This window comes from Copidosoma floridanum, unplaced genomic scaffold (genome assembly GCF_036245765.1).
Source record: "Copidosoma floridanum isolate Cflo_tuat_1 unplaced genomic scaffold, Cflo_Japanese_pri ptg000029l, whole genome shotgun sequence".
Lineage (NCBI taxonomy): Eukaryota > Metazoa > Arthropoda > Insecta > Hymenoptera > Encyrtidae > Copidosoma > Copidosoma floridanum.
In genome coordinates this window covers 8,743,877-8,815,965 of record NW_028321906.1, presented here as the reverse complement: position 1 = coordinate 8,815,965, position 72,089 = coordinate 8,743,877, and the positions used below count along the sequence as shown (strand labels likewise).

The 72,089-nt window shown below is 40.2% G+C and overlaps 2 protein-coding genes across 3 annotated transcripts; both read left to right on the top strand.

The window, feature by feature from the left end:
* The first annotated feature begins 34,931 nt into the window (after positions 1-34,931).
* On the top strand, positions 34,932-37,041 carry LOC106644670 (facilitated trehalose transporter Tret1). 2 transcript variants are annotated; one of them, XM_089595879.1, is made up of 3 exons: positions 34,932-34,981; positions 35,154-35,220; positions 35,299-37,041. In XM_089595879.1, the coding sequence occupies exons 2-3, from the start codon at positions 35,166-35,168 to the stop codon at positions 36,669-36,671; spliced, it is 1,428 nt and encodes a 475-aa protein (XP_089452005.1). In that variant the 5' UTR covers positions 34,932-34,981; positions 35,154-35,165; the 3' UTR covers positions 36,672-37,041. The 2 variants fall into 2 exon arrangements, with proteins under 2 accessions (XP_089452005.1, XP_014215782.2); XM_014360296.2 differs by lacking the exon at positions 34,932-34,981 and having other exon boundaries at positions 35,109-35,220.
* Positions 37,042-39,544: 2,503 nt separating this feature from the next.
* LOC106644669 (leukocyte surface antigen CD53) lies at positions 39,545-41,913 on the top strand. The gene is made up of 6 exons (XM_014360295.2): positions 39,545-39,822; positions 40,671-40,853; positions 40,948-41,118; positions 41,276-41,482; positions 41,564-41,665; positions 41,734-41,913. The coding sequence occupies exons 1-5, from the start codon at positions 39,742-39,744 to the stop codon at positions 41,648-41,650; spliced, it is 729 nt and encodes a 242-aa protein (XP_014215781.2). The 5' UTR covers positions 39,545-39,741; the 3' UTR covers positions 41,651-41,665; positions 41,734-41,913.
* The last annotated feature ends 30,176 nt before the right edge of the window (positions 41,914-72,089 follow it).

The following is a 72,089-nucleotide window of genomic DNA, read 5'->3' as shown; positions in this document are numbered from 1 at the left end:
ATCCGATGTATACGTGATGGCCAGGACCTTTGTCTTTTCTTCTATTCTTTGCGCTGTACCTCTCTTGCGTCTTTATTGTCATCCTTTTTTTGTTGTTTTTGTTGTTTTTGCGACGGTAAAGGAGTACACCTTATAGTGCCTATGTGCCGGGTTATTGTTTTCTTAACGGGTATACATCGGGCGAGTGAATTTTTTAACACGTGCAGGAGCTTTTCTCCGACCATGTGACAAAGTTTGAAAATTTGATGAAAGTTTTCCGTTAAGTTGATGTATTTGCAAATATAAAGGGAGAGCTGAGCGAAAAGAGAGCAGACGTATGGTCTATTTCATTAGTTTCCGTATCGAGAGGAGTGGTGGATCCTTTTCAGCGTGTGGATGTGAAAATGATTTCTCTCCCATGCCGGCTATATTATGCTGCCTGCCATACTGTGCACGACCTGGATTTTCAGGATCGTGCGAAAAGCCGCGGTCGCTTATCGCCGTGTCTGGGATATTCCAATTCGCGCGAATGATAAATCGAAGAGTTTTAATTATACATGCGGGCTATTTATACGTCATTTTCGCACGAAGTGTTTCACTGGACCATAAATATTTATCAAGCTCGTCGATAATTCATTTAATTGTTTTTTTTTTTTTTTTTTTTTTTTTTTTATCGAAACAATCAGGATGAAGAGGGAAATTAAATTAAAACGGTTATCCGTAGTGTACGCGAGAGTTTATTAAAAGCACTGTGGTATATTGGTTTTCAGTAGAACGAGTTCGAGTATTGATAAGACACGCGTATTTGTTGCCTCGGCCAGTGGCACACTGGGCTATATGTTAATGCCGACGTAGCTACTTTTTATCGCAAACATAAGTCTACGCGAGTGAGAGAAGGAAAATAATTTCATATAATTACCGCGAATGCTAGATTAATGCCCGCGAGTGTTCCAAAAAGACAGAGAGAGAGGAAAAAAAAGAAAATGTAACAGAATGAAAATTTAAACGATCACAAAGTAGAAGCGTGCTCTAATCGAGCGAAAATCCCTCATAATCTAATCAATTACGGGATTTCAGGTCAAAACGATTAAAATTGCAGAGAAGTTGGTAACAGAAAAAAATAAACATAGCGGACCGTGGAGAGGAGAATTTTTCCCGGCCGGACGCGCGTGAGAGAGTTATAACGCGAGTCTGAGAGGCCCGCAGGCGGGGCTATTATTGGTTCATTAGCTCCTAATTAGTGTCGACTCCCTTATTTCCGTTCGTACATCGCACGGCTCATCGTTGTGGAACAATGATTTTTCGGACATTGTGTAAAACATCGGTGATCGATTGCCCTCGCGGTTCGTTAGATACTTTTAGGTCATCCAGCACTTATTTGTGTTTTATTTTTCAACTAGAGTAGTGCCTGCCTTGATTTACTTTGCGCTAACTAAGCCATATGGAAAGTAATTGCGCGATTTCAAACGTAGGAGAGAAAAAGCTTTCATACACGATTTGATAAATTTACTTTTCTCACATTAACGATTGGAAAAGGTGATTATCCGTACGAAAAGTTTCAAACGAAAAAACACGTAATAAAACTGTAGGTGCATCGCTAAGAACTGCATTGAAGCGATTTTTTTTTTTTTTCGCTTGAAATAATGTTCTTCCAATGTCTGAAAAATCCTCACGACAAAAGAAAGGAAAAAAAGGAGAAAAAGCGAAGAACAATGAAAGAAAAAAAAAAAAAAAAAAGAAGAAGAAGAAGAAAAAGACGAATAAAAGGGGATTTCGGAAACTTCCGGCGCAAGCGAGACTCTTGTCGAAACTAAGCCAATATTTCTGTACCTCCTGATACACGTGTATATACACGTACACAGCGAATACACTTGGACGAAACAAAAGGGCGAGAGGAAGAGAGAGGACCTCACGTAAGTACGGCGGAATCGCAGTTTTGGCTCGAGCCAAGCGAAGAGCCCACACACCGAGAGTCCCGTGTACGCACGCGTGTACATATAGCCGCGCAAACTGCTGCAGCAGAGCGATTTCTTCGCCTCCCGGGCTCGTTTGTTCGGATTAACGCGTTAAAGGTATTCCCTCCCTCTCCCCCTCTGATGAATACACGAAAGGGAACAAGAAGGAAAAGGAAAAGGGGCGGGTCAACCGGGCGAGTCTCAAAGGGCCGTAGCTCAATCGGCCGGGTGCCAATTATTGTTTATAGCTTGCACGCGCTCCAATTATATATTTATGGCATTGTTTTCGAAGCTCTATCGGCCGATGTGTATCGTTTTATCCCGTGGATCTTGATACTTGCGACTCTAAAAGTGTTGTAAGTGCTGCTATGGTGCATGTCAGAGCTCCAGTGCACATGAACGTCCTCTTCAATGAATTTCAATCGACACCCCAGGACGGCGTACATTGCGACCTCTCGTACTCCCTCGGAAAGCAACATCGTATATTTACCCTGCACGACAATTCAGGCGACATTGCTAAGCCGCATTAGCATGAGAAACGACAGCCCATATTGGGGCCATTGGGGGACGTGTCCAAAATTGAAGGCAAAGGGGGAGGTCAAGTACAGCATATATGTAGCGTATGTGTCTATTTGCGAACGGAAGGCGACACCTCCGGCAGCTGTACAAATAGACCCGAGAATCGGAACGAGGAGGGAAAAAACGCACCGTTAAACGGCCAAGCGGTATAGTCTCGAGATTTTCCGTTTGACCGTTCGACACCGAGTTCAGCCTGACCACCCTCTCTCTCTCTCTTTTTCTCATTTCTCTCCTAGAAAAGTAGGCGCGTCGGCTAATAATATGTAAGCGAGCAGGAGCTCTCTAGTGTGCGCGTCGCGTGCCGATGCAAATTCGAGTGGACAGAAGGTGGGCTCAGCGATATGCTTGTTGTTTTACCATCTACAAGACATACAAGGAGGGTATTGATAGTGCGGGAGGTGTGTTTATTTTGAGAGCTAGATGCTATTTAGAGTCTCTTGATGCCAAACTCTCGTGCGCTCTTTGACGTTCCAGTGCCAAGGAGTGTACGATCGGTGCTTACAGAAAGGGGGTAGGACATCACAGTTTAGTCCCATGTGCTTCTGGATGGGTGTATTTGTTTCTTTGGTGCGCGTGCGCCCGAGCCTCATCGAATTCATACCGGATCGTTACGCTTTTTCCGATAACTCTCATTGTTTATTTTGTCCGTACCGAGTGCGATGTTCGTTCATACGTTTTTTAAATTTACTTTTCAGCGAGCGCGCGGGGCAATCATCGAGTCGCATTGAAATCAAAGGCGCGCGTCGAGATAACAATGATGATAGTAATATCAATCGAGGGTGGCCAACGTAGTTGATTAAAATTTTTGTTTGCTCGGGATTAAAAATAAATTTCTCATCCCCGAGTCGAGGGTAGGAGGATAGCGAGGGAAAAATTACTTATCATCGCCAGAGTGACTAAAAGACGCGCTCGTCGGGGCGTGCCGAAGGGTTGGTCTTTATCCGGACTTGGAAAAATCATGAGCTCGGAATTGGTCTCAAAACTTTTACGGGAAGAGTCACCGTGTATTTTACACCCCTTGGAGGGAGGGACGGAGGAGCGTTCGAGAGCTCTTGGGCGTCCTCGAATGTCTTTCGGGAGTGGAAAATCCAGGAAAAACTATACGCCGAGGCGCGAAAAAGACGGGAAAGAGTGCACCTTTTAGAGTGCAGGCTTTTTCACGGCGAACGCGTTTGGATCTTTTTTCTCCATTCTTTTTTTTTTCTTCTTTAAGATTCGTTCAACTGCGAAATGAATGAGTAACAAACGCTCCTCACCTTTTCTTTGGGTGCACTTGACTTTGATTCTTTTTTAACTCCAACATTCAACAAGTCCGTGTCGCTCGCTATCCAAACTGCCGATCGAGTGTGAGGTATCCATTTTTTCCATCAATAATTTTTCCGAAGCGATAAAATGATTGAAAACAGAAGAATCACTGCCCTTTTCTACCTCTGCTTGGTGACTGGCGATAATGTTTTAATGAAACTTTTTATGCGTTTATATACTAATGTATTAGTAGAAATATCGATATGGCATGAAATCAATTGAATAAATATTTAATGACATCCAAATAGTTACGCTAGCACAAAAAAAAAAAAAATAAATAAAATAAAATAAAAGAAAAAAACGAACTGAAAAAAAAAGCCCGTATGGGCAAAGTAAACTTCAATGTAAGATTGCACGAGGGTAAATTGCATAACCAGCATACACGCACGCCCGATTTATCTCTTCTTGCGAGCAAATGAGTGAGTACAGAGAAAACGATGTACCCACCTCGGCAAAAAACTGCGCGGTTATACAAAGTAATGTAAGTACCATTCAATAATAGCGATTCGAAAATGGGGTGCATCAGGTGGTAAACTGAAGTTTTCGAATTCCCGGGAATCCATTAGACTGACCCGCCTCCGCGCGCCCGTTCCCCCATTTCCGTTTTAATCATGTACACTTCGGGGGCGTCCCACGTATACGTAACATACATATTATATACCCACGCATGCACTTTAACATCTCGTAATAATATCTCGCGTGTGCTTGATTTTCTCGAGAACATGCTCTTGTTTTTTTTTATTTTTATTTTTATTTTTTTATTATTATACATGATAAAATAAATGCCCTTGGTACAGTGACGCTCTCAACGGATGATAAAAGGCTCACTATCCGAGTCCTAGCTCTCAGTGTCCGGCTCGTCATTTATTTTCGGGCCTGTATATTATCAAACAGCGCGTATACTCACGTGTCGGGGGGATACGAAGGGAAGACAAAGTTGCTCCTAACTCACGACATTTGTTTCCCCGACAACGAGGATGCATTGTGCATCCTTTATAAATACACTAATACTCGCGAGTAGGTGTATGAGTGATATCGTACCCGCAACAGAAACATACAAGAGCCGGCCGGCGACGCGGCCAATTAGAAAAATTTCCGACACAGAGACCTAGCTCGCGTGCATACAGTTAGCAGCGACGCTCAATGAAGGGTATACCCTGGAAATATATATGTGTCGGACGGAGGAGCGCGCGCGCGTGTGTTGGGAGAAAAGGAGGAGGAGAAGGAGCCGGAGGAGGGCAGCGTCGGTCACTTTCACACGGGGGGAGCAGCTTGGCTCTCCGCGCGCATTATTAATGAACCGGGAGAGAAGGAAAGAGAGAAATGCTAAACAAAGGGGGGGGGGCCCATGGGCTCATGACTCCAATGCATCGCCCGTATCGCGAGGATTGAGAAAACGCGGCCGCTGTGCTCGTGTGCCTACCCTATTGTGGTAGAAATCGCGTGTTTGGTGCGCTCGTGCTGTTTCATATGCATGTATATATGTACACCAAGAATAGTAGCGTAATACTGTTAATGGGTAAGTGTACGTGTATTGTTGGATTTGCGCATACGTGAATAGAGCCGTGTACGATAGGTGGGTCTCCTTGTGCGTTTGGACAGCTCCTACAATGTAGCAGGTATACAATAAGCGTTGCATACTTGGTGCGGAATGCAACGATCCCGACGACGGACGACAAAGTCTTTTTGTCCTTCCTCGCGAAATCCAATTGGACGCAATTTTTGTCGGGGTCTCGGATGTATATATACGGTAGCCTGAGGCGAGCGAATGGCTCGGTAAGCCACTGCTCCCCTTTTCGTTCGTTTGCTCCGTTCAGCGGCAAAGAGAATTGGATTATTGTCAGCCACCGTATTGTCGGGGCGTCTCTCGGAATGTGTCGTCGCACTGTATGCCGCGAAAACTTGCGTCGTAAGATTGTGATTTTCGGCGAGTTTTGGGACACTGCTTTCATCCAGGCTGCTGCTCTCTTTTCGGGAAAGGTGATAAATCGAGGATAATTGGGCCTCCGGTGAGCCGAATTTCCGCAGCCGCGAGGCGCATGGGAACCGAGTCTCAAGTTGCTTCTTTACTTATTTATTTTATTTTTTTTATTTTTCCAACAGCATCTCGTTAGATACGGCTCTGTGTTTGCATTGCACGACCCACGGGACCGTGGAGTATAAGAAACGTAATTCCAGGAAAGGATATCCCTCAAACACGAAATCGATACCCGGCGATTTTGTAAATTTGCACGGTATTGTTTCACCGCGTAGGCACATCATCGTACATGTATCCACATGTTATGTACCGTCTGATTACCCCCATCTTGTATATATGTATTTACTCGAGAAAGACGGAGCAGTATCCAAACGCCGGACGTGAGGCACCCTTCAACACGTGCCTCCGAGGCGTGATTGAATCTCGGCGCCATTCGCGGACAGAGGAGAGGACAACAGTCGTACGGTACACCGCGAGGCGATTTCGTCAGCTTCCCTCGGTTCAATTTCTCAATGGACCCTCCAGACCCCTGATGTATACACGTGCCTCTACCGGGTAAAAGACGTTTGCACGCGCGTGCTCGAATCATTGTTTTGTCCGGCCGGGGAATTCCCCGGGCTTGGGGAAACCTGACGTTGGCACGCAAGAAAACTCACCGGGGACGCGTATACGTAGGAGGATAAAGAAACGCCGGAGGAATGGGAAAACTGAGGACAGGACGAGAGTGTACACGTAGAAGGAGGAGAGAAAACAAGCTGGCGGCTTCCTCGTGGGTGAAAAATGAAGAGGCGAGCGTGAGGCCTCATTGTCTCCCCCTGGCATACCTACCAGCCTCCGGTGGTGCTGCTCTGCACGAGCCTCTGCTCGGAGAGGAAAATGGGTTTCGAGAATAGGTAAGAGGAGACACGACAAATCGCTGCAGGAATTTCACGTGCCGCGTCATCGACGCGTGCCTTTCACGTATATATACACCTGCGTACTGGTATGCTCGCTTTTCTCTGCACTGTTAAAGGGGTACCTAATGTTTTTGTTTTGTTCCGTGGTGATTTTTTTTTTCTTTTTTCTTTTTCCTTTTTTTTTATTATTTTTTTTACAAAGAGTCGTGACTTACGGAGCGTTTGTTCGCCCACTGAGTGAGTATAAATGAGAACGCGATGACGACGAGAGGATGGGATACGTCGCGAATAAGTACACAACAGAGTTCGCGAGTGGAGGTGAAATCGTCATCAAACATACCGTGGCTGGCCGTGCCGACCTCGAACTAACGGTCGATCGTTGCGCGAGTAATTATGACGTGTACGGACGGTCGAGAGGAGAAGGTGCCTGATCTCTGATTGGTACAGATAAACCGTATACGCTCCGTGTATGATCTAGCGCGAGATTCGGTACTGTCTTTTTAGTCATTATTTTTTTTTTTTTTTTTTTTTTTCTAATTTGATCCAAGACCATATATTTTTTTTTTTCACTTTTCGACCGATAGAATTTTAGCGTGGTTGTACTTTGCCAGCCGCAAATGGAGTTGTTTTTACGACGGACAATGCGTTGACCCGAAATTTAGTTATTAACCTTCTAATTTGAATATGATGATGATGATGACGGTACAAAGCCGCCGGCGAGCCGGAGTCCAGTGTTTGGGGTACAAGTGGTTATTAAAACCTACGAGTGAATTAGGCTCTTTTCGATCGCCCGAGGCAAAACTCGTGGGTTATTTATGTATTTCGATGTTAAAAAAGGAACGATTTTTATGACGTACTCTGTATCCAAACCCAATAGATTTTAACTGTTCTCGCTTCGAGCGAAGCTAAGCTTATTTGATAAAATTGGCCCCCTAGTTCACTGCGTCCACGTCGCGGGGGCCGGGCAACGTTACCTGCTTTGAAATAAAAAAATTTCTTAAAACCAAGAAAATAGTACCAAATTGAAACAAGATAATATTTCTTTAATGTCAAGAGTATTTTATATTGTTTGAAATTAATATTGTTTTACGGCAATGAAATATAATTATACTTAAACAGATTATTCGCTTGGGATTGTTCTAGTTAATATTTTTCTTGATACTAAGAAATTTTTTGTTTCATCGTGGGTAGCGGTACAAGTGAACAATTATTCCAAAAAAGGCCCAGATTGGTACCACCAAAAAGGAAAGCCTCGGATGAACCACATAATAATCTTGCTGTGAATCTGCTCATGTTATTAGAAAAAATGTAATTCTTTACAAATAAACCACTATATTGATTGGTACAATTGTCTTGAAAGAAAATTTGTGTTATCACATGACTCTTATGACCCACCGAAGATAATATATAACCAAATGCGAATCAACTCGATTGAGTTCAATAATCTCGAGAAAGCGTCCCGTAATAAAATGTGAGGGGTCCCAACATCCGATCAAAGATTTATCCCTTCGAAAAAAAACAAAAGCACCAACGAGGGAGAAAGAAAAGGTTCAACGCCACCATTATGTTACATCTGAGCGCTCGGATCTGCGGTACGGACAAAAGTATGGGCACAGAGCACTGTCGGAAGGACGATCGAGATAGAGATCAAAAATAAAATAAAAGTTCGAGCATCAGTGGTCCACAGATGGAGTGTTGTTGGGTGGCGTGTGTGACATCGGATGAACACAATACTCAGCGCGGGGAAAGAGGCTCTAATCGGCGCTGGATAACGTGACGAGCGCCATATATATGTACGTACAATGGTTCTGTCGCTGAGTGCCTAGTCCTTTGCCATGTGCCGAGAAATTCCCCGTGACGATTACTACTGTCAATTACCACGGTATGCGTAAACTACTTTGTTTATGCCACAAAAGCATGATGTGCTCGTTTCACCCTCGCCGCGGTCATCAAAATAATTGACTCGCGACAACAGAGTCGTACGGTCCTTTTTATCAAAGTTGGTGGAATGGTAACGATGGCTATGGATGTTTACAGTCCCCGTACACACAGTAAACAGAACAGAACATCGAAAAGAGAAGAAAAAAAAAGAAAAAAAAAATAAAAAAAGAAAGGAGCGATCGCCCGTGAAGTAGAGCGAGTAGAAGTCGTCCCCGACCCCACCCCTTTCTGTATAAGCGTACATTGCACACAAAGCCCGTACGGCAGCGCATTTGTGCCGTGCAACGGCAGCCTTTGGGTATACATATAATGCAACGCCGCTGGAATCTCAATATCGAGCGCCAACAGCAGCACCGGTGCCCGTGGAATATTCATTCATGAAGAAGCTGAAGAGAGAAGGAGGGGGATTAAAATTTGCACGCGTATGTGTAACACACGAGCATTATACGACGAGCAAACGCAGGGAGAGATGACTCGGAGGATCCGCGAGAGAGAGAGAGGAGGCGCACGGAATGGCCCCAAGGGAGGAAGAGCACGTGTATATGGGTCCGGTCTCTCTGTTTTTCGGGCCGAAGATTTTTCGCGAGGCCCCGCGGATCCTAACCCGACCGCATTCCCGCCCCACCACCCGGTCCCCCCCTTTTTTTTTTTTTTTTTTTTTTTCTTTCAAAGGATATCTTCTCCTCCTTCCTGATGCCTCGGGTCCTCTTTTTCTCTCTCGCTGCCTGCATATTTCTCGGCTCTCCGGCGCGTTTCACTCTCGTTCGTCGTCTTTTGGCGCAGCCCTCCCCCTCGATCCTTCTTTTTCATCTTCTTGTTTCGGCGAGAATTCCGCGAGATAAATTTTTGCGTTAAACGAGCGCCCTGTGATTTCTCGCTCGAGCGTTCGCACCTTGCATCGCTATTGTTGTTGTTACATGAAGAAACCATTCACGATGCGAGCCAGCGATTAATACTGTATTATGTACTCGTTCGTGCGATATAATCAGAAATTCTTGCGTTTTGGGTATACAATATCGGTTGGTGCACGAAATTGGGCAGAGATGTGAATTTTCACACATACGTATAAGGCACTTTTTTTTTTTTTTTTCAAGATGAGCTCGTTTTCATCATTCAGTCAATACGAAATAAAAGTGTCGTAGTGGTGTAATCCTCACGACCCGCGAACGGTACCTCAAACGGCATACTTCCTTTTGGAAAATGAATTTTAGTTTTCACCATGAGCAAAGAGAAATGCGATTGAGTAACGAGCAACATGATCACTCGAGCCTTCGCAGGTATTCCAAAGTCTTTTGTTTTTCATCTTAAATTCAATGCACTCCAATCTCTTGAGAAAAAGGAAATGCAAGGACTCGTATCCCTATCCCCATCGGACCAATCTGGTCAAACACCCAATCTCGTCTGGAATACAGCCCTAGAACCTGTGGGTGTCACTTAATGTGTCATTACACGCACACCCGCATTCACGTAACTCTCACCCAACATGTAGCAGGTACCATAATGTACATCCCACACACCTACGCGCTCAACACGTGCAATCCCGCGTAATACCCCACCGGCTTCTCTCCGCGCTCTCGTATGTTCGAATCGTTTCCACACGCCACGGCGGCTTATTTCTCCGTCTCTTTTCTCTGGACGGTTGCCTCTGTCGCGCCGTCTCGGGTCGTCGCGTAGGCATATCCTTTAACGCACGTTGGTGGTCCACGTGTGCGCGTCGCTCTGATGAGAAAAAGATGAATCCTTATCCCACAGCAAGGACACCACCGAAGAAAGCTCTTTGCCGGTCATCCACGTGTCTCTGATACGCTTTTATATAAATACAGAGGGCAGGGTCTTGTCGTACCTTTCGTGCGCTGTTACGCTGATTGGATTTTTGCGTGGAACGCGCCTCCCTTTGGATGTCGCGTGCAACAAAATTGTTGTTGAATCGTTGTGTTTATACGTACAAAACCATGCGCAAGTACATAATGTATTCGAGGGCTTTCGTCTCGGTAATATCTTTTTAATCGCCGTGATAGGTTCGCACGGGTTTTCGATCCCTGCTCGTGTTTCCTTGTCCCTCTTTTTCACAGGAACTGTATAACGCAGCGTTGTAAAACAGCCATACCTGTAGTACATTTACAAGACGGAAAAAAAAATTACTCGTTCATGTCTGCGAGCATTTCTTTTTTTTTCGTCTCATTAGTTAATAACAGGAAACGAGATGAATTCGAAAAAAAACGTCCTTTCCCACGACTTTCATTGAGGCGCGAGCTATATGTTTTCGTACGGCATTGGCCCGATGCTTTTACGACGAGAACAATATAAATAGGGAAAATATATGGCTGCCGAACGGTGGTAATAAGACCCACGTGGGATAATTGGTTAACAGTAACGACGATCCGCACACCCAGTGCTAATCAGGGACCCCGATAGCCGAATTTCCTGGTCATTGCCTATACATATCTGTATCCGGAGGCAAATTCGAATTCGGGCCAATGTCCTCAAAGACACAAATTCCCCCCCACCCCCCCCACCACCTACATCGATGGTAACTTGCGACCAAGTGAATGAAACTCGATCGGCTATAGTACCGGACACCTCCATGTATTTCCCTCGATCATCCAAACATATTATTTCGACGGTCTCCGATTACACACCGTGAGACGAATCTCCCATCTCCAGATTAGACGTCGCAAGAACATTCAATTAAAGCAAGAACAGCAGCAGCAGCAACAACTTCCGTGTACATACACGACCGGCAATAACCCCCCTGGAGGATTAATAATATGTAATGCAAACAGCTAAAACCGCTACACGTGCAGCAGCCGATCGAGCGAGAGCGGGCCGGCAAACCCAAGACTCGAGACGACGGTGGTAAAAAGAGCGAGCCAGCTCGCACAGCTATATACGGATATCTCATTGTTTCGCGCGCGGGGCAAAAGCGGACCGTAAGCTCAGCTAAGCCGCGCGGCGGATCCTGCAAAGTGCACCAGCTCTCGGTATATAATTCATCGCTCGCTCTCGGTGTGTGCGCGCGGGCGCGAGCCGAGCCGTTAATTCAAAAGCCGGTAACGAGCGCAAATTGCACGCGCGAGGAGCTGTAGAACCTCCTGTTGCACTTTTTTTTGCCTTCCACCCGCCCCTTTTGTGTGTATTATACCGAGCAAGGCCTCGTTTGTTCGTCCTGTCGTCGAAGGGCGCGTTCGCAAAATTCCACCTGCGCCCTCCTCCTCCTGCCGCTGCGTTTGTGCGTTTAATGAGAAATTCTCATGCACGTGGCTGCGGGTTTAATACACGTGGTGTACCCGACAGGAGAGTTGCACGCGTTAAAAGGGGGAGAAAAATCATCGGCAGTGCTGCTGAGCTTCCGAGGGTGGATTTAAATCAGTTGATCGTTGCGTGTGATACATGTGTGTGTGGCACACGAGTATACGAGAGAGAGAGAGGAGACAAAGTGGAGCTGAAACGACAATGATCGGGTGCCCCGTTGAACTGCGCTGACGTGCACATCGGTACGCGGGAATCGTGGGATCGACGGGACGATTCGTTCGTTGCTCCAAAGAGTAGGTTTCCAATGTAAGATACTCCAATGGAAAAGAAAGAAAGAAAAAAAAAATTTTCACCCTCGCGTCGCTCCACGTACCGTTACATTTTTACGAGCCGATTTAGAAATTAGCGATTTTCATGATTAGGACATATGGGGTAAACTTACCTCGCGATGATCCGGCGCGCGCGCCTCTTGCGTTAGCTGGAGCCGAGGAGCTCCTCGTGCCGCATCCCGGCCGCCGGCTTGGCCCACCAGCTGTTCCTTCTCCTCCTCCTTTCCAACTATTTGTCACCCTTTTGATGTCTACAGTATTCGCTCACCGCAGGAGTGACCCTTTTTTCTAAACTTCGAGAGATCGCACGGGACACAATTCAATACAAGAATCAACCACTCAACGCATGAAAATAATCGTTGTGATAACTCCTTCGTCCGTGTGTGTACTGTCGTGTCGAAGGTTTGAACGCACGTGTCACGTGTAGTTGCCGATCCCAACCGATCAGCGCCAAAGTCACCTACCGATCTCGAGCCAATGAACGATCTTCGGATGGCGAAAGGGAATTAAAACAATGAAATGAGTATCGTCAAAGAGCTTTTTTTTCCTAAGTAGCGCTCTATACGGTACTGTCTCGCGCGGTGGGCAGCACCTCTCTTGCTCCTGTCGCGAGCAAGATGTTGCGTCTACTGATAACCCGTCCACTTAGGCCTTGGCGAGCCCCCGAGAGCGTAGTCTCTCTTCGTCTTTCTCTTGCTCTGCCGAAGAGAAGAACCAAAGGAGGAGGAGGAGGAGGAGGAGAAGAGAGAGGGAACGACAGGTGCTCTCCTCGCGGAACTAGGTGCCGTATCCTCCTCCTCTTCTCCTTCGTTCTCCCTCCTGCTCCTCCTCCTTATTGCCTCTTTCCCCTCCTGATGTGTTCCTTTCCTATATCTGAAAGGTTACACGATTCCTCTACGTACACGCCGTAAACTTTTCTCTCTCTCTCTCTGTCTCTATCGGTACAATAGGCGTATGATAGATGCGAGTGACGTATGGGATAGCGCTCGCGGGGAATGATAAGGAGCCGGCTGTTTTCAAAAAGTTTCCGTGAATTTTGCATTCTCGTACACGTGTGACTTCTTTGACATACATTGAAAATTTTTTTTTCCCTCATTTTTATTTTTTTTATTTTTTATTGGATTTTTTCTTCAACTCGCAGTCAACTGTTTCTCGATAAAATCGAGGATTCGTGTTTTCTGGAAAACAATCATTTTTCGCCAATTAGGTTTTCAGACGATGCAAGTGATGAGACTGTTGAAAAAAAAAAAAAAAAAGAAATGACAGTGCGTACCAGCCAATTTTTTTGCATCAGAAAATATTGACCCATAAGAATAAACGGCAGTCGGAGGAGCGATGACGTTTTAATTGGGGTTTCATTAGGCTCTCGGTTCCTCTGTTGCATTGCATAAGCGTCACGCGAGCGGAACTGAGTTCGACGATCCGGGTCCACCCCAAGTAATTACGAAACACAGCAATTACAGCTGTAAACACTGCCAAATTAGTCACATGGCGGTAATACATGTCTTTGAGGGTGATCCGCGCGCGTGCGTGAGCACCTCATCGTAAAGTTAGACCGTGAGGTTCGATGATGATTAAAAAACACAAGAGGAAGAGGAGAAGCCGCTCATTAGGGCTGGAATTTTGTTGGGCGTAAATTCAGCGAGTATCCTTTTTGAAAAATGCACACACAATTGTTGGGAGTTGTTAAACACAGGTGGTACGCGTGGTAATTACTTTATTACAATATTGTTGTTAAACACTGTATCTATGTATGAAATCGGTATCGCGTGACGTTTCCCATGACGCTTATTGTCGGATGACTCTCACGAGCAGATTCATCGAACGGTTCAGACAAAAATTAACTGCTGATAAGCTTGAAAACGTATGCGCATATTATAATTTGTTTTTTTCATCTAATAGTGATACACCCATTAAATTGCAGTGCTTCATCCAGCGCAACGAATGAAGCGTCTTTCGAAACATTCCTGGTGAAAGCTCAAATAAGGAACTCTATGAATATTTAAAATAAATTACGACGTGCACAACCTTTCACGACGATTACAGCTCGAGTATATATATACATGTAGCTCAGGAGATGTTCCTCTTTTGGTTCGCGTAATTTATGAATGAGGTGTGTTTATTTTAAAATAAAACCTTGTGATCCAGTTGTTTTGAATGGAAGATGGGTGGGATAAGATCGCCTTGGAATACGAGTCACGTGTTGCTTATGAATAGAGCGCAGGTACAAGTGTAACCAGATACGTATCGGCATACAACCGAGATAAATAGTTTACTTCGCGCTTAAATTCAAACATTAAGAGCATTCGGATGTATATCGTGTATTAAAATTACAATCTTGGATGTACGAAACAGTTTTAGATTTTGTACGCTTCATCGGGTCTGTGTCTTACTATACCTGGCTTTTACTACTTGAAAAACGCAAAGTTGAATTTGGCTAATGCTTTCGTGCTATGGGTGATTTTTTTTTTTTTTTCATACTGTTAAGAGACATTACTTACTGTAGGATCATGCATTAGATAGCAATGTTTCCTATTTAAAAATCTCCAATTGTAAAATCTACGATTGTTCAGTATTACTGGAATTAGTATTCATTGAAAAACGAGTTTAACGACCATGAAATTATATAATCTAAATTTCACTCTGAATGAGCTCTGTTGTCAGAAAAAATTCATCAAAATGAGCGTTTTTCCATTACAAAAAATCGATTTACCTATAAACATCATACTAAGTCTCAAAGAAAGTATAGATGATAAAAAAAGCTCTAAAAAAAAGCATTTCAAAACGACATCACCAAAATTACAATCGTCACAATAGACAACGAGTATACTACGTATAAAAAGCGTACGTTCGAGCTGACGCAGTACGACGCACTGAGCTCTCGGCGCGTGCACCAACGCCACACCGACCATATATAATGCCCACCTATATACCAATAGCCACCAACAGCGCTCCCGTGTATAGCACACATAGTGTGCGGTAGCATAGAGAGAAAGGGCAACGACACCGCGTGTAGGTATACGCGCCGATCTATACCTTCTATTCTACTACTGCTGTTGCTCCTGCTGCCATACCATCGCCGATTGCCTGTAGGCCTGTGCACGTACGTGTGTGTGAGTGCGTTTGCCGCGGCTTTGACTTCAACACATTTACCGAAACGACTGTTGCCGGATATATATATATATATCCTTTCGCTTCCTTTTGATCCTGGGGATATGTATGGTTTTTTTTTCTCTGCGTGTATTTGGGATGCTAAGTGGTTTTTTTCATCTGATTTTTAGTGTCAAGGGTAAGTCACTGTTTGAAAGTGCGGGCCAGAGCTTTTATGTGAAGGATTAGAAACCGACTACGTACACCGGGCACTGAGCTTCCTCTGCACCTTTAAGCTGTGCCCAATCGTGTTTTTGCCTCTATGGCATGGGACCGCAACTGTCGTCCTTCTCGCCCTGCTCATTCACTGGCTTTTTGCGTTGATCTTGATTGGTGTAATAATTTGTCAAGTCGTACATTTTCGTCATCAAAAAACGCATCCGGTCCAAAGTTAAATGGGCATTGCATCGGTACAGCTTTCGCGAAGGAGCGCAGGCTCACCCGGGATCGGCGTGGCGTTTGATAATGAGAGGCTGATCCATCAAGTTTTATTTCGTTCCCTCTTTCCTAATAATAATTATAATCAAGCACATACAGAGGAAGATTGATTTGTATTCATTGATTATTTCATGAGGTATACATAAACTTATGGGGCGATAAACGAATCGTTAACGATCACTATACAGGTTCATCATTAATAAGAGAAACATGTACAAGGATGGATTGAAAAAAAAAAAAAAAAATTAATCCTTGTATTTCGCATAAGATCGGGATGGATGCAAAGGACAAGTGTGAATGGTACTCCTATTGGTAGATGCAAAAGTAAAGTGGATATCAACAAGAGTACAGAGGGTAAGAGAAAAGCTCCAGTCTCTCTGCGTACAGATGCGATGAAAAATCCTGGGAGAGTGATGTTGTAATTATGCGAATAGCCTCGATTTTAAGAGGATAAATAAGAATCATGGGAACACGTGATGAGACTACAGATGAAAGATTTCGATGTGCGTGCACACGAGGAATAATATAGCACGATAATCATATAATCATATCAGTATATTAGAGTTGCTGATGTGCATGAGGAACCGGATTTTTAGAAGACTAACAGAGATCGCTACCAAGATACACCTTTTATGTGCATTGATAAAGACCAAAAAATATGTTGGTACCTCAACACCATATCTGTATGAATTTTAAAACAAACGATGATTCGTCTTTGTATATAGGTGCGTAGAAAAACAATTAGTTATTGCTGTACAAATTTGACCAAGAATAATTATTTGCCTTGTATGAATCCGTTGACAGATAAATAATCAGCATGTGTGTATATGTATATATGGATCCAAGGATGATTAAGTCTCGTCCTTGTATACATTCATACTTATGTATGATTTCATCAAATCGCTATTTGTCCGTGTATAGTTTTTTATTCCGATCTGTTGAGGAACAGTACGTCTCGTTCGTGTATCTCCGAAACTTTAGGAAGGAAAATGATTCGTACGGGTATCGATCGACAATCGTGTGCGTAAAATTTGTGCATGAATCTGTAAATGATGGATGGTTATTAATGTTATTTGACGATGGTTGGCTGCTTAAAGTGGGTGAATAAAAAAATTTTCTTCTAAAAAGTCTTCGTATCTCATCAGAAGCATTAAAAGGTTCTTCCTTGCACTGACCAACACGGCCAATCATCATAAATTCATATCAGAGTAACAATATCCAGGGATTAATTAATTCCCGCTATTTCACAACAACGCAACACGGAAAAACCAAATATATAATGTAATCCCTGCAATGCTCATCTCAGCCGAACCCGTTGAGTGAGCTCTCCATATATTATACCTACCTGCACCCAGCAATGTGCCCCTATGCTATACCACTCCTCTCCTTTTTCTCCTATCGTCGCGAGTTTCCCCCCCCCCCTAGCTTTGGAAAAATCGCTCGCTCCAGCCGGCTGCGCCTTTTAGGGCAGTATAGCTGGCCTGCACAGCTGGCTATGCACGAGACCCACAGGTACATGTATCCAATAGCAAAGACGACGACGAGTATGACTACATGGCCTCTTCTCTTCCCTTTCCTTCTGTCCTGACGGATATGCGATCGTCGTGAGTTAAATGGTGCGATGTTGCTGCTGCATGTCCACCGTCCACGTCTCCAGAGCGGAATGGTTTGTTTTTTTGCCCCGGCAAGGAGAAGCTGCTACACGCTATATGGGTGATCTGCTCTGTATTGCTCGGCACGACTGTGTTGTTGCTGCTGCTCCTGCTACGCGGAGAGTTTTCATTTGCTCGGGAGATTTAATGCTGCTATTGTAAAGGATGGAGAAAAGAAGCAGGGAGCCCGTACATACAGAGAGAGAGAGAGAGAGAAAGAGTATGATTTTCTAAAAACCGCGAGCGCGAGGGTGATGCTTTGCTTGGCTCAACGCGGCCAAGTGATGCGTATAATCTAGTGATTTATGGCACTGCGGCTGGCTGGCAGTGCTTGATTTAGAGGACGCCTCCTCAAAGATTCGTTTCTAGGAGTCGTTCCTCATGGTTTTGTTTGGATTTTCGTCCTTTGATAAATAATTATCGACGGCTTGTACATTTGGTAATTTGTTTCGTTTTCAGAATAAGTAATATTTCACGTGGGATGTCGGCTACTGTTCTAAAGTGGTTTGCCACATTTTAAGACAGAGCGAAGCAGTTCTCGTAAGAGTATAGGTATGAAAAATTGTTGAGCCTTCGAGCTAACTGTACTTGAAACACGATTTGCCTTGGTCTCCAAAGCTTTAATTACTAAGTAAACATTGGTTCTGAAAACACCGGGGCTCCGTTTAGCTTAGACAATCGATGATTGAGAAAAAGCGCAAAGGTTCAAAGTTAAAATCTTTTGTAAAAGTGGTTGACCTGTTGGCACAACGGCATGGTAGCGTACGTACACGCAAATAGACAAAAGCCGCAGTACAGCGACTAGGCGTCGAAATTTTAAATAAGTTGTACTATATATCCCGTAAGAGGTAAGCGTCACGTGCTTTTAAGTATCCACGAATGCGGAGAAGTTGGAAGGAATTACCATAAAAGAATAACGGTCCGAGGCTCTTTGCTCGCGTCGGTTTTTGGAATGTTGGATTATATAGGCGGGCCCGTGCGATGTTTTATGAAGCCTAATTATTGTCAATAGCTCACGAATGTTTAATCGTCGAAAATAAAAATTGTACAACCTGTGACTCACGTACTTGTTAATGCATATAATATATCACGTTTTCTGTATACATATAGATTAATATGTATTCCATACATTTTTCAGAGCTCCGGTGATTGTGTGAAAAAATGTTGGCGATTCTTCAAAGTCGTATACCTGCGGTGTGTATTTCGAAACGGAGAAACCAGGAGTATTAAAGTGGTTGGTATCAAATGAATATGTATCGATGAGATGAATATCACGTGGCCAATCTGTATAAAATAAAATTAGAGGCGCGATCATCGACGAGGGAGGGAAGAGGGCGCGGAGAAACACACTAGTATAAGCAGCCGAAGGCTGAAATAGATCGCAGGAAAGTGCGATTAAGCGAAATGGAGAAGGGAGCCTCGCGAGAAAAGCCAAGACAAGAGAGAACCAGACCAAAGTCGGTGCGCGTGCACAATACGTATACCTATCCATCTGGGGGGGTGGGGGCAGCGGATGGGTATAGCTGCATCGATGGAGCGAGGGAGAGAAACGAGTCGGGCGAGAACGAAATCCGTAGGAGCGAAAAAGGCGGCCGGAAAAACACGGAGCCTGGCTTCGCGTGCGAGTCGATCGAGAGAAACCGGCAAGCGGCCTGTCCTTCCCAGAAGAAGCTTCTCCGACGTTGTTGCGGCTTTTTTTACCCCCGTTAGCTTCCCTCGTGTGTACGTGTGTGGGGCTCGTCCATATCTTGAAAATGGAAAATTTCTGTGCTGCCGCATTGGAGTGCTTGAGAGTTTGATCGGTGGTTGAATGAAGGACGATGACATTGACGAAGGGATCGGTTTGATATATATAGGCTCCATATACATATATAAATACACGCGCGCCATCGCCTTTACGATGATGGAGATGCTCGTCGAATTTATAATGCGGGTGGGATCTTGGTGCTGCTCGGTGGTATTGTGTCTTATACTGTGCTTTTTTTCACTTCTGCCCCTGTTTCTCATTCTTTCACGATGGTTTTATTTATTTATTTTTCTTTTGGGATCGGATTTTCAGTTCTAGAGGATAATCTATCCTAATGTAAAACAGCTTTATTTTCTTGCATCAAATTAAACGTCCCGTGAAAAAAAAAAAAAAACAAAAAACAAAAAAAGAAATAGCAATTAATTCGTTTCATAAAAAATCATAAGATCCTCTCCTTGGGCCTATATATTCACCTATGGTAACGCAAGATACGGCAAAACTAACTGAAACACCGACGGTTCGTCTGTCGCATCGACGTCAACGTTCGTCAAGAGAGAGAGAGAAACAGAATCAGTCTCAGCTCGAAGAGTCTGCAGACACTCAGAGACCTGTGCGCTTCCGCCCATATAACATGTTATGCGGCCGCAGCGGCATGCCGCACGTGCGCGACACAAGCCCGCTATTCTCCTCCTGCTGTTGCTGCATGGCACGGGAGAGGCTGGCTGATCGATGAGATTCGATTATATTCGTGGCGCGATTTATGAGGCTGATATTTATGGCCTCTCTCTCGTACCGACGATTTTCATTCGGATGATGATGATGATGATGATGACGATCATCATATTTCTCTCGTCTCGGCTGCGCGCGTGCACGTGCGCCGCCGATTTTCGAATTTTTGCTACACGCCGATGATTGTGATGCGGTGGTGACGCGCACGTTTCGTTCGAGTGTCGCTCGACTCGAGTTCCCCGACTCCCTGAACGATCAGTGAATCGTTGCGGTGTACCTATTATTGCACTGGACTATACCCCTAGTATACGTCAGTGCTGCAAAAGTATACCCATAATGTAAAAGCCCGTCCTGCGTTGGAGTGTTGAAGCTTGATTGGAGAAATAGAAAACAAAAAAAAAACAATATCATTGGATGTACTGTATACAAAAAAAAAAAATCAAGATTACACCGTTACACTCTTGTCAAACTCATATGAATCGGTGATTTTCTTTCTACAAGCAAATCTAAAAGTAGGGTGCAACAATTCATTTTATATTATGCATGAAAGCACTACTCGGTAAAAATAAACTGTCGAGTGGACCATATAATACGGATTTAACGGTAATAACAGATTTCAACGAAGCAAAATGGAATTCTGATAAAATTTTTTTGTATAAATAAAAAATTGAAATCCTTTGATGTTCACACCTCATCTTCGTAGTTGGGTTCTGAAGAGGCGATAATTACTTGGGATTATTCTGAAGGTAAACTCTTTAATGAAAGAAAACAGCTGTGAAATTAAAGATACGTACCACATTATCTTAATAAACTTGCCAAATAATACCTCGTAATAGATGCACTGCAGATGTAACATTATCCGTGACATGATTTTTCCATCAAATTATATAAAGCTATACTCAACGACGCATAACAACAGTTACCACGCGCAATAACAGCTCAATGTAGATAAATGAGATATCGAAAAATATTTTGTTTCCTTTTCTACCTGTAGGGCGTCCGACGTGATGGGGTCCAGACGTACGTAATAATAAGCAAGAGGGTAAACGCACACGTGATACAAAGGACGAATATACCAATTATAATGATTGACTAGATATACATACACGTGAGCACGGGAAGGCGGAAATAAGGCGAGAGAGAGAGAGAGAGAGAGAGCTCGTTGAGAAAAGGGAAGATGTCCGAGCGATATCGTAATTACAAGTTGCCGTGTATTAATGCGGATTAAATAATTTCGGGGGAAAAGCCGGGCCGGAGCAGCGGAATGTATATAAGACGGTGGGTAAGGGAACCCATACACTTCAATAATACAAGAAAGCTATGATTACGCGCGTGAAGCATCTCGTGTGCCCTCGCGCTGATTATTTTTTATTGCCCCTCTTTATCTCGGATCTCTTTATGCGCGTGTATAAACGCCGTGTGCTCGCGATGCAAATGAATTCGGACGCCGGATGAAATATAACCATCTCACGTATCCTCGGCATGGGTAATTATAATCTAATAAAGATTAATTTATCGCAGACATCTAATTGAAGAAGGGGAAGGAAAAAAAGGAGGAACTCGCGACCACCGTTGGCTGCAAAAACACACACGTGGAGAGAGAGAGAGAGAGACTACGGTGACAGGGACGGTCTCGAGAAATCCAAAAAACCGTCGTTTCACAACGTGCTTGGGCCAGTCTCGCGTTGTACCCACAGCAGCAGGCAGCTTTAATCTTCGAGTACTTTCACGTTCATAATAAAACGAATTCGTCCGCTCTTCTTTCTCTTTCACGAGTGCGTGCGCCGCTTCTTCGTCACTCACCCCCCAGAAGAGAGCAATGAGAAAAAAAAAAAAAAAAAAAAAAAAAAAAAAAAAAAAGAAAGTAAAATAAAAAACGAAGATTACGTTGAAAAAGAGGGAAAAAAAACTCGTTCCCTTCAGCGTTAAAAACCTTGGGCTGGTCCCGCATACTTTTTCGCAAAGTTCGGCCCTCGTAGCGGGCTTATTTCGTGCCATCGCCACCACACCGTCAGAGAGATCAACTGTAAAGCCCGCGAAACTTTCCCCCTCGGCAGTTTTCCACTGACACTAAAGGACCGGCTATCCGGCCGAAGGCGTTACTTCTTTTTTTCCCCTCGAGCAGATTTGTCGAAGAACCGCGAAAGAAACAAGATCCGCTGCCAAGGTACAATATGTAAGAGAGCAGTGGGAGATGCGAGGCACGTAATCTACGTATACAAGCAGCGCGGCTGCATTGATATCTGCAGAGACAGGATGAGCTCCGTATATTACGAGTACGACGCCCCTGTGTGACGCGCATTTTCAATTATAAAAGCAGCTTGCTCCTGCAGAGAGATAGAGAGAGATAGAGAGAGAGAGAAATAAGGTCAGTCATACGTATGCCATTATTCTTTCTTTCCAGTCTCCCTCTTGTACGCGCGGTGTACGTTTATCTGTGAATATGGATTTGCCATCTCTTTCTGTTTCTTGGATGGGCTCCGGCGCATGTACGCTGCTATTGTACAATCAAGGGGAGGGCTGGCGGAGAGAGAAAGGCGCACACAACTCGTCAATGTCAGGGCGATCTTTTGCGCATGCAGCCAACGTCCGTACACGTACGTCTTCGCCAACAGAAACCAGAGAGAGTTTTATCGTACACACTCTTCATTCCTTCTTTTTTTTTTCTCCTACCGCCCCCTCCTCCTCGTCTCTTTGCAGTAACAATTCCCAAAGTGTAGTTACATGGTCTCGTGCTATTCATCTTCCTTAAATATCAATCTTTGGTTTTTTTTTCGCATTGACCAGCTACGATATTAGGTCCACGCAGTTTTTTAGAATAATCGACCTTTTTTGCCCAGTGTGACGATCGCGCCTTGGCCCTTTGGCACTACACGTAACGATAACTTTTTTCACCTTGTTTTTGCGTGTACACCCTGTTACGTTAACACGTTGCAAACTGTTGAAAGTTTGAGCTTGAAAGCAAAGAGAGAAAGAAGTAGAGAGAGAGAGAGAGAGATGATAATAGTTGTAGCGTTTCCACCTGTGCTATAAGTAATCAGATTCAACGCTAGCGTGATTTCGCTGCTCTCGAGCAGTAATATAAATTGTTATTGCGGAGCGTCCCATTGTTTTCGCAAAACGCGCGTGTGCACAGATAGAGGTGCGCACATCAGCAAAATTGTTCGCGTGCACGTATGAAATTACATAGGCTTGGTAGGCGCAAGCAATATACCATTGAAGAATCGGAAATTGTTGGGGAGAAGAAATTAATTTTATTTTCGTACACATATACAGCACAGTGGTGATGGAAACATTTTTGGTGCTTCGGTCGACATATGCAAAAAACCTAAGTATAAAAAACGGCACAGGTTTATTGGTGCGTTGTTTGAGCTGTCGCTTTAAATTTTGCCGAGTTCAGAGAATGTAGTATATGTTCTTTTGTACTATAGCATATGAAGGTTTATGATAATTGGATGACATCTGTACGTGTATTGGGTGTGTGAAAACTTTTGATTATTATCGGTAAAATTGAATGACTTACAATCGGTCCGGGAGGAACGCTTGGATTGACGTGAGAAACTTGGGGTATCTCGACGAGAGAGAGAGAAGTAAAAAAAGTTCACCTCTGCATGGGCACTCGAGGCACGGCTATTACATGCCTCGTTTTTTTCTCTGCTTCAAAAACTTCATTTTTTCAGATAAACGCGAATAAAAAGAAGGTCAAAAGAGCTCGTTTTTTTCGTTTGGAATAATTTTTGGGGCCTCGGGGGTGGCGTATTGTTTTACGAGGCCCTCCACTCCGTGATGCAAGGCCGAGCGTGTAATTAAACACACTCACGTGAGATTGATCGAACGGTACATCCACGCGGTACTTTTTTTTCCTCCGGCTCTGACTCTTTTTTTTCCAAGTATAATATATACCTGCACACTTGCAAGTTTTTCGCGGACGATGATATCCACTTGCGTTTTAATTACACACGCGTCTCGGCAGAGGGTTGGTTTTTAAATAAACTTTTGACGGCAAAACCCTCGAGAAAGACAGAAACGTTTGCTTTAGCCAACCGCATCGTAAACACAGATATAACGCGGTGTTTCTTGATTACAGCGAATCACCACTGTATGCAATACGTGGGCGTGTATCTAATACGCGACTGATTGTTTGATTATCAATAACGAGGCCGTCGAGCCAGATACATTTTAGCCACGATGCGGTGGGCTGACGCAGACTATGCGTTTGGCTGGTGCATACACACCACCTATTCTATAGTTATCGCACTGCGCGTGGTGCAGAATAAGTCATCGATAGCTTCATTATGCCGAGCTGAGCGCATGATGTACTTCATTGTCAGCGAATTTGTGGAATTGTGTCCTAATAATGGACCATTTTACTGTCACGTGCAGATAATTACAAGCACAATGTTTTAACGCTTAGGTTATCATCTGTAAGAGGTATTTATTATTTTGGAGAAAATTTTGTAATTAGTTTAACTTTTACCATAAAAATTGTTGACACACTAGCCAACTCTGCCTATACCCTAAAATTTTTACACGAAAACCTCATTCTGTTTGAACTCGTCAGCTCTCAAGCCACTAATCGATCGTAAGCGCCTATCTCGTTGCGCTTAGGTAATCGTCGTCGACAAAGTTTTTAGCTGTACGAGCGAGGGAATTCTCTTTGTGCCGTATCGGAGCTTTAGCTTCGAGGTGCAAAGTGCAGGAAGCAGTACAAACGCGAAGCCTTACGATTTAACGAGCGAGAGATGCGCTTATAATGTATGTCTTGGGAACGCAAAGAGCGCTCGTTAGAATGTTACAAGCCAAAAGTACCTACGGCTAACACGTTTTTTTTTTTTTTTTTTTTTTTTTTTTTACCTCAATGGAGTCCTCATTTTGTGGAGGTTCTCGACTACAGGGTATTCACAAGACTATTGTTCTCGAATATTTTGCAATTGAAAAATAAAACAAAAAAGTCAGTCAATTCTTATTTTAACCAACTTGTCAAATGACATTCTCTTCTATCCTCATATAAAAAATACTAACAATAAAAAACCAATAATTAGACCACGACTATCGCAATAAAAAACGAATGATGGGAAAAATACTCCAACTTATTAATTATGTAATATATTTGTTGTGCAATCGTACAGGAGTACCGCAAGTTGTTTACTACCAGCAAGTGTGAATGACCGATTTATGTACATGCTTAATTCATGCAGTCAAAAAACGCGTATTTCTATATTTATGTGTACAGTTGGGATTATCAGAATTTAATGTTGTAGTCCAAAGAACATCATGGATTTACGAATATTCGATTGACTGGAGAAATGTTGAAATAATTTTAATGTAGTACTGTACGGGAACTTTATTATTTTGGACTCTAAGCTCAGCCAAAACGATTTTTAATCGTAATTCACGTATCATCAAAGCTGTCCGATTTTAATCCAAAATTCTATTTAACAACCCTAAAAATAGGTAGACACACACGAGGATAAAAAGAGAGGGAGCGTTAAAAGGTCGTGGAGGAGGGAAAGTAAAGGGTGGCGATTAAAATTGAAATTGCTTCGCGTTTAAGAGGATTAAGCGGAGCTTACATATTGTGTCTCCCTTCTGGCTGGGCATATTTCGCGGCCAAAAAAGGGTCGAATGAATTGCAACCTCTACATACAAATATATGAGCTAGTACACGTGTTCCTTGCATAGTCATTACTTTTTCTGGGTTAACTCGTTCATGCCTGCTCTGGCGCAGCCAGTGAACCGGACAGGAATAATTGATGAGCCTTCCGCTGGTCGATATTATGGACACGTATAGTTCGAACAAAAAATGTTTCAGGAGTCAATTGTTGCCGATGTCTAACGTTTTGATGCTCCACGTGGGTGTAAGGTAAAGGTTGTATTGATTTTTGTGCACAACACTAGAGAGTACTTGAAAAAATCTCGTATGAAAAAAAACAGTAATAAGACTAAGGTGATCATGATATTCCATCAACGAAATACAAAGTAGAGGCAAAATAATCGGAGAAAACTAATAACTTGGGCGTTAAAATCCAATGTTTGCTAAAGAGCTCTCAAGACTAATTGCTATACATGCTTACTACACGTACGCAAGAGCATCTAATTAAACTTTATCGTATCAGGAGGAGGAGAGTAGCAGTAGCAGCAGCAGCAACGAAAGAGACATAGAGAGGAGCAAGACCATCATCGTTTCATCACCGTCCAGTGGAGCAAAGTTATTTGCGTCGTCATCGCGTTATAACGTCGCAGATTAATTTCGCGGCAATTACTCAATCGAGCTTCGACTTGATCACATACACGTCTATCTTGAGGGTGATTTTCGTGAGCAACTTCATCTCCATCCGAGAAGCGCAGAGGTGGATATGGTATAATGTAATGATCGCACCCGATGATGGAAAATGACCTTTTAATGCATACCTAAAAGGTGTACCCACCTTGGAAAAATAATAAATGAGATTTTCATTGGATATGCCCATCAGTCCTGATTATAACAGGAGATGGATTTTCATGCCCCGTATAAAGGAGCGCAGTCTTTCAAAGAGAGGAGGGGCCGTATTAGGTGAGGTTTTTTTTTCCGTAACACTTTGTCCCGAGCGAATGAGAGAGATTTATATCTTAATTTCTTGTTTGTACTCTAAAGCGTCGCTGCATGATCGATTTATGCTGGGTAATAAATACCTTAGTGTCCGAAGGTGTCATTACGTCTCTTTCTTGACATTACGAACTGTTCTATCTTCCTTTTCTCCGTCCTTTATTTTTACCTTAACGATTATGGGGATCTTATTACGCGTGACCTCCTTCTTTTTGCGAAACGTGCGTAATTCCTTCTTTTTCCCTCCCTTCACGTACTACGCTACATTACCCTGTTGCACTGTACCCGGGTTATTACGTTCAACACTTACATGTTTTTTTTTTTTTTTTTTTATGTTTGGAAATTATTTTTAATTGAATTTACGGTGACGCGTTCAATCTGTTATAAGCCGATGTCCGCCGATAATATTGCCCCCGTATCTGTTACCGGAGAGAAAAAAATCACGTACGATGAATTTTTTGGTTTTATTTTAATGAATACCTCATTTAAACTCGAATCGAACGAGTATTCCGCTACAGTGTTTCTAATTATAAAGTAAAATAAAGTATACGTGGCACCAAAAGTTTCGAGCGAGCGACGAGACCTTCCCAATAGTTTTCATTAAACGTAATTAACATGTCAAGCCCCGCGAAAAGCTCCACTCATCCAGATAAACGAGCAGCGAAACTTGTGGCACGCGAGTGTCATCGACACCGTCTACTGTCATGCAAAGGCACGATACAAGGACTCCCTCGCCACAACAATGAGTCCTGAGCTACACCAAAGCGTCCAAAGGACTCGGCAAGAATCAAGACTCCCCTTATTCCCTGCTTGATGCGAGAGATACCAAGGGCTCCCATATATACTAGCATAAGCTCGGCCTATTCATCAGCTCGAGAGACGACGTAATTAAGCTGCCTTGGCTTTCTCTCCGCAACTGATGCCAACTCTCCGTCTTTCACCCGTCGTCGTGTCCATATTATACCGCATGCCCATACCAGCCCATGTCTCGAGTGTAGGGGAGTAAGTATATCCGTATAATAGGCAGAGGGTACGGGGTCGTCGTGTCCAGGCCAAAATAATCTCGGCACGCGCGCTCCGCAAGATTCGCTGGCTCTCCCGCGAGTTGGGTACGTCCCACTATACATGTGTATATATAGCCTTGTGTGCATGGGAGAGCTCGTACTCTGTATATATACCTTTACACGGCAGGGCTCGCTTATCGTGGGTCCAGCCGGCGCGTATAGTCGCCGCCTACATAATTAAGAGCCGGCTTATCAGGCAGCGCTCATCTGCTGGCGGCCTTTTTCGTGCGCCTCTCCTCGATACTCATCTCCTCTCCTCTCTTTTCTCGCACACGTATTCGTATACAGATGGTAAAACACGTCGAAGTGGAAGCGACGACACTGGCGAGCGAGCGGCAATTTTTTTTTTTTCCACGCCACTAAGCATGTGTGTGCGTGTGAGTGTATGCTCCCCACATTTTGGATTGATTGCAATTGCATTGATTGTATCTGCTGCGGCAGTGCATCTGTGTGTGTGTGCCTGTGAGTGGGGTTGTTGGCGGGGATAATGCAAAATGTGTTAATGGCCACCTTTCGCCCTCGATTTACTTGTATATTGTACAGGTACTTGCTTTCTGCGTGCTTTTTAAATTTTGTCTTGTGGATGTAGTTTTTTCGGGATTATATCTGTATTGCTTTTTATTTTTAGTGTTCTTTTCTTGTTTTTGATTTAGAACTGAACGTAAGACCTGATAATGAATTTTAATGGGTGAGAGTTTAATTTAATATTAATAAAATTACGATTTTTCAGATGATTTGGAATCACTGAAGGTTTCGTGAGGTTTACAAAATATGATTCAGAGCAGTAATTGTTTTATTGGAGTATACGACTAATGTATTTATCACCAGAGTAGAAAAATTAATTATACATATTATTTGATCTTTATAAAAAATTAATATTCGTTCATTTTGGCTACATTTCTCAAAAATTTTTTTTTTTAACAATCAAACAAAATACTTTTCTTTAAGAATGTCAGAATGACATTAAGAAGAAAAATGTGTACTAAAAGGTGTCGTTTTTTTTTTTTAATTTACAACTTTTTTTTCTTGACATTTTGACCAAAGTTTCAATCTTGTTAAGTTATTTTTTTGCGAACTAAAAACAAATTTTCGTCACTTAGAGCTTTAGTGTGATGTCAGGGAGAGAGGAACGGTGAACTTTAAAAAGTATACTGAATTAATGTGGAAACTTGATTACGTATGCACAAAGTTGATTATACGTGTGATAAATGTAAATTTTCTCGAACATACTAATTTATTTATTTTTTTTCAGTTTTTTACCCATTAAAATTCATTTCACGTCATTCAAATTATAGCAATTTTATACACCTTCATAAAAAGTTCTTTACACTTGATCTACAGATTCAAAGTTTAGATACTTTAGTTGTTGATTTTGTATGTATATAATCTCGTGAAGGATGATTACTCGTAAAAAAAACAAAATACTCGTTACCGATTAATTTAAAATTGAATTTTCACAATGTGGGTTAGACATATGAAATAAAAAAAAATTTATGCTGCAGCTGTAAGTATAAGTATCACGTTTCAATTATTATTACGATTAATGTCTCAATCACGGTATTATTGATAACCCTGCTAAGTAAGCTACGAACGCGAATCTCTTCTACGATCGTGTTGTCGATACCTTAACGGTTTGTCTAATCGTCTTTACTCACAGGCCAATTCCGTGTATACGATGTCACACAAAGAAATTATTAATTTTTCATACTAAGATGAAAATTCAAGTGACAAAAAAAACAGCCAAATGAAAGTTCGACATACCCACGCATAGTGTAAGTTCTCAAAAGCAGCCAACTAACTTCATTGAATTCCACAGTCAATTTCGAACTGTCAACAGCTCGCTTCGACGAAATCGTTAAGCAGACAAAAAGCAAAAAGAAAAAAAAAACACCATGCCAAGCACCTGAAAAGGTACATTCATTACTCCATTGTAAATACGCGTGGTATTCCCGGCTTGAAGGCAAACAGTTCCATTCGAACGATGAGTGGGGGAAAAAAAGGCCACTTGTAAAAAGGCCAGCAGCAGTAACAACCGAGTGAATTAATGCATTTGACGCCCAGAAAAGTGAGAGAGAGAGAGGCACGGAACAAAGAAAACCATTGAGAGTAGCCGATACATTATACGCGCGTTTCGTTGTCCCGCGTATGTAAGTAAGCACACAATATAATATATGCGTGGACATGGTACACCCAAGAGAAGGAGGAGACCGACCAGACAGACGAGCTGTTTGCACACGAATACATCAGAGTCGCGAAACATATAGAATAGGCGAACACACAGTAAGTATGTATAGGTACAGGTAGCTCGTATGGCTACCAGTCTCGGGCGCGGCTCTCCGTCCGTCTATCCGTCCGTCTGGCTCTACTCGTCTGTTTCTCTCTTTCGAGAACAGCTGGCTCGCACGGGGTCAGCCATCGAAGCGCGAATTCCGTTATAGGAATTACTGCCTCCTCCTCCTCCTCCTCTGGGTGCCCGATCCCGGCAGCTTACACTCGCTCACATACGTGCGTGAGACCATCGTACCTATATACTCTCGTGTATATGGATACACAAGAAGCGCTCTGTCTAGCTTCATTCTTTTTTATTCCTGTTTCTTCTATAAAACCAGCCACGGCGGAAAGTTCGTTAAGGCAAAGGAGGGGAGCCTGCTATTTTGGGATTCCGCGTGCGTGCTTGCGCGATTTTTTTCGCACCTCGCGCGTGTGACTTTTATTTATCATTTTCTCGTACTCCTCTGGATTGGTGCGCGTACCACTAGCTTACTTTTTTTCCGAATTTTTATTTCAAAGAGGTGACACGGATCCAGCTGGATTTTTTTGCTTTCTTTCCTCTTTTTTTTTCTTCGTTGAAGTGAGAAGAGGAGTAGCGCTCGAAAAGAATTTCGAGACGGTGGTGTTACCATACATGTAAGGAAGGGGGGTGTAGATCGATAGTTTTCGAAGTAATTTATGTAAGAGGGACGCTATGGCACCGACTGCTTGCAGCTGTAGCCCGCAATACCATCATGTGCCCGTGTGCGAGCAAAGCAGCACTCTGGTGCTGGTAGCGTGGCACGCGTGGTGCATTCTAATTTCTCGTGTTTTTGGAATTCCGTTTCGGCGCCGCGGAGCCAGTGCGATTGCCTTCCAGGTTTTTGGATCGTGAGATTTTTTGGATTTTCAGAGCTCGTGGTTTTTTCTTTTTTTTTTTTTTTTTTTTCACGATGGGTGATAGTCTTCTTTTACACAGTATTAGGGTAATTTCACAGGTAACATCATGTAGTCAATTTTTTAAAATGATTAGTTTAGGAAAAAAATACAATTATTTCCATGAAAAGTCTTGATCTTGGCTTTAAATCCATGTGGTGGAATAAAATTTTGTGAACATAGTGTTTTACGAAATAAAGTAAATACAAATTAAACAAAAAAAAGTACAGTACATTACCCACAACTCTTTAAGTGTATGTAGTATATTTTTAAGAATAAAATTAAAATAAGTTAACTATTGTCGGAATATAACCAAAAAAATTCAACAATTTTTTTTTCTCAACTGTACTTCAATTTTAAATATTGCATAGCATTACAGAGATAAATTATACGAACTAAGTATTGAAAAATATATAAAAAAATGCCAATAACCGTGACTATACCAAGGTACATCAATTTTCGGTGTCGCCCAAATGCTAATCCTGTCCGCATCTCGCTAATTCAGCCGATCGCCTGATCATTTCGCTCGCCCGTCCGAAATCGACGATTTTCAGCCCACAGCATTTTATAATCGCACCTTACTGGCCCCGGCTACCACCACCATCACCACCCACTCTCTGCTTTTATGAACCTCCTCTCCCCTTCCTCGTTCTCTTTCTCCTCCCTCACTTTTTACGGCGACCGGCATTTGCAAAGAAATCGGCTGCGCTCTTATGCAAATGACGTACCTACATTTTTTCCTTCTCCTTTTATAACACCGCTACTCCGCTACACGCGAGTTTTACAGAAATTTTTTCCTTCCCAGTCTTTTTTTTTCAGCCAAGCATGTATGGAGGTGCTAATGGAGGACAATAGAGCACCAAAGAGAAGAGCTGCACCGAGAGACCAGGAGGAAGTATATCGATTAGCTTAATCCACGGGGATGGGAACTTTTTGCAATCTAAAACTCGATTTTTTTTCCCTTCTACTTTCCTACTCCTCTCTTTTTTGCCTTAATTACCTTTTCTGATTTTCTTTCCTTTGTCTGCGCTGGAGCGATAAAGATTCCGGGCTTTGCGAGGAGATTTCCAAAGGTCCGTTATCTGCAATTGCTGCTCAGGCCCGATATTTTTAGCCCAAAACCGAACTCCAACTGGTATTTTAATTCCGAATTTGAACATGAAGATCGGTCGGACCGGTTTGCGATGCAATTTTACAAGGCGTAAAAAAAAGGCCTGGATTACAACTTCACTCGAGATCAAGGATAAGGTTGAGATGACGTTGCTGAAGAAGAAGAAGAAGAAAAAAAGGGCGTGACTCGTGGTGTTGCTCCACGCGCGTGGGGTGATGTATTCGATTACCTGTCGATGTTAATGCGTGCTTAACGCCAGACCACGTGAAGTTTATATATCATACCACATTGCTAGTTGAGCTTTTGCGTCTCGACGCGGGTGGCGATTGAAGTTGATTTACTACCATACTGATGACAGCAAGTGCGATTGAACGTCTCTGTAAATCAATTTTTGTGACGTGAGACTTTCAGTTGCGCGTGTGATTACCTTTTTTTACGTCGAACGATGGGCACGACGGGAAAATATTTTTGCTCATCAATTTAGAGCTATTTTACAAAACTCGTTTTTATTGTACCATTTGTAGTTGTGATTAATTTTAAAATTTATCAATGCATGCCTTGGAATTTCTAGGAGTATTTAAGAAGGTTAATTTCATCCTGTGTTTGCACCCTCTTTTGAAGAGTTAGTAGAGAAAATTCTGCGAGCTAACTTACTAACTGCATGTTTACGTAAATGAACATACGCAAGCGGGAAAGTGCGAGAAAAATAACATATTTTCACTAGTAAATAAAAACGAGATGCGAGAATAAGAACTCGTGTACCTTTGTGGATGAATGTTTCTTTAAACGCGTTTTACCGTGAAATGAGTATTTATATCAAAAAGTATTTAAAGTTAATTAAAAAAAGTATAGCAACGATAAACGCCAGCATCAGAGACGTAAGAGAAAAAGGTGAGCGCCTTAAAAATGTTGGCCACGTTGAAGTTGCGGCTGCGAGTAGTAGCTGGTAGCCACTGTTGGGAGTCCAAAGAGAATGTCACTCGGTATAATTCAGTGGTGATGAACCACTTCAGCTTCAAAGATTGTACACCAATATTGTATGTACACTTATAATTATGTACATGCAATGTACGCTCGAGTGTACTACTCACTACAGTTTGACTTCAAATATAAGTTAGCCACGTACAGATATAATTAGATCCGTCTATCGCCACGTGTATGGTTTTTTTACTCTCTGCAGGTGCTTATTGCTGATGACTTTGGAAATCCAACGTTTTTCACCAAAGAGGTATTTCGTACCTCTGCTCTTTAAAATCACCACCAGTTTCATTATACTATATAACTACGATAAAGTGTGTAGTAGGAAACTCGATGTTTCTGAAAATATTTAAGTCACATACATTGATAGACAGAATCAGTCAAGGTAAATAGATCATACATCAACAACAATTCGAGATGTTAGAGTGCCAATAAACAAATATTCGTTAACCAATAAGTTGTATTATTAATAGATAGCTAATGATTTGGCAATTCGTAATGTCATAATATTTCATCAACATGAACTTTTCAAGATGCTGAAAAACACTTCGAGAATGTGCACGTACATAATATACTCATCGATTTTTCTGGTTTTGCTCCAATCTATCAATGATCCCCTAAATTCTCTTGTTGGGCTTACTATACATGTATGCTACTTCAAGGAAAAACGGCTCCAAGGAAATCAAGACTCAAGATAGAAGTAAAGCATTAGATTGCTTTGGGATATCACTTTTGTTTTCCTCGACCGAATTGAGTCCTTAAAACTTTTAAAAGAGCTCCGTCTATTTCACGGTGACATTTTGTAAATTAAATAAACTCATTCTTGAATGTGTTAAGCGTTTTTTTCTCGTATTCGTTTTTATTCTCTCTCTTTTTTTTAAATTACTGTTATAACGATTACGTTTCTCTGTAACTATAAAATAGTTTTTTACAACAACAGTTATTTATACAGTAATAGTTTTATAATAATAGTTTTTTTTATGAAGTAATAGTTTTATAATAACAATAATTTATATAAAGTTAATTCTCAATGAATGTAATATTTGCCTACAAGTATCAAAAACTGGGAAAGAAAACGGTTGCGAAACCGGATACCATTATTAACTAAGTTAACTGCTGTGTTAAATTATCACAGTTTAATGTGTGGCTATTATATCTGAGAAAATTCCTAAACAGATAGCATAAATGCTGAAACATTTACATTTTCTTAAAACAAACAAAAATATTTTGAGGGATATTCTTGTACAAACAACGGTATTGAAGCTTGCGCAATTCTAAAAAAATTGACGCTTTAAGATCCTTAATTTTTCGTGCACACTTTTATATAATTACAAACAATTATGTGAAAAAAACAGGCCAAAACACGAGCTGCAGTGTAGCGTATTACACATCCCCTTTGGTACACAAATTTTTACAAGGTTAATGTATATAACTTTATTAGTAAAAAGTGTAATATTTTCTAAAACTCATAACATATTTTTTTTAATTTAGCAGCAAGAGCCCCCTTTTATTATTATTAGTGCACATTATTTTATTGTTCATGTAACATTGTATTACTACTATTTAGATAGAGCTTCAGCTTTTAGTTTAATTTTCGAATTTAAAAATCAAATAAGCATAGCTGATAAAGACTGTACCGTTGGAATCAATAATGTACTGGAAAAAAGAAATAAGAAATAAGAAATAAAACTTTGTGATAAGAAAACAATTTAAATTCTTCTTGCCTCTGATAACTTGAAATAGTCGTATTTATCATTTGCTCCAAACTAGAGACGATATATGAAGGGGAATGTGGCCGAAGACGCCATTTTCTGGACTGCATAGATAGTAGACGCGGTAGAGAAGGAAACACAAATCGACACGCCTACATAATATACACATAGCTGCTTAATTGGCTCGTCATTATTTCACTTAGCCCCGAAAATGGTGGGGTCAATCAGTGACTCTCAGACACTTCAGTCATCATAGTTTATATCCTCCTTACTTCATACGTAACTATGCTACCCTCACACTCTCAATGTATGATCTTATAGCGTAAAATATAGTTTAAACAGCCGCCGTCGATGCCACGTGACAATCAGCGCCGTTCTCCCCTCCAACATTATTCTCAAGGAGAATAGTGAATTGTAAGATCATTAAGAAAGCATTACATATTATCAAAATTTTACATTATAGTGCAGACTTCTGAAGAACAAAAAGTTCACGTATAGTTAGTTGAAAAACTTTTTTGGTTAGAGCAAGTGTAATCTTAGTACAGAAAATTTCTATATTAAAATCTGTGTGATTTTTTTTTTCAAGTTAATTAAGATCATGGAGAATCCCTCAAATAAAAAGCAATGGCCGCAATACTTAGCTGCGATAATCGGTAAAAAGCAAAAAACATATATTAATCGAAAAAAATTCAAAGTAAGTGTACAGCTAAACTTATATAATAAAATTTTAGCAACATTATCAATGGCAGTAACGGGATCACACATAGGCTGGACATCTCCAATACTTCCTCGTTTAAAAGAGCCAAACTCTACTTTAACTGTAAAATCGTACGAAGCGTCATGGATAGTCTCTTTATACATACTTGGCTCTATTCCTGGTAATTTACTTGCTAGTTTTATTGTGGACTCAATGGGACGCAAGATCAGCTTACTGATATCCGTGATACCGATGACCATTGGTTGGATTTTAATTATCTTTGCTTGGAATCCGTACGTTCTTTACGTTTCGCGCTTCATCAGTGGATTAGGTCAGGGTATTGTCTACGTGGTCGGTCCCATGTACCTCGGTGAGATAGCGGATGAGAAAATTCGAGGATCTCTGGGATCTTTTATCAAACTCATGGTCACATTAGGTGAGCTTTACGCTCACGCTATTGGACCATTTTTTAGTTACGAAGTGTTGGCCTACAGCTGCATTGTTTTGCCAATCATTTTTTTCGTTACATTCATATGGATGCCGGAGTCTCCCTACTATCTTATAATTCGCAACAGACGAGAGGAAGTTGAAAAAAGCTTGCAATGGCTGAATCGCTACGCTTGCAAAGACGATTTAAAGAACGATATGGATCAGATGGAAAAAACAGTAGCTTTCGATCTGAAGAACAAAGGACACTTTTGGGATATATTTAGTACCAGAGGAAATAGACGTGCGATTCTGATATGCTTTGGACTGCAGGTGGTATTACAGCTAAGTGGTATTGCAGCAATAGAATCTTATACACAAGAGATGCTTGAAGGAAGTGGATCCAATATGGCGGCTGGAACAGCAGTGATCATTCTTAGTGTATTGCAGCTCATAGCTGGTATTGTCGCGGTGGCATTAGTAGATCGAGTAGGCAGACGTCCGTTGCTTTTATTAACGACTTTTTTGGCTGGAGTTGCGCTTAGCATCAGTGCAGTATTTTATTTTTTACAGAATAATCTCAATTACGATGTAAAAAAATATGGTAACGTTCTTGTCACTGCCATCATCGGTTACGAGCTGATAGTCGCGTTAGGTCTAAGCCCTCTGCCATACTTTATGCTAGGAGAACTTTTCCCTACAAACATCAAGGGTGCTGCCGTGTCTTTGGTTAATTTGTGGACATCGCTTCTCGCCTTCATTGTATCTAAAATGCATCAAGTCATATCCGATTACTGTGGCATTTATATGTCATTTATAGTGTACGCGTTAACTTGTTATGTAGGTATGGTATTCATTGCACTGGTGGTACCTGAAACTACAGGGAAGTCTTTACTCCAGATCCAAAATGAATTAAATTGTGGCTCAAAGAAAATTAAGCAAAAAGAAAAACAGGAAGATCAAGAAAATACGGATCTGTAATTTTCTATTGAATTTTTTTTATTCTATCTAATTTTATGATGTAGAAAATCTCATCGATTTTGATTGTAAAAAAACCCATCCGAAATGACTAAACATGTAATTTACTCCATTTACTTTTAACTTTTAATAAATTGACTAAACTATCTAATTATGAGAATACTAGAATTACAAACTGTACTGGTACCACTTCAAAAACAGTTTGCTGATGAGAAGATCAGTGTGATTGAATAATAAAATGTTCCCTTTTAAATGTGCGATAGTAAAATCATTTTCAAGAAAGCGGTTTGTTTATAAAATTAATTAATATAGTTTTCATACATCATACCCTGCTATACTGTCATAATTTAAGTAAAATCTACATAATTTTTTGTTATCCCAAATATTGTGCTGCGTAACTATTTTACCAATAGAAATGTTACCGCTTCTTTCTCTAGAATTAGTGTACTTAGATTTAGTATTTTTTTAAGTATACCGCTACGGCAAATACTTTATCTACTTGATTTTTTTGAATGTAGCCGTAGCTGACTATTAAAGTTGTTTTTCACAGTGTATTAAGAATTTAGTTTGTAAGATCTTATTATTTAAAAATAAAAATCCGTAAATACATAATTTAAGTTTTTTTTTTCTATCCTATTAAAAAAATAATTATTTTATCACAAAGCTAAAGACTGCACAAAGAAGAAAAATTATAAGTATTACAGTGCTAAATGATGAACTAGTATTATTGCAAATTCCAAGGACTTTTTACTATTTTTTCACTATTAGTTACTTGTAAATTATCAACTGTTACATTATAGTACTTTTATCGTTAATACAGTGGTTATTAAAATACAGTGGTTATTAAAACAGTTTCAGGTTAGTTCCCATGTATGAAGTTAATTTTACATTAAATACGTAGCCATTTATTATTTGAGTAATTTTTTCGGACTTGCTCTTTACGTAGATTTGGAAATAAAATGGTAAATTGTTAGAAAAAAATGGTGTACAAAGCTCATTAAAATCGTATCGTGGATGCTATCGTCTTATCCGAGTGGTCGGTCGATTTTCACAATATGAGTAGCATCACAGTACCACGTGGTCTAGACTAAATTTTTTAACAATCTAGTGGTGTAGGGTTTCATTGTAATTTTTTTTTTTTTTTTTTTTTTTTACAGTAAAATGGAGCTTAGTACTTCGGTATCAACGGATGTTGGATCAAGTTTCTGCTCTGTGTTATTAATTTCGTATTTGTAGTCGGTATTTAAGTATTTTGTATGTTGGAAAAATCTTACCTACAATGAAATAAATGCTAGCTTTTATTTACCATCAATGTTTTACTTATTTAAGTAATGTTTGTATTTTGCTGAATCTAGAATAGTACATAATGTGCTGTCTTCATTTCAAAGATGGGATGAACAATGAAAATGTTGTATTTAGTGTTAGAATGTTACTGTTGAGGTAATAAAATTATTGTTACTTTTACTGGAAAGTTAAACAAAACGAAAGGTAAAAAGGTTACCTTATTTTGTATAGCGTAAAATAAATTTCATTATCTTTCCTATTCCACGTAGGAAAGAGATACTAGAAAAGCACTCATGCATTTTACTTTCATTATTAATTATTAATAGTTACTTTTCTTTGTGTGCATATCGACCGTTGGCTTCTAATAAGTTTTTAAGCTCATGAGAGAATACAGTTTATCACTGATAAGGACAAAATGAATCTCTTGTGTTGCTACAATAACGTTTAACTTTTGGCATGCGCTGTCATTACCTAGAGAAGATAAAATTTTATCGAAAAATTGAAGCTTAAACGGTAGATTTAAAAATTTTAGTTACCAAGCGAGTTCACAGTTCCATCGAACATGAAAAAAAGTTATCATATAAATTGCTTTTTACGCTGATTGATGTAAAAATTCTCGATGAAAATGATTTTGTGATTATTAAGACCTCAAAAAACCGGTTTTTTTTAATTTAAAATAGGTTTTCTGAAATATGGGATGATTTAAGGTTTTTAAATTCTACTAACTTATACATGTAGCTGTAATTTTAACAATTCTAGGCTGCTTATTTTTATGGTTAGTTAGATTTCTGATATGGCATAACATTTATTTTAACAATTTATAACTAAATTTACAAAGTAGCATATTCACTATCCGATTAACAAAAAGAAAATAGCTTTTTGTGATTATTATAAACTTTGAGAGTTGACTAGATAACACTATCTGCCGATGAAAATATCTATGACAGTAATAAAGTTAATTATATTTTAGTACGGAGATTTAGCAGAAGTATACTAAAAAATCTTGGTTTACCTCATACTAAATGAAAGCGTACAAATGTTTTGTTTATTAAAATTTTGCAGTGAACTGGTATAGCCATGGTTTGGCTTAGTACCATCACGTACATTATACAATATCGGATCCTATATTACTCAAAGTTTAATTATATTTCACCACCTACCCTCCTCTTTGTTATTGAAATTATTATCTAAGTCATACCCTTTTTTTACTATCATGGGATACTCCAAGAAGGAACCTGTATGGCTTCGGCTGTAAGTGACAAAATCTTATTCCTGATTTCATGAACTCATTTTATTTCAATTGTTACTGCAACCCAATGAAATTGGCCATCAAAAACAATGCCCAACGAATCGCTTGACCTGTTTTGACTAATCAAACAACGAATAAAAAGGTTCCAATTACGTGATTTTCTTGAGTACTTTTGAATAAATTACACGTGATGTTGCAAATGCCATGTTGCCAAGAATCACGAGTAAAAACAGTGAACTAATAAGAGTTTGTACTGAGACTTCTCAGAAAATATGAATAGTGTAAGTAAGGTGAAGTCGTTAAGATAGTAAGACTATCGTTTCACTAGAAGAGGGTCGGTTAATACGTAGCAGCGAGCAGTACCGTAGGAGTTTAGTTTTTCTGGCAGTATTGCCTTTTTCGAACTGTATCTGTTACAGTTTTATTAACATTATACGTTTTTTGCTCCGTGTGTTTTTGTTTCAAGTACTCAGTTTTTTTTTCTTTTCTTTTTAAAAGTTTTTTTACGAAGACTTACTTTAAAAAAGTAAAAAAGATAAAATGGAAGCGTCGTCTACATTCCTTTGTTTTAATATGAAGTGGATGAAGTTCTTTTTCTACGTTGTAAACTGTGTTTTTCTGGTTGGTATTTAAGTACTTTATTATTATTGTTGCAAAATATACTTATGTAACGAGTAAACGGTTATTTCTTTTAATGTAACCATACATAACCATATCGTTAGTATCAGATAAAAACTGGCAAATTGGAGTGTGAAATAACTTAATCCCAATTTTGTTAAGCTTGAATATATAAAACTAAGTATGATTTTGGTTTTTATATGTTTAATATGAATGCTACTAAAAAATTATATTTTAACAACGTACTCTACAGCTTAATTTTGTATAAATGTAGGTACTATTTAGACTGAAAAACGTTAAAATTAGATAGAGAGTTTCATCTTACTACAGTCCACGATACTAGATACTGATAGAATACTAAGCTACGAAAATATTTATGAAATACAAGCTAAGTGTAGTAGCAGTACCTTGCACATTTTTTATCTAAATTTAGTTGCTTGTTTTATCTGTAGCATTTTTTTCGTTCTAAATCACAGTTTTAGGGGCACTACACTTTTTTTCTCTGATCAATTCATATTAAGGTATAGTACACAGGGGCAGTCATGTTTGAAGTTATTTTAGTATCTCCATAGTTTTAAGAAAGTTTCAGCAAGCATGAGTTATAAAAATATGATTTAAAGTTATTCAACAATTATGAAATTGTAGAAAAAAAGGTAATGAAGGCAAGTGAAGTGACATGAGATTAGAAAGTGTTGAATTTGTTATCCACAACTCCAAAAATCCCATAATTGTAAATAATAGGTAGTCAATTAAATTATAGTTCAAAAATTAAACTCAGAAAAATTTGCAAAATATCTTTTGCCCAACTGTTTAATACACGTATGAATTACTATCCATTAAATTTTTTGCAGTTATCTGGCACAATGATTGTTGCAGTAGGTATAGTCATGAACAGCGATGAATTCTCTTACTTCTCAGACTTGAGTGGTTGCTCATTGACTACTCTTTCCATCACTGTAGGAACCATAGTAATAGTCATAGCCATTTTTGGCTGTTATGGTGTACTTCAAAAGAGCACTTGTATGATTCAAACTGTAAGTACTTAATTGATAATTAATAAGATTTCTGTAAAACGTCTTTGAATACAGTAAAGCATTTTTAATATATGTGTCATATCCTTATTTTCAGTTTTCACTTTTATTATCAACCGTACTTATGCTTCAACTTGCACTTATAGTGGCTGCCTACGCTATGAAAGACAATATTGTTAAGTCGATGAAAGAAAAGTTTCTTTTCACTATGAATCAGTCCTTTAAGAGTCGCAAGGCCCGTGCGACCATAGATTTCTTAGAGAGCAGAGTAAGTAAATATTTATCTATCATTCCGTTGTGCCATTTAGAATCTCATTACTAATTTCAGTTTTTGGCTACAAAGTGCATTGATACAATACTTTTTTGTTTGTATTTCGTTAAAACTGAAATTGTTTCTTTTTTATATTTATTTTACAAATTTACAGTTGCAATGCTGTGGGTGGGATGGAGTAGATGACTGGGTGAGATCATACATTAATCATGACAATATAAAGTCACACTACAGCATTTCAAAAAACTGTGAAACTCATCATGTTTTTTATAAACAAGGTTGTCAGGAAAAATTGGTTGGCTTTATGATTAACCATAGAATTTGGATATTTCTTGCAGCCACAATAATTATTTGTATTCAGGTATGTATCCATTATATTTGTTATTTATTACAGCTAAATTATATGCAAATGGTAAAAATTAAATAACGAAATTCTTTATAGATTCTTGTTATAGTTTTTGCTCACAAGCTGAAGTGCCTGATTATAAAACACAAAATGGGTCGAGATATGCATCAGTTGCAGACATGAATCATTTTGTCAAACGTAGGTATACATATTTTTTCGTACAAAAGATTTTATTTTAATTGTGAGTATTAAATTATATGTTTCAGCATTTGGATTCCTTAAGTAAGCCATAAGCAATACATTTATAGTAAAATCCCAACAAAATGAATTGAGTACATGGATGTGCGCTCTAAACTTGTTTCTAAATGCTCCAGTTTTACTTAAAACGAATAATAATGCTTCTTTAATAAAATAAAGTAAAAAAGTTTGTTACAAGATAACTGAAATGTGTGTTAAAGAAGTTTTATTAAAAATATTTTTTTCAGTCTTAAGAATAAAATCGATGAATTTTAATAATAAACGTATATCTTCATGAAATGAGTTTTACTGTACTGTATAAGTAACACTAAATTTATAATATAATAATATAAAATATTATAATAGAATTTATAGTAATATAAAATAAGAAATTTTAATGCCTTGCCGTATGATTGTGAAAAATAAAAAATAATAGAGGCTAAAAAGGACTGCTCCGTAATGAAAATTTTTGTTAAATTAAAAGGATCAACGAGAAGAGATTATTTATAACAGACCAACGCCAAACTCATACATCTACGTACGATTTTTATTAGATTTACTAAAAGATACTACAAGTCTCCATGATGTCATTCTTAAGTAACTGGAAGGCTATAAAAATTTTTCATACGTAAAAAGAGGATGCATGTTGTAAAAATGTAGAGCTTTTTACAGCTTGAATAAAATTTCTTATAACTCCGTGGAGGAAAAGGTAATAGCCTCGCGGGGGAGTAAAAGCTGCCGGAGCACAGACGCAGACAGGCTTCTCTGGTGATAAAAAAAAGGAGAGAAAAAAGCAAACGAAGCAGACGGAAAAATGCTATGAACTTCCGATCGAGGCGTACTGACGTATATACGTCCCCATTATAGAATATAACACAAGGAGGGGATTCGATGGAAGGAAGTAAAATTACGCGTGGTGATAAAAAATAAGGAGTCGTTCGTACAAGAGATGAAGAAAGTAAACCCACTGGTGGCTTTTTTTTGCGTGCGTATAATAGAGTTGCACTTCCGTGTCATTTCTTTGTTAAATGTACCTACGTTGACAGTACAATTTCATTACCAAGATACACTTTTCTTCACAAGAAATCTTCCAACAACCAAAAGTTTCTTTCGTAAACAACTGCTTATATTGCTCCATATGTAAGAACAACGTAATAGAATATACAACTCCTTTAAAATAATAAAGTGAATTAATTTTGTCACTAAGTTTTTTGACTTATGTAACAAGGAATGTATATGTAACAAGTGTTTCTGACAGTAAGATTCTGTATATTTGAAAGTTTATGGAAGTAGTCTAGCAATTGGCTCAAGATTGGCTCAGTATTTTAGAAGTTTTAGAATATAGAGCTAATAATATTTGTTAGCTTGCAAATGTGAAATTGTTCAGAAGAATTGCTATGTTTCTATTTTTTACTAGTTAAACATAACCATAATATAAATTATTTCGTCTGTCTCAGTATTAACAACTAAAAGCTGAGCATTAAACTCCACTTTCAACGGAAAATCTTTTATAGTGTATATTTTCTCTTGCAGAGACAAAAAAAAGGGAGGACGGAGTACCGCACTCCAGCGGATCCATTGAATCTTGATGGCAAGCAAATAAAGGACTTCAAACTCAAACTGAACAATGCTAATGCAATTTCATTGCGTACTCGCACGTGAGCATACCCTATACTCGCAGTCGAAGCTCATAACGTTCAAAGAGGCGAGCAAACACATGTACAAGTTACATGCGACAGTAGTAGCGGGAAAAATCTACATGTGTGGTGTGCATCAAGTGTACATGATATAAAGATGATTAAAAGCCATTTAAAAATCAGTTTACAAACAATTTAATACTTTTCAACATGTAGAGGCTAATAGGATACCTATAAAATTACTGTTTTGCTTGATCAACTTCTGTAATATTTTAAAACTCCAAAAACACTTTACGAATGAGGTACTAAATTGTATTGATACTCATGTTCCACACGCATCCCAATCTATCTAGTTTGTTAATTACAATTTATGTACCTGATACAATGTTGCAGAATCACTATTTCACGTTGTTGTGTGCTAAAACATTATTTTTCCACTTTCTCCAATCTTTTTTACGATCTGGAGTTGATTCACTTTGGAAAAAAAACTTACGCTGCAAAAAATTATGAAAAAAAATCTCAAAACTAATCACGTCTACACTACCTTTGTTAAAGACGAAATGGCGCGAGATTTTTTAGTTTATTAAAGCAACAATTTCATGACACACAAGCACACGCACTTCTAGTCCGATACACTTAGCAGTGCGCGTATACGCGTGCACTTGTGTACCGGGAATTCATTAGCGATGTGAGCAGCAACAACAGCATATACAGGAGCATTAGGAGCTCAGCATCGTCGCTCCACGGGCTAACAAGACAGAGGTGGCATTCCGCACTCGTGTCTTACTCTCTCTCTTTCTTTTTCTCTCTGTACAAGCACACGTGAGTTTGTGTGCTCGATATGGACGCGCAAAAATGCACGAGCACGAGCCATAGATCACACGTGCATACACACTTGTACAATCATATAGGAGTTCAAAACTGTATATTGAATGTTTAAAGAAAGGTGAGGGTTAAGAGTCGAGAGAAAGAGAAGAGGAAATAGAAAATCGTTATCGATGACAAACCGATTTCATCTGTATTGTTGATTTGTCACCACCACGTGACTTTATATCTGAGGGGGATGTCTACGTTTTTATATGATCACCACGTGCTTTGCTTAAATTTCGTCGAGACTGGTGCACACCATATTTTCTGGATGAGAAAATAGAAAAAAAATCCGATGGCAATGGGAATAAAGATTTTTGAGACACGTCGCAATCCGTGTTCTTAATGACACCTGATGATAACAATTCAAATCGGTGAAAACTTTTTAATTTGTTTCTCTCTAATCAGATAGGCATAATGAATGAGAGCACTAGAGTCGACCAACAGTATACTTATCCAAGCGAGGATACACGTAAAGTTGGGCTGATATTTATTATACACATATTTTTTTTATCAAGAACTTTGTGATTTTTCCTTTCGATTAAAATAAAAAGAAACGGTGAACTTCATATCCGGTAAACATGCATACTATTCACATGCAGACACAGTAAATACACAGTTTCCGATAGGCAATTGGCTGTAGTTAATTCATGCGTCTAATAAATTGACGCTATATGCGCCGTTGGGCCTTTTACAACCAGGTCGTCCGAGTCATTATCATATTACAAGGAGCAAATAGTCTCCATAAATTGGTGTCGCAGCTGTGCTCTTTCAACGCTTATGTTTTTTTTTTTTTTCACTTCTTTCAAATCGCTCGACACCCAATGGAGTCTCTATGAATTTCCTTTCCCAAATAAATTTATCGGAGTTTGTGTGCTCGGGTTAAGGGGGAAGGAAAAAGTCCGAGCGAAGCATCAGCAACAGGAGCGAGATGTAAGCTTTTTTCTGCCTGCGTACGCTACGCTTGACTGTAAAAGGGTATCGATTACTTATACGGCTCTCCTCGCTCCCCCTCCTCTTGGGTAACAGACATCGCGAAATAATTCCCAATAAATCCTGCTGAGCCCGCAAACTGCAGGACTCTCTTTCTTGCTCTCTGCGTTCTCTCTTTTGGCATTTTCTCTCTTTCTCTCTCTCTCTCTTTTGTCGCGTGCGTTTTCAAACATTCCGTATGTTGCATGACGAGACAAAACACTTTGTGTTGGAAGTCAAAAAATAACGTATATATTTTAAAACATACAAGTCAAGAGGGCTGATATCGCGTGCGTCGGTATCTCATACTGGAACTCTTCGTATGTAAATGTGCAAGACGAAGGATGCCGCGGGCAAATCAGACCGTCATTTTGAGGGGAAAATTTGTTTTACCCTCAACTTTAGGATTTATAGGCTGGGGGTAAAACTACCGGTACATCTACATATCTGTATGTATGTGTATGCTTGGCTCGTGTTACGGAAGTGCGTGTTTGCAACACTTGTTAGCTCGACAATGGATTTTTTTAACCGTGTGCCCGAGAGGACTTTTGTTTTTCCAGCTCCCAGTGTAACTGGATATCTATGAATGTGCACGCTTGCGTCTGTTCTGTTTGTGCTTGTACACACACGAGTTAACTCTGGGGTCTAATAGATTACGATTTTTAGAACGACAGTCCTCGTTTGATACCCAACCGCGTAACTTTTGTACCATAAAAGTTCGTTGCTATTCGATGTATCTAAATAGAAAAATTATATCTGTACGTGTTGTACTTGGTGAATTATTTCACCTTACTTTTCGTTTTGAAGAATTACTTTATCATCTTGAAAAGAGTTGTCTCGAAAAATAATTCATCACAACGTTAAATTTTATATTTTAGGTCATAGATATACAGTACCCTGTAAGCAAATGACAAAATTATCCCGATGCAGGACAAGCAATGAAGTACTGCAGGATATTTTATACGGGCATCAGGAGCATCGGGTCTTTCCTCGCAAGGGACACATGAAGAGAGTAAGAGGAAGAGGAGAGGAGAGTCCAGCGCAGAGGTCTGGCTCTCCTTTGGTGGCTTTGATTTCTTGCGCCGTCTCTAGACCAGTGTCTCCGCCTCCTCTCTTTTTCTCCCTCGCGCTTCCCGGGACTCCTCTTCTCAAGCGACGCTGCACGGACGCGCGGACGGTACTTGAGAGTACGTCGCACCTGCCAACTAACTAGTCGAACCTGATTAAACACTGCTTCCCTATATATCCGTCTGACTCTTTCCCCTCCCCCCCCACTCTCACCAGTTCTACGTCCTCTGTATACTAGCTTCCCGCACTCTTCCGGAAGACAAAGTGCACCGTATGCCTACACGCGCCGTGCGTATCCTCGCCGGTGCCGGCAGGTTTGTCGTGTATCCAGAGGTACACCATGGGAAGGGGTTAGCAAAAAGCACGTGCTCGTGGAACTCCCTCGAGCGAGCGAGCTGTAGGCTTATAGTGCCGTTAGGGAACTCTGGGCGAAGATTCTTTGTAAGAGCATATCCGTGCAACGTTTTGTACTGTAGGTTCTTTGGATTGCGTTTTTTTGCTGTCTCAAAGAAAAAAAAAATAAAAAAAAAAAAAAGAAAAAAAGAAAAGAAAAGGAAAGGGGCCAAAAGACCCGTTTGGCACTTGCTGGCAAATTTGCCGACCGCAGTCATATTTCGGGGCTGCTTTTTGATTGCGTGATTTATGGTGATTACACATGCGTCTTTGCGTGTAATTGAATGAGTTAATGTGCGAGGAGAGAAGAAGAAGAAGAAGAAGAAGAAGTGAGCACGAGAGCCGTGAGAAAGCGGTGCGTGTGTGCGCGCGCGGCTTTTTTGAAAGAGGTTTCGTGGCTCTTTTTTTTTCTTCTCCTCCTCTTCGACGGGGCACTGTTGTTAAGCGCCTCTGCTGCGATAAACGGCTCGTTAAATAGTATCGTTTAAAAGGCGCGTACATTTAAATACCTGTTCAAAAAAAAACCAGTCCCTTTTCGGGATAATATACACATCCTTTTCCTTTCCGATGGTAAAACGCGAGGGCTTCCGCTTTTGACCTAAAGTGCTTAATTTAGCGCAATTTTTTTTATAATGTTACTCCTCTTTTGCAAAAAAAAAAAAAAAAAAAAAAAAAAAAAAACGATGGAGCGAAATACCTTGTTACATCTCGTATACTCGTCCGCTGATTCGCCGTCTACGGTAACTTGGCTGTATCTATTGATACAGTGATGTATGTGTGATGATTTTATAATTGAGAACTAATTTCTATCTGCATAAAACGCTGGTCGTATATATCTATAAATACTATCTTTTTTTTTTTTTTTTAGTAAAAAAAATCTAACAATGACCCTCTGTATTGGTTTTTAGATTACGCAGCCGTGTGCCTTCAATGCACAAAGCTCCTATAAAAAAGTCCTAAATCAAATAATCCAGTAAATCTAAGCGGTTTTTTTTAAACGACGGTTGTGTCGGAAAAAAAAAATTTTTTATACACATCTATGGATCGGGTTGCAGGGTGACGATTCCGGAAACGGGCCTTTGTGGGCTTGCGTATACGGGAGTGCCAGCAGTTTATAAAAGAATAAAAATTGATTTGCCCCGATATAGAATAGATATGGCGACAAAAAAAAAAAGAATACAAAGTTCATAAATAAAAGTTTATTTCAGAGGAGGAAACGGATGATATTTTTTGAGATGCATGAGATGTCGATGGTACTGAATGATTGATTATTTTTGCATGTGACAATACTTGTATGTTTCGAAATGAATGAGAGAAGTGAGGAAAAAAATACAATATTTATGTAAAAAAAAAAAAAAAAAAAAACGAAACAATGGAGTCAGTGACTCAGAGGGAGTAAAGAGGTGTAGAGGTATATAACTTATATTATATCGTTATTTTTCTATTTGTACATTTGATTCTAAATGTTTCAGGAGAAGTAAGTTACAAATCATCACATGTATATGTTCCTTAACCACTACAGTTATTGTTGAGAATCATAAAAATTACAAGGTAAATTAAATTCATACAAGAAAATTTTATTCATACTATTTTTACATCCGAAAAGAAATTTTTACCAAACAGTTTTTAGATCGTTCATAAGAACTAGGAACTAGAAATCTCCAGCCAAGTTCAGGCCACTTCCTAATAGTTTGTTTTAATTCTTCTTGACTGTTGTCCAACTATGTACCCTAATATGTACAAAAAATATGAATTACTACAAGTAAATCTTGCCCGTTTGTTATCAGCAGAACATATTGCCTTGATGTAAGTACCAAAGAATGTGACTCTATACGATTATAAAGTTTGCAAGGACAGTCTCATTTTTTCTTGTTTTTTTAGGTCCCTCGTACATTTGACTTACCCTGCATGGTAGTAATTTTGGCACCCAGTATGAAATGTACTATTACTTTTTATAGGATAACAATTAAAAAAGTATGAATTAACTTTCCTTCCTATTCTGCAGCACGGATAAGCACATGTATTGTACTTTCACAGTAAATTCCAAGACTTTTGTCGAACTGTAGTTTTGGGGTCGTAAAGACGTAATTTATAGCCATAAGTTTATTGTTCTTGGAAATCGTAATTGGAAAAATGAGTTTTTTTATTGGCTTCTTTTATACACATACTAACGATATTACAATTGAAAACCTCGCGCTCGTATAAAAGTTACGAGACAATCCTGTTTTATATGTAAAAAAAAAAAAAAAAACAAAAAAAAAAAAAAAACCAAACTGCAATGTACAGGATAAAAGTTTCGTTCTCTTTCCCATTTTTTCCCGAAAAATGTCTCGTCGCGATGGTAAAAACTTCAATACTGCCACGATATGTTAACACACCGTACTCGTAAAACAAGATTAACCCAAGTAAGTGGAAATAAAGCCCCATCGTAAAAACTTGTCCCGAAGAGGATAAAAAGTTCATACAGATCAAGCATAGCTGTAAAACAAGACAGCCTCTCCTTGGCACGACAGAAACACTGTCTCATTTCATACGTATGCACGTACAAGCGAGCATAACAAATTTCACGCACGATATCTCGAGTGGGTGTATACAACCCAAAGCTAGACAGGCACTACAAGTAGACAGATAGACAGACAAAGAAAACACACTCACGGAGCTCGAAGTGCCGGCTCGACTCCCTAATGGCAAATCTCATCTCGCTCTAATTTCAAAGTCACAGAGCACGACTCCGAAGCGTCGCCCTGACCCGAAAAGCTATAAGTAAGACCATGGGGTACGAGATACCGCTTCGTAGCTGGAAACACTAAGAGAGAGAGAGAGAGAGAGAGAGAAAGAGCTAGGCGCCAACGATTATAATAAAGTCCTGATCGACCCACACGCGCGAGCGCGCAGCTCTTGACTTACTCTGGGAGTCGGAGCTTCGTACTCGTTCTTGAGATGCATGTACGCGCTAAATCTCTCACCCTCTCTCTTTTCATTTCTCCGTTGACTCTTAAATCACAGGTAGAGGATGAAATTTACTTGTCTCTTGGTTGGGAATGAAAAATTTTCAACTAATGTTCTCAGTTTCTTATGATATCCACGAGATGGTAAAAATGGTTATTTTTGGATGATGCTTCACAAGTATAGCAACTATAGCTTAAATAATAAAAATTAAGTTTTTACTAACACGGTATGACTGATTTATCTATCACATTAATGAAATTATACAACACAAAATAATGCTATTCATAAAAATTTTTTATTTCAAACCTGTAGTATATGAGTTTGTTGGTTGATATTTAGTTGTAAAAATTAGATTAAATTTTTATAATAAACTAGTTATGTTAGCACGCTTTGAACGATTTACATCGTTGTGATTTATATTATCACTAGTAAATATTTTTATAATTTATTTGATAAACACGTCAGATTTAAAAGAAAAAACAATTGTAGTTTAATAATTTTGGCTGACTTTTTCGTCTTAGCAAAAGGACGTAACGACTTTTCACTTAATCACTTAATCATTTCTTAAATAGCCACTAATTATGTGAATGTTTTTTTAGAGTTCCTCTCATTGAAACGCCTAAAATCTACCAAAAAGCCACACGAGACGTCTTTACCAATCGTATACTACATATAAATATGTAGAGTAGAAAAAACAAAAAAAAATATATCAGTTTGGTCCATGAATATCTCGTTAATGTACAACTTACTGCAATATTTAGTAATTTACACTTTTAAAACATTTTAAGGAAAGTCACGAGTACTGGCAAGTACAACAGCTTGAAAAGACCAAAAAAGTCTTATTGAAAAATCATAGCTTCGACTTCAAATTAGCTTGGAAATCCCCAATTCTATCTCCAGTTGCAGTGTACACGTACACATCGCCAAGATCGACAAGCGGGACGAGAGCCGAGACGAGAATAGAAGTAAAAGACAACGATGGACGAGTAGGAGGATAAGAGGAGGGAAGGCTAAGCTCGCTGATAAGCCCACGAATCCTCGGCCCATTTATCCGCGTCGCTCTCCTTCTGCACTTTACCGGGGGATCAGGGCGATCAGGCCGGCACGTGCACAGATACAAACCCCCTTCCCCCCCCGCCACCCGGTGCCTCGCAGTTCTGGCTCGCTTGTCTGCTCTCTAACCCCGTAGAATTCGCTTTCGATGACTCGCGGCACTTGGCAGCTCGCGCGGCGTTTAGCTTCGTCCTGCCTCCTGCTACTGCTGATGTTTTACGGGGAATCGCTGGTTGGCACGAGCTAAACCCTGACTAATGGGCTGCGTGCAGCAGAGGAGGCGGGGTCATCGACTCCCCGACTCCCACGGGGACGACGCCAATCCGTATACCGGCACGTCGTCGCTGCGCTTCCCCTCGCGTCCTTACTCAATTACCGGTGCCACCCATCCCGACCGCTCCATCTCTCTTTGGAAGCTCGTCGATTCCTTTCTGTCGTCCCCGTCCCTCTTCTTTTTCACTTTTCTCGCCCGAGGAACGCACCTTTCTTTTAGCGCTTTCCCGAAGAGAAAGGAGGAGGGAGGAGAAGAAGGACGAGAGGGTACGTCAGGGGTGCTACGCTCGAGCCGCTACGGCGACATTAGCGTCATTTACCTTGGCGCCACGGGAACGGCGATGACTTTATTTCCGGGGCAGGAAATCCCGTGCACTCCGCTGCGCCGCAGACACCGCCCGAGCGAGCGAGAGATCCCGCTTCGCTCGCGGCGAGGAAAGGCAATTTATTGTTGGCTTGAATAATAGATTTTTTCCCTGAAAGCACACGCCCTCGTCCACACCGCCTGCCCTCCCGCGCGTCCTTCTCGATTTCTCTTCTCTTATTTTATTCTCCCTTCCTTCGTATTTCCCGAGCGTCCGAGCTCTCGTTTCGCCGTAGGCACGAGTTGCTCCGGGATGTATTATGGAACGGAAAAGCGAGGCCAGGAGGGCTTAAGTCGACCATTGTCGTGTAAATAGAGATGAGAGGATTATTTCTTAGACGCTCGTGCTTCGTACGCGTGGGTATATATACATACATACGTGTGGGTGAAAAAATTTGTGGGCGAGCGCAGAAGCATGCACTGGTACACAAGTACCAGGGTTCCGCTGGTGGGATAGGAGATTTTTCATGAAAGCTCGATGAAAATTCTCCTTTGCGTCTCCAAACAAGGCGCTTTAATGCACCGACTTTGATCTTGCCCATAGGCTTGTTACACCGGCCTCTCAGCTGTTTTACCAGCGATCTCCGAGGGAATGTCACTTCGCGGGGGTGAAACTGGACATTTTTTTCTTTACTCACTCAAATCCCTTTTTTATTGTTTTATGGCAGCTGTTGTGGGCTTTACTTTATTAAAACTAGCACGAAGAAATTTTATAAGAGATGATGAAATTTTAGTTGTAAAGTATTTAACGTTTGTGTTGATAGTCAATTTTGTAGAGTAAACAAAGTGACCAAATAAATCGCAAACATGAGATATTGCAAGTTAAAATAATATACACAACAGCCGAGGACGTGCTAAATAAAAATGAAGATGAGAAATGAGAGATGTGTGAGCGTTAAAATAGTTAGAAAGAAAGAACAGGTACGAGAAGGGTAGGAGAGAAAGGCAAGCATCAGGGCCGAGCAGCTTTCGGCAACGTTGTTAATTGGATGCACGGCAACGTGTGTAGTGGGCTCGCGAACGTAGCCCAGTTCAGTGCAGCCGAGAGAACGAGGAAAATAAGCTACAAGCCAAGGTCATGTTGCCACAAAAATAACGCGGTTACACGTACAAGTGGGACTAACGATGCTACTGAAGATAACAAAGGAGTACATAGTTGATGGGGACAAAGCTAGGTGCACAGAGGAGGAAAATTTTGTCTTCTGCAGTTATTTTTCTTCCACCTGCAATTAGTCTTTACGCATTTTCTTGCGCACGATGACCACAAAGAACGCCGCACGTCGAACAAAGAAAATTAGTAAACAATGACCCTGGAGAAGTTGGACCAAGGGAGGTTTTTTTTAATCATCTCTTCGTCCAATTAAGCGTTCCAAGCCGCAAGCTCGGTCGGAAGACTTTATTCATTAGTTTTTCATTAATTTTCGGTTTGCTCGCCTCATAGCTTCATATATACCTACATATATTTTATTTGCCTGTTCCACCTTACTACGATGCGTGGAAAAAGCCCTCATGTTTTTTTTAGCTATTTAACTCTGTGGGACGATAAAAAACATTCGTTGCGGTTTTCGAAAGTTTTTGTTAAAATTAATAATATTAACTGATTTTGTTTTCCTTACAATACGGCGGCCTTAACTTGATGGTAAACGCCCCTAATTCGTAATGAACAGATCGATGAAACTATATTATGCTTCATAAGTGCTTGTAATTTAATGTATATTTAATGTACCAAAGCTTAAATCACAGAGCTTTAAATACTACATCAGCTCAGCTGCTTTCATTTAGTATCGGTAATAGTTTTATTACATTTATCCTTAAGCTCTTATGAAACTTTCAGGTTCAATTAGTTAACAAACTACAGTTGTACGAGCTCTCAATAATAATCTGAATTTTGTAAAACAATAAACTACTACCATAACGAAACAAAACACTCGTTCACCATGTCCTAATACATCACAAATTTTGTTTTATTAGTTCCTGATCTAACCCTCATCTCTCATCATCTGATTTTTACTCCTCGCAAAACCAGAAAAAATCTCTGATATGAAAAAGGGACTAAAAGATATTCGAGTCGGAAAAAGGAGAAAAATGACGCAACTAACGTAGCACTAGAGACACGCCGAACTCATGCGATTTTAATCCGGCGCTTTCATTCCTCTTCACCTTCCAATATTCATCGCGGAAAAAAGGAGCACCAGGAAACAAGAGGGTAGGAAAAAAAAGTCACGCCTTTCACATGCAAAGCCAAGCTACACGCTCATGAATATATCTAGCGCTGAGCCAAGGTATGCATGTACGGATGGGAAGAAAGAAAAGTCGGGGTGGCGCGAAGGAGCCGGTGATAACACGTACGCGCGTCGCGAGATGCTTTTTGACGCAAAACTCGCGAGGCGTTTACTCGCGCGCGTGTATGGATGGGAGTGTTTTTTTCCTTCCCTTTACCATGGCCACGCGTACATAAAGAGCGCCCTGTACGGCACCTCTTTTTTTTTCCTGGCGAAACAATCTCTTGATCGATCACGTGCTACCAACCCCTCTCCATTTTCTTTTTCACATTCTGTGTTTTACTATTCCTCGCTTTCATTCTTCTCTCCCAACGCCTCGGCATTTTTTTCTATCGCCCTATTGTCGACTCTTTCTTGCTTTCGTAGTCACTGTTGTTTTCTATTTTTCATGTCGTCTACTCTTGCACTTCGCGGGCAGGTGTTGTGCGACATTTTTTTTGAGGCGTAAGGTTTGCGATTCTAAATTTTATCAAGCTGTTGTGTTTCAGTTTTTTACAAAGTTGGGCCATACATTTTTTAAAAAATATATCAGGTCTCTACGAAAATTCTCTTTACACCAAGACGTTACCATAAAAAAAAGGACGATTAATCGATAAATTTGAATTTTGTACACATCAAAGACTCAAAAAAAAAACACTAAAAACGAAAACGTTTTTTTGGATATTTCTTGTAAATTTATGTTCAAACTCGAGAATAGAAAGAAAAAAATAAAGCAACTCACGTGACACCATTCGGGATTCTTTGTACAAGCGTACAGCAAGCTGCAGTGAAAAAAATATCTACCCGGTGCCTTACCGCGCATAGCCCATATTCATATGGCGCCCGTCTTACCACACCGTGACCGTATCTACTGAAACTGCATCTACACGTCGTTCTTGCTGCACGCAGCCGCTGGGTCAATGACGTGTTGTTATACGCGTACGGGTATTGTGCAAAAGTGCTGCCAGTAATGCATTCCCATTCTTTTTCACTGTAATATACAGCTCGGTTGACATGGTAAGCAGTTGCTGTTGTGTATTCTACAAGCTTTTTCCCTGATTGATCCTTCAGACTTTTTTTAAGCACTTTTTCATTAAAAAATTAAAGACTCGAGTGCAACTTTGGGATGGTACTTTTTAAACAATCCACACGCTCCACTCTATACAACAACGGGCAAATCGTCCCGTGTTCGCGGATGTTTTCTTATAAATATGAAAGTCTCGATAACTTTCTTTCGAATTTATCCGTTGTAAAAAATGAAAAAGCAGCTTTTCTTGTATACTTTTTGCTTTTTCAGTTCATCGCAACCAAAATAAGAGTAAACTGTATGAATTTAAAAATGCAGTGAATCTTGACAATCAAGAGAACTACATACCCTACTAAGGTTTAAAATTTTACAACTGCCAGTGATAAATTACAACAAAAACTTTGAGACTAGATTTTTTTATCAAAAGATACACATATATGAAACACTTACTGTGCGATAGTTTGACAGAGCACCGGGTTAAGCTTTGAGGCCGTGAATTTTCAAATTTCACGCCACTTGCAGAAAGCTCACTCCACCTGATCCTCCTTCTCCCAACACCGATCCTTCATACCTGTAACACCAGAGCTACTGCTGTCAAATATTTGCATACTTTGGCAAAACGGTTCACTTGCGTTTGTATTTAGGTTAGCATTACTTAAAATCGGAATTTCTATAGAGCTGAACTGGTCGCTGAATAAATTCTGCTATTGTCAAAAAGCCCTGTATTATGCAAATATTTATCTATACTTTAAAACGCGACAATTTTTTAATGGACATTACATAAATAGTTCCTTAAAGTATACCATTCTGTTGTATTATTAATAATATTGTTATTTTTTTTTTATCATTGTATTGTTGTGATTGTTTAACGATTTTTTAATGATTATATAAATACAAAAGCAAAGCAACGTAAGAAAAGTTACATGGGTTTTTTATCCTCGTGAAATTCTCGCAACGCTAATTATAATCTAAAAAGGTTTCTCATCAAGAAGAACAAAAAAAAGTTTTGCAACAAAAAGTTTGTCAAAGGCAACTGCAGTACGCAATATGTAACTGAGTTTACGCAATGCTGGTGTTGAGAGAATTATGGCAAGTCGACGAAATGCACATTGAGAAATTAGATTTAGCGTAGTTACAGGTGCTTTTGAAGTTGTGGAATTTACATTTGATGCTTCATTTGACGGACACATCAGTGAGATGTTGGACTCGACGCAAAAGCATCACAGACCCACTAGAATAGTGGTTCCGATTTCCATCCTTTTGTCATACGTGGAGGTACAGCTTTGGGGTATAGTTGTCATGAAAAAATTTAGTACGATCACCCAGACTATCTCTATCTGTTTCTACAACAGTTGTCGTTGTCATGCTGTTCCATTGTTACCAAGTTTATTTTGGTTCAATGTTTAAAAAAAAACCGTAGGGCTGCAATCATTCAAGTTTTTCGTACACATTCATAATCAAATTATAATTTTTCGTGTCAATGGTGAGATTAGTTTTTGATGAACTAGTAAAAACGTTATACCATCGGGTCAAGGAAGGTCTTCTGTAGAAACTAGTATGAAATTTAATCAAACCGTATTGGTTACCAATATTTTTTTCTTCAGCAAAGTTTTTTGACATACCTGGTAATAATAAAATAAATAAAACAACAAACCGAACCCTTTTTACAAAAGAAAATAGTAACAACAGTATCATATTCTCCCCAAAGTCTATCCTCCCTCCCTATATAGATTTATTTAACGGCCCCCCCCCAAATATTTATGAGCTCGGATGCAATTTTTCATCGCAAGAAGCACTTGGCACCGAACACCGCCGAAAATCCGAGCGCCCTCCTGATCCCCCACTCCCGTCTTCCTATACGCTCTAATCTATTAATGCCGGGACACTGGTGCTATACGGAACATATTATACCCAGGGCACTCCCGAAACAGCATCGCGTCGGTATCAAACAGTTCTACCAAAAACTTGGTAGTTGTGGGCAACTACCAAAAAATGCCACCACCTCAAAAATAGCAATGTCAGTGGTAAAAAAGTGGTAAAAAAGATCTGAAACAGGAAAAAAAAAAAAAAAAAAAAAAAAAAAAAAAATTAATACTACATCCCCTCAACTGCCCGCGCATCAGTGGTCGATCGCGCTTCTCACCCTTCCCCTTTTCCCTTTCCCTGTTGAATTCACTGCGCCACCACCCATACTCATATAGTGGTCCTCAACCCTTTGCGGGGCCGATAGCCTGGCAGCAAAGAGAAAGGCTCGTGTGTGCGCGCGCGCGCACCCTCGAAGGAGCAGAACCGGCAAGTATGTATAGGCAATGCAGACCAGCACGGCCGGCAGCTTGCTCATGCATGGAAGCCAGTACTACCCTCGACGTTGGCCACGCCGCGCGCGCTCTCACCCTCTGTAGCCGGAGAGAAGCTTTCTCCGCGAAACTGAATCCACGTGGCGCGTTCAACCCCGCGTCACATACCACTGCCTACTGTCTTTCTGTCTTGTACTGCCCGGCGGTTTTGTATCTTTTTTTTTGTTGCTGCTTTGTGTAAATTGTGAATTCAATCAAGTGTTTGGTTACTGTTGTACCCACATTTTTTTTTTTTCTATTGTATTTTAAGTGCTAAAGTTGTTGGTTTTTTTTTTTTTTTTTTTTTTGATGAGGAACTTACAGTGGTTTGAAAATTGTTTGACAAATGTCTTCAAGTGCATGGTAAATTGCATAAATTGCAAAACTACTGGACCTAGCTACATTTTCGATCAACTTTGACTTTTTTAACTTTACAATATTCATGAACCATTGCAATTTAACAACTTTGAGTCAGTGGGTACCTGTCACAACGACTAATGATCCCCCAATTTTGAGGACTTAAAAACACGATCAAGTAAAGAAAAACTAAAAAAAGCTCATGCCAAATAGCTTTGATAGTAACGAAAAATTCCAAGTCCAAACTACGAGATCTGCGTGATGAAAAAAGTCATCGGATGAAAGTTAAAAAGAAAAGCATGAATTGTTTCTCAAAAAGGGGGTACCAAGAATGAATCGCCATGAGTATGCCACGCGTTAAAAATTCACTGACTACTTTGCAAGTTCGACGCTGAAAAGCTCTCAAATAAAGCAAACACTGCCACTGTTCGAGTATCCCCGTTGCCTCTTAAAGGATATTTTTGAAATTTAAAACCTAAGGTGCCTTTCTCTCCTGTGCTTCATACATTTTTAAGAAGTAAACAAAGCGTGTACAAGTGACAAAATTTTTTAGTGGGCGGGCAAGTGTGGTCTCCGTCTCCTGGCGTGAAATCGCAAATACAGTGTGTCAGTATAAGCAGTGCAAAACAGTGTGGGGGCCCATGCCCTTATCCTTGCTCTTGCAATTTCGCCACAGCGGCTTTGATACACGAGGCGACAAGTTAGCGCTGATGGTGAGGACGCCGTCAAGGTAGTAACTGCAGCACAGGCAGGCGATGACCGGCGCTCCTCGTCAAGCCCCTGCTCTCCTTTGGTTTTTCGAGTCACCGCTGCCACTACTGTCTACAGGATAGCCCGGGGCATGCTGAGCTGCCGTTGCTGCAGCTGCTGAGGCGCTTTGCTGCGAGGTGAGTGCAAATGTAGCTCTCTATCTCACTCGCTTTCTTTGGCGACCTCATTGTGCCACTGTGCACAATGACTCATGGAGCCTGATTGTTCCTACCCGTTTGTGCATACCCGGTGGTGGATTTTTCCAATTGTTTTTTTATCACTCTGGAATAAATAAAAATTTATTTTTTACGTTTGTTTGTGCGTTGTTTGCGTTTGTATTTGATTGTATATTTACATGGACCAGGGTCGCTTTCAAGCAGGACTCGCTGAATTATTCATCGGACCCGTTTTTCGGGGCAAAAATGCGCGCTGTTCGGCCGAATAAATAAGATATCCGGGTGTCCGTTCATTAGGGTACTTTATGGCTTTTGAATATTTCATGCGTTACGCAATACATTGTGCGCGCACACGCGTATACTGTACGCTCAAAGTACCTGGTTTTTTATTCCGTTTCGGAGAAAAAGCATTTTTTGTTTACCACTGTATACACGTATTGGTTTCCCTCGTTACTTTCAATCATTGCTACTCAATTTTCAGCCAACAAAAGCTCAACGTTTGATGTTGTGAGCCGTGTATGCAACGCTTCTGCAAGGAATATAATTACCAAAATCATCATCAATATCACGAATTCAATGGTAAATTTTCGGCCCCCAGGTTAAATCAGCATCAATAAACAACTATGATTTCTAATAATAATAAATTTACGAGCCGTTCGGACCGATGAGTTGAGAATTTAATCGATCTTCATTAATTATTGAACAAACGTACAACGGCCCGAGGTAAATAATAATCACACGGAAAATAAGCGCGAAAACGCGATAACATATCAGGAATCAATAAATACCGCAGCCTTTACGACCCTGACTGTTGGTCCATTACAGGATTTGCAACTCGAAACGAGCTCTCGTCGGACTTTCATTCGATAGCCGCAAAAAGAGGGTCACGTTTGCAGGGAAGGGAAATGAATTGCGTTCGGGACGAGTGTTGCTGCCACTGAGTTCCAGCAGCGCGGGGTCTCTGTTTACACTTGTCATCACATCCCAGCGCGCGAACAAGAGACATTAGCCCCGGCTGCTGGGCAATTCAAAGCGTTATTTTGTTGCCACGAGCCTGTAGGTTTGTACAAACAGACGTATATTGCCGTTGGGGTTTATACCGATTGGTTGTACGGAAAAATACCGGTTTTAGGAGCTTTTTGAACCTGCAGACCCAAATTGTCATTTTCCCTGTGTTATTCTGAATTTTTATGAGGTTTTTCCAGGTATTGCAATGTATTTTAGGTATAATCACCAATTGATTTTTTGAGCTCTTTCGACGATTTTAAGAACAAAATTATCTTACAGATCCTTTCCTCGACTCGCTGACAGACTCGTCTTTAGAGAAATTACTCATGTAAATAATGTAATGTGCGTGTATTTTAATTTCACATTTCTCCGTGAAAGCGTATAATTATTATTCTCCCTGCATATAAGTAAAAGGTAACATTACATAATTATAGATCTGTCGCGAACCCACGCCCCGTTTTATTTTCAGATTCCCTCGTACTGCCTCACGCATGAGGAAAAACGCAACAAGTGCATGTGGTCGATCGAGCGTCGACAACGACGCCGTATAATTTATGCAAGTACGCGTGACTGTGTGTCTCGCACGTACGGTCACATCACCGACTCGATAAACTAATCAATTTAGATACGGCCTAACAAGAACGTAACTAAATGCGTTACACCAAACGAAGATTTACATTTGTCCGAGCAACGTTCGTCCTACGCAAAGTTTGGGGTCAGCCGTCCCCTCGACTTCGGAAGTAAGTGATTTATATACCACCACCTACACAACTCCAGGCAAATACTCGACCCCTCGCTCCCTGTCCCTGCCGATAGTGCGACAGCTCTGTTAGAACCTGACGTACGGCGATAAAAGCTAATTTTAACGCAACGAATTGCTGACATTTATTAGATGTATGCCAAGGTGCACGTGAAACGGCCAAACACATTCGATGTGAAGGTAGCAGAGCTCTCTGCCTCGAAGGTAAGCCGATACGTGGTCGCTGTGTCCCCGAAATATTGAAACTCTGTGCGTTGACGTATCTTCTTCCACCTCAAGCGAATACGCATCAATACACTAGTTTGTGAAAAAAGAAGAAATGAAGGAGGGAGAAAGTTTAGATGGATACGCGCACGTTGATGAAAAAAGCTCCGTGTACTTTTCTGCTCGTGCACCAAGCAAAAAATCTTCAGCAATTTGAATATTCATGTATACGAGCTCGAAGGAATGCGTTTACGTATGCGGGTTTGCGTGTGGGAATAGGAGGCTGCTGACTAGATTACCGAACGAGTTATTTTATTGTCAGTAGGCGTGGGTGTATCTGGGGGTACTTTGACGGGACTTGATGGTTTTTGGGGTGATTGCTACAGAGGGAGCTTAGAGAAAATGAGCTCGTTTGGTAAATCTGAAGAAAATGAGATAGGGATCCGCCTAAAAACATAGCTTGGATTGTCTCTGTACGGCAGAAGAAAATTATATTGAATGAAGCTAATCTATTGGAGATGTTATTATAGTTGAGGTAATAACTGTAAAAGAGGACTATAAAAAAAAAAAATTTCTTTTTTCTCATGAAATTTTCAGCAAAACTGTAAGTACACAGTGTTGAGTCAATGGTTGATACACCCGTATCTCCCAAAGGATTCGTTGTAGAGAATCCCATCAAGAATTATAAAAAGCGTAGTAAACTTAGTTGGACGCGTATGAAAGTCTGAAAATTTTTCTTTTTCAATATTTTTTCATAAGATTTAATATAACTAGATAAAGTGAAATAATAGATATGTGAAATATCACAGAAAGTTGTCATGTGCTTTTGCTTCGAATCAACAATTGAAAATAAAAGGACGATGAAAAATCACGGTTTATGATTTAGTAACAAAATAGGAGCTGCTGTCAATGGCAGTGTCCAGTTTCATTCTGTCGAAAGGGAACGGACAAGCAAGCGTTATTGTTGGAAACGGAAGTGGCACAATAAATTAAATCACGAGAATTAAATCTGTACAGGTTTTGTGAACCTGGTTTAAGCTCGGATTTTGCTTTTTTAACTATAAACAATCATCGATTGGAAAATTCGAGGTGACAATAATTTTGTTTCGTCGCAATTGTCAAAATGTGAATGGCAAACATTTATGAATTATTGGTGCATGATTCGTATACATTTATCAGATGAAATCAAATGACCAGAATGTAATAAATTTTCTTTATTATTTATACGTAACAAAAAAGCTACATTCATTAATTTTGTTTTTTTTTTTTTTTTGTACTTTGGTATAATTAACGCTCTTTTTGCTTAAAAAAGGTAGTCGCAGAAAAATCTACGTGCCTCCTTACTTTTTTGATTTATTCAACTTTTGGGTGTACTACGAAAAAGCAGTTTAAAAAATTAAAAAATAAAATGTAATTTCGATCTCAGATTTCTAGGGTGACTTTTATTTTTCGTACAAAAGAACAATAAGCATCTCTTGTAGTTAATAAATGATTCATCAACAAATATTCGTGGCTTCAAGCAAAAGATAAACGAATATTTTTTAACATTTTTGTCACGTCACTAACCATGAATACACAGTCGATGATTAATAATGTTCGCAAAAGATAGAGTTTTTCCTACTCGACAAACAAATTGCAGAACAACCTTCACATAATACTTTCACTCCGTTCTCTATTCGTGCACCGCATACATCTTCTAGGGCTGAGCTTTATCTACCCTTATTTCTTCCAGCAACGACGCGAGAAATTAAAGCTACGGCAATAATAAAAAATAAAAAATAAAAAAAAGCAAGTAAGCGTCCAATTGCATCGTCAAAGCTAACGACGTGCTCGAACTAAAGTCATTCTGTAATTGGCGAAAAAACCCGTCCTCTGCATTAAAAAAAAAAAAAAAAAGAAAAAGAAAAAAAATGAAAATTAAGAGATGCCGAGGTTGTTTAGAAAAATTCGATCCCTGCACATACACACGTACCAACAGTGTAAGTACACAGAATCCACTCTATCCTCGAAATAAACGGAAGCTCCATATAGGTCCCTGCATGTGTACGTATGGGTGGCCGTTTAGACCCAGGGATCAATTAAGATGCCGCCCATGTACCCTGCAGCCGGCTGACTGGCTGGCTCTCACCTACATGCAAAAGTGGCAAAAGTCCTCGACCCGATTCTCTCTCTCTCTCTCTCTCTCACCCTTTTGCTTCCACCTACGAGCTTTTCGCGCTTAATTGCTTTTCATGCCACGCTTAATGACCAACGACGCGGACGGGCGGACCAATATGTATACGCGACACATACAAACATGTACACATGATACGCGAGAGTTTGCTCGCACGCGACGCAGCTGATCAATGCCACTTGAGCACAGCCCTGACGCGCTGCTGCGTCGGATGGATTATACTCCTAGAGAGTCTTGAGCGTTTGGAGCTTTCTATTCCCTCTCCCTCTCTCTCTCTCTGATTTTCGATTCGATTCGAGCTTGTATTTGCACCTGCCCTGTGTTTATCTGCCCTCGAACGGCTCCTGCGAGTGTACGTGCCAAATTGCGTATAGTCGGAACAAGTGCAGCGTGTATTTGGGTAAATACCGCGTGGTTGATGATTCTCTTCATTTACCCTTTTTTTGCTTTGATCGCGCGACGGAGAACTACTTGGGTGCCTTGCACCGGCATTGCTTTCGGTCGCGAAGAGTGTGAGGATCTTTTGAGCCGTTAAAGTTTCCGGAGTGGCAGGAACTTTGGGGAAAAATTGCGCGAGCAGGCTCGTTAATTAAAATTTAAAATTTTCCGAAGCAATTAAAGCACCAGCTCTGTCTGGACCTTTACAGCGGCTGCTGCTACCCCTAAAATTTGACACCACTCGGGTTTTTTTTAAGTATTCATTTTTTTTTTTTTTTTTTTTTTTTTTTTTTTTTTTTTCTTGCAGTGAACAATCTACCGATTCAATTTAACTTTTGGTCACTTGTTTGTGACGTCTTGTACTTCTGATTACGAGCAACAAAGTTGTTTAAAAGAGATGAAAGCTGAGTATAACTATTCTCAATTCACCCCCCTTACCATATTCGCGTAAAACACACTTCATACAGACCTTATAAACCAAGATCTTTGGTATTTTGCCTCGAGAGAATAACAGCCGAGTCTGCGAGGAGCAAACAGGCAGATAGGCAAGAAAGCAACCCAAGATGTTTGACGCGGTTGACGTTAAAAGCCTTTCTGTACCGTGACTCGGTGCCACACGCGCACTCATAATGCACACAATATCTAAGGGGTTTTGCGATCACGCTAACGCCATTTTCTCCGCATTAAATATCCTTTTGCCGTAGCACGCCTTATCATAATTATGTGTTGTATACATGTTGATGCTTTGATCGTATTATAAGCATGCATGTACACACAGAGTAAATTTACCGTTCATTAAACGAAAGCAGGATGCTGGAAGTTGGTTACTTTTTATTCTTACGTTGTAAGTACTCATTGAGAGGTTCGAATTTTTGATGATTTCTTTCGACAAAAGTTCTTGTAGAAAAAAATTTTCCTCGAGTACTCCGGGGCACAACAAATCGATTCGAGCCAAAAGCTCTTTCTCCACTGGTACATCGAAGAGATAAAAGAGTCCGAGTGCGAAAGAGTATACAGCGCAGTGGTCCGCGTATGTGTATATACATTCGTGGGTATTATACATTCGTCATCGATTAGATTCTCAGGTCGATGTATACTCCGCTGCTACATCAGTGTCTCTGTTTCCACCTGCATTTTTAAAAAGTGTTGTTGTCTTTGCCTGTTCCTAATTCAGACAGAATGTGGATGAGAAGGGACGAAAAAAAAAAAAAAAAAAAAAAAAAAAAGTAACAAGATTGGTGGTGGTGTCTTTGTGCAGGATTATTTTTCCCTGCCCCGGTAAGCTGGAGGCACGTATACCTATCTTTAAATATTAGAGCCGCTGAATTATGAGCGAGCCAGCTTGACTTTTCGTCCACCCACCTCACTCCTTGGTGTGCTCGTTTTATGTGCGTTTCCCTTCTTAATTTCGCTCTTTTATCCTCCCACACTCTCTGGGAAAGAGAGAGAAAAGCTCCTTTCCCCCTTGCAGCGCTAGGCAGTTAAAATACCAAGGAAAGAGGAAGCTCTGGTGTGTTTTAAAGGTGCACTACTGCGAGAAGAGCTTACATGACGGTGAAACTGGAGCTCGGGAATCAGGTTATTTGAAACGATTATCGTTGTTTATTTTTCGGGCTTTTGGTGGCTTTTTTTGCATGTCAGCTGAAGGTAAAACGCCGTTAAACGGTTTTATCAAAACTATAATGTTTGTGCTTACACGTTGTTGGCTCTGTTTTGAATGATTTATCGTCGAAGCACGTGCAATTGTTTTTAAAAAGCATTGGAGTAGAAAACGTTATTGGTATACCATGCTTTTTTGTTTCACGTGCTGGCTTGCCCAGAAAAGTGTTGAATCGATTTAAGCGATTATCGATGGATGCAGCGTATTACACACAAATGATCAAACGCAAGTTATTCGTTTTTGTAAATGAATGATGTGAATATCCATTACTCTTGCCAGACTGATGATATTTAGCTTTAGCTGTGACTCTCGAGCTGTAGCGAGTTTGACACTCGATAATGGCCTGTCACTCAATGTGCCGAAAACCAAAGTGATGATCCTTGGTATAGTATATATTTCATTTCATTTCCTGTCTTGCCAACACTGTAATTAGTTGCAAGAGTCAGCCTGCAATAAAACTTGGGCACTCTAGCTTACACTTAAGTACTCTTAATTGGGATCGATTTGCCAGATACGCTTTTTAAAGCACCTTTCTATTCTCAATCACTGCAAACATGCTTTTTTAAGGTACAGACAAATGAAATGTACATTAAATTTTAATAATCTACGTAAAAAGGGTTAATGGATATGATGATAAAGTATCTTTATTCGAGATTTGATTGGCTGAGACCGTTTGATCGGAGGGATTAATTTTCCAAGGATCGAATTACTGCTGTGATTTAGTGGTAATTACAGTAACCGGACAATTTATATAATAAAAAAAAGTGTTGAAATTAGTCAGCTCCTTTGTAAAAGTGCCGCATATCCTTATCGTCCTGAATTTTCTGAGTAACAATTTATGAGTCATTTAGAGTGTTGGCCGAGTGCTTGAAAAGATTAGGCCCAAACCTTGGTATTATTATAAGGCCGACTCCTTATGCAACCAACTGATCTATTGAGGACCACAAGCATACGAAAGGATATTTTCCTGTAAATGTCATGGCATCCAACTTTTCAAAAACGATTACACAAAAATACATGGCACCCTTGCATGGAAAAAAAAAAAAGTAAAGATTAATTGCCAAAAACAAAGGGAGAAGCAATTTACACTAAAAATAACCAGTAAAGAAAAACTGAAACTAAACGGCAAAGCGACCAAGTGAATTTCTCTGATGCACCGCCTTGCCAATTTGTCAATCAAGTCAACAGACGCGCACACGTTGACTGCTCTGAGCTAGCCTCGTTACAAACCGAGCGCCGGACCCACGCGTCACGCCTCCATAGATTTTTCAAGCGCCAAAACAAAACAGCCTCGATGTTAAACGTCCATCTGCACGTGTAGTTACAGATACGCGTGTACCTACACTCGTTGCGCAGTGGAAAAACATGGAGCACCGATGCCTGATTCGACGATTAAGCTTGACGAACGGTTTTTATAAATCATCCGGAGAAAGATGGTAAGAGGGTGGTGGATAAAAATAACATTTTTCATCTGTATCTTGTAATTAGTGGCCGACACCCTGATGAGGCGGTCCATTCGTTAGAGTTAATTGTGACTGTGTTTGAAAAGGGGATCGGGGATGAAGGTAAGGAGGTCGAGGAGACGATAGCGCCTACAAGTCACTCTTATGCCAACCTTTTTTTTTCCTCACTCGTGTTTATATGCTCACCTTTGGTTTGTTTCTTTTCTTCTCCTCACCTCCCTATTCGTACCACTTTTTACGACCCCCGTGGGGCAGTTTCTCCGTTTTTTTTCCCCCAACAAATTATCCGTTGGTATACGTCTGTGGACCAAGTCAAGCGACCTTAGCTTTTTTTTGTCTGCCAAAGGGATCAAATTATTCCGGGGGAATGTTTGTCTTGCTTTGCGGAGCGTAAGTGTTTCGTTTCGTAAAAGCGTAATTTCGTTAGCGGAAAAATTTGAGGGTATACATCTCCCCTATCTGGCTCGTTGTTGGGCTTCGTGCTGTAGAGATTACTTTCGATCGATAAGCCCTTAATTTATCGCCTGGATTACAGAAAAATGTTTCTGTGTCGTAGTGTACTTGGGACTCACTGGAGTGTTGGCTGTTGAAAAATCGTTTTGTTACGTCTCTGTTGGCGTGTGCTGTGAAATTTTTACACTGGTATGAATTCATATGAAAAAATGTTTTGGTTGGAGGGTAGAAGTTAGATACGACAAACTGTAGATCCAAATCACAAAACTCTTTGAATATGAAGACTAAACACCAACTGTTCCACACTTATACAAATGATCGTCGTAGCTTTGATGCATCTCGAAAAATATCGCAATTCAATTTTTCCAATTTCCAATGAAATCTCATTACTCTCGCGTAAGATTCGTGCGGCCAATTCGAAACAATGAACTTACAATACATATACGTGTACACATATACCGTGGATACGCAGTGTGCATCCTTAATGCATCCATTGGGAACTAATTTCACTTTGACGTATGAAGGCCATTTGGCGCGCGGGCGTGTATATTCTCCTCCTCTTCCTGTGCTCCTCTGATTTTCGTACATACATAGTGTATACCCCATAGGGTACGCCCACCCATACACACGACTCTAAATGCAGATATACCAACTATCTGATGGTCAATCTCTGGGCTACTGCAGCAGAGACGTTAATGATAACGTAACAGCCCGCATAGACCAACGCCAATTAATGCGCGCCGGCTGTTGTGCTTATAGGTTTACGCGCGTGCGCTCGAGTCAAGTCGTTTTCCAACCATACATATATTGGTATTATACTATATGATTCAGGAAACTCTCGTGTGTCATCGATGCATGCATAAACAGAGTGCGATAAACTGTAGTTGGGGATTCAAATATAAAGTTCGTAATTCCATTACCTACCCATGAAACAAAAGAAAATGCAAGTTGAAATGATCGATAGATGTAGTTTAACTGCGGCTCTCTGCGATTAATCGAGTTTTCGAAAGCACGTCGTCCAAACGACACAACTTCTACGCGCTCGATGCGTCGTTCCCGATGAGCTTTTACCGAACTCGCACAATTATTAATTTAAATTTAAACTCCATAGTGACGTGCAAACTCCGCTTTATTGTTTTCCCTTTTCTCTTGCTCTTTTGTTTCCATTACTTTTTTTTATTCTCTTTCTATTGCTCCCCTATATTTCCTGCCTCATCGCTTGGTCGGCTCATCTATTCTTGTTTAACTTTTCGTCCCCGTTTCTCTTCATCTACGCCCATATACATATATGCTTGCACTACCGAAAAAGGAACAAACGATCGAGGCTGTTCGATTCAGCAGCCGACATGGACGCAGACGAGCCCAGAAACACTGTACCCAACAAACCGACGCGGGAACAAGCGCATCGGGAATCGCAAACGTCCCCCCGTCCCTCCCCAGCCAACGTTAATCGTGCGTGCACCACAAAGCTCGACCTTATTTTTCTTTTTCTCTTGTTTGACAAGTGCTCGATTGCTCTTCTTTTTCATCTCCACGCCTCTAATGTCCTCTGAAACGGAACTCATTGCAGAAACGTCAGGATACACGCGGCACCCCGACTTTTCGGACACGTTTTTCAATTTCGAGACCTCGAGCTTTTTTTACATCCCACCTGGTTGCCTGTTTTTCAATGCCATGACAGACGGACGATGCGATTGCGGCTTAGTACCGTCCCGAGGACTTTGGAAGAGAATCACGGGGAAATGGGTGATGAAAGAAAATTAATGATTTTGCGCGAGGCACATCTAATATTTTCATAGGTCTTCGATGGCTTATTCACACGCGTATCGCTGATGCGATTTCGAAAAGCTCGTGACATTTTTCAAAACTTGTATCAATTGTCCATCGTTCAATTTTTTATTGTAATTTCTTCCGTAAAGTATAATATTGATGAAAATTTGTCGTGTTTATATGCATGAGGTGATAGCCGGGTCGATGACAGCAAGTTTTTTTGCAAATAATCTCGATCTCGCGGTGGAAGGCGATACAAGGGGTAGACCAAGAAAGGGTAGATCCTGGGGTAATGTAAGAAGCTTATACCTATGTATGAGAAAGGAAGAAGGAATGGGAAAATGGAAGAGAGAGAGAGAGAGAGCTGGAGAAAAATGATCGCGGCACGATAACGTATGAGAGAGCACAGACGGAACGGACGAGCTCTGAAAACTAAAAGATAGAGAGGAAGATAGGAGGGGGAGTGGGGTTTGGAAAATCTAAAATGCATTAAATAAGGAAGGGTATCGAGATTTGTCACGGAGAGCAGAGAGAAAGGGTCAGCGAGCTTGGGAGACTCATATGGTTTTCCAACTGAGAAGCTTTTGCGTCTGGACAGAGAATTTTCACAGGAATTTCAAGATAAAAGTGTTGGGAGGATAAATAATGTGATGACTTGCAATTTTCAATCTAGACGGAATAGGATTTGCTAAACAGTAACTAGAAAAAAAGATTTTCCCTTTGTTGGAGTATTCATTTTCAGTGAAATTTTAAATTATAAATCAATTTCCACGTACGATGTTTGACAATCAATCGTTTATTTATCTTTTGGTTGAAAAAATTAAATTGAAAGGATTACGTTACGAAATGAAATTTGCTTGTTAGAACATGGAATGTATACGTTAATCCCAATATTTGATACTGATACGGAATTCAATTTATGCAATGCCTGCAACAGGTTGAAAGAGTAAAAAAGTTTTTTTTTAAATTTTTTAACTGAAGCATGCATTTTACTAAAACGTTTTATCGTACTAGAGCCCCATATAGTATAGGTAAGAATTTTTTTTTATTTCACTAAACCTTGAAATAAGTTCTCGTTTCTAATTATCTAAATAAATTCCAAAATTTTTTTTTTCACATTTTTTACAAATTTATCGATTGCTGTAACAAATAAGTTTTTTTTATTACTTATGTTATGTTATAATACAATGTAAAAAATTTACTTTGAAATAAATATAATTCAATCAAAGTCTGTATGGTAAAAAGGAGTTTTTAAAACCCCACTCTCCGATTTTATGAGCAAATTCCTTCCAAACGAGAAGTAATTCAGTGGAAACCTCCCCCATCACCTGCGACTCCAAATCATCCAAAACTAAAAATCAAAAAATCTTCCCCACGAGTTCGATCGTCAGGAACAAACTTTCTCTTTAGTAACTATAGCCTCTCCCGAACAATTCCAATTACCAATTTTATCCACACCAGCTGCCATGGACTCCCTAAATAGAACTAATTGTAAGTATCTTCCATCACATCTCCCCTTAAAAGACACCAAGCCAACCGCCCTGGAAAACTTCTAGCGGTTGTCCTACTTGAGATTTGCAAGCCCCGAGGTCAGAGAGACAAGTGCAGTAGAAACAGCGATGGCCGACTGTCGGTTGATTCGATAATCGACCGGATGTGGACCTAGAAAGAGAAGAAGGTAGCCCCTGGCTAAAATTGCAACTAGCACTCGACTGGTGATGTTATCGGCTGCTTCTGCGTCCAAGAGCGTATAAGGTGTACCATTGGACCGCACTACCTTTCTCGTCACAGGACACACGCAGTCAGACTCTTCTCCGCCCCTTGGCAGGAATCGCTTATATGCTCACGTCTGACGACTACTGGGTGCTGTACTACTGATATATGGCATTTAAGGCAGGTCATTCTTGTACTGCATTACTTGGAGTATATCATGAGTTACATGCTTTATTATTCGTGATCAGTAATATTAATGAAATTTTTGCATATGAATATGAAGGTAATAATTGAAGCCCATTTGGCGTAAATTTTTTTAATTCTCATGAATACGAAAAAATACAACGTAAAACACGGAACTCCCAGAAATGCGGGTATAACTGTAAGAATTCTAAAACAATATTAAGTAAAAGTTCTGGAAATGAACAAATTATTTATGATAACACAAACACTTTTTATTTGCAGCTTTTATGTATTTCCGTTTCAACAAACGATATTTTAAATATTTGGCTGATTACCGGTATCGTAGCAAAAGTTTTGTATAACCGATGTACAAAATATAATTTGAGAAGTTGGTAAAAAAAAAAAATCTTAAAACTTAAATCACTCAAGATGTTTCGTTCTCAATCATAATTTGTCAGAGATTTTGACACGTATGGTATCGGTTTAAAGAAGTATATATACAGCTTTTATCGTTGAAACAACGACAATCGAATCGATGTGTGTGAATTGTAAGCTATGAATTGATACACTCATTTACGTATAAATGTTATAACTTAACTTTTTTCATTAAAATCAGTCTAGAACTTCGATTCAAATAAAAAAAATAAGTGTTGCAATTGTTGATGAAATAGAGTGTTGGTATTTTGGTTTTAATCGAAAAAATTAAGTGTCTGACATTTTTTTGACATATTTTCACTCAGAGCATCTCACCAGTTTCGGCATGAAAAATTCCCAAGACCATATATCCTCCAGCAAAAACAGAAGCAAACAAACAAGCAATCAGAAGAAGAGGGCGGGTGGGCAGAGCAAGTTCACAAGTACATTCATTAGAGTGGCAAGTTTGGCGAAAAGTTTTCGCGGAAAAATTTTAAGCACAACCCTTCTTCTTCTTCCTTCTCCTCTGGAAACTCATTTGGTCAGTTGCTGCGGCGAGCTTGCCTTTAGGCTGTACCTCCTTACGTGTAAGGGTAAGTGTACAGCACGAACGATACGAATTTCTTCGGTCGAACTTTCATTCGTTCGTTCCTTGCATCGCCCGGCTCAGGCTTCGATCGAAATATTTTGAGCTGCCTCTTCTAACTTTGTTAATTACACGTGAGAGCAATCTGCGGGGGCTCTTTAAATTGTTTACTTTGACAATAGCTGAAGTTTATTGAAGAATTAGATTGATCGGATAAATTAGGGGGTAAGAAAATGCATTTGTTTTTACTTTTATAGAAAAAAAGTACAAAAATTATGTTTCATCGCCCAAACTGGTTTAATTGAAAAATCAATGAAAAAAAAAACCCACACTCTACCATAACTTTGCGGCAAAAAAGCTCACTGTGCTACTCTCGCCACGCAATTGGGATTTTCATTTTCAATTTAGCTGTCAACTACCACGCCGTTCAACTCATCTCGCAACCCGCTTCTACGCATGAGTTCAGAAATTTTACAACTAGCTTCATTAAAAACTCTCACTCACGCTTATTGAGAGTCCACACGACCTGCAGCCTCTCATTTGTATTCCACTCACACGAATTTCCCCTCACGCGCGTCTGCGTATGTGCGCACGAGAAATCATCTTCGTCACTTGGTGTGTACGTGTGCATGTGTGTGCTCTACTGGCGCCACACTGAACCCTACAGTCAATATGGTTGCATCTGCTGCTAGCTTCCGTTATTTACAAGCCTTTCGTATATGTGTATGGTGCCCGTATCTATTGGAGGTCGATATCAGTATGGCGCGATGTACTGTAATTTCGTAGCTCATCTCTGACCTCCACGAGACTGAAAACGGTAATGCCGATTGCCCTCGATGCATCCGTGTGGCGATACTTTTCCGAGAGAAATCATGCTGTCTGTGCAAGCTTATGTTTGCTCTGTTCGATTTTGCCTTTTTGTGCAACACCATAACAACTTGGTCATTTCGATCCCTTGAATTAGCGTCTTCTTATTAGAGTGCAATGAATATATAGTATTTCTAACAAATGAGAATACGATTTTTAAGGAACAATCCATTACTGAAGTAAAAGAGCCTCCTACATTTCTATACAGAA

What these genes read in the sequence shown, in the direction of transcription:
- LOC106644670 (XM_089595879.1), top strand. Translation starts at nt 35,166, where the DNA reads ATGGAGAATCCCTCAAATAAAAAGCAATGGCCGCAATACTTAGCTGCG. An exon ending in ATACTTAGCTGCGATAATCG is followed by an intron (nt 35,221 to 35,298) that starts GTAAAAAGCAAA and finishes ATAAAATTTTAG; the next exon opens with CAACATTATCAATGGCAGTA.
- LOC106644669 (XM_014360295.2), top strand. Translation starts at nt 39,742, where the DNA reads ATGGAAGCGTCGTCTACATTCCTTTGTTTTAATATGAAGTGGATGAAG. An exon ending in GCACTTGTATGATTCAAACT is followed by an intron (nt 40,854 to 40,947) that starts GTAAGTACTTAA and finishes CCTTATTTTCAG; the next exon opens with TTTTCACTTTTATTATCAAC. An exon ending in CAATAATTATTTGTATTCAG is followed by an intron (nt 41,483 to 41,563) that starts GTATGTATCCAT and finishes AATTCTTTATAG; the next exon opens with ATTCTTGTTATAGTTTTTGC.